The 72,089-nt window shown below is 38.0% G+C and overlaps 3 protein-coding genes across 3 annotated transcripts; 2 read left to right on the top strand and 1 right to left on the bottom strand.

Annotated features, from left to right (window-relative positions):
• The first annotated feature begins 12,676 nt into the window (after positions 1 to 12,676).
• Positions 12,677 to 20,535, top strand: LOC150077167 (uncharacterized). Its single transcript, XM_090385639.1, has 3 exons — positions 12,677 to 12,874; positions 19,595 to 19,793; positions 19,972 to 20,535. Exons 1-3 carry the CDS (start codon positions 12,827 to 12,829, stop codon positions 20,166 to 20,168), a joined length of 444 nt encoding a protein of 147 aa, XP_090241765.1. The 5' UTR covers positions 12,677 to 12,826; the 3' UTR covers positions 20,169 to 20,535.
• An 828-nt stretch (positions 20,536 to 21,363) lies between these two features.
• On the top strand, positions 21,364 to 31,371 carry LOC150077168 (uncharacterized). The gene is made up of 3 exons (XM_090386524.1): positions 21,364 to 21,530; positions 28,190 to 28,391; positions 31,089 to 31,371. The coding sequence occupies exons 1-3, from the start codon at positions 21,438 to 21,440 to the stop codon at positions 31,265 to 31,267; spliced, it is 474 nt and encodes a 157-aa protein (XP_090242650.1). The 5' UTR covers positions 21,364 to 21,437; the 3' UTR covers positions 31,268 to 31,371.
• A 2,354-nt stretch (positions 31,372 to 33,725) lies between these two features.
• On the bottom strand, positions 33,726 to 54,746 carry LOC150077169 (arginine kinase-like). Its single transcript, XM_090386348.1, has 6 exons — positions 54,259 to 54,746; positions 37,684 to 37,943; positions 37,004 to 37,152; positions 36,433 to 36,598; positions 34,842 to 35,025; positions 33,726 to 34,421 (listed from the first exon to the last, which is right to left on the bottom strand). The coding sequence occupies exons 1-6, from the start codon at positions 54,419 to 54,421 to the stop codon at positions 34,279 to 34,281; spliced, it is 1,065 nt and encodes a 354-aa protein (XP_090242474.1). The 5' UTR covers positions 54,422 to 54,746; the 3' UTR covers positions 33,726 to 34,278.
• Positions 54,747 to 72,089: the final 17,343 nt, after the last annotated feature.

Here is a 72,089-nt window from a genome sequence, read left to right on the forward strand (position 1 = left end):
AGGTCATTTCTTAATTAAATAAAATCAAATGACATAAGATATAAAAGAATTAAATAAGCCATTAAATGAAATAAGATTACATACAATGACGTACACAATTATAATGAGATTAAATTACATAAAACGTTAAGGTGACATGAAATGACATAAAACAAATTATTATAAAAATGGCGTAACCTGACATTAAAATTAAATAAACAAAATCACAATTGATACATATACAATTTAAAGTCCTTACAGTTCGTGGGAGAGAACAGCATGAACAGGGACAGTTGATGCACATACCCCTGGCTCCTTCCTCGGCATGTTCAATAATTAATAGGGGCATCAAAGTGGTGATTAAAGGGCTTGGAAGCAGTGAAGAAAAGGCTTTTCATTGTGCAGACTGTGCGAACCATCGTTGACTAATCCTTACTGGAGGCAACCGGGGCGTCTTCTTTCTTCAATGAGAGTGGGCAACCTGGGAATTCCCAGGGCCATTTCAGTCTTATGGGCTTAGAGTGGTACTTTTAGGTTACCCACTTGAGGAGCCAGTATTACGCTGCCCAGATAGGCTTTCTGTTCATGGGTGCTGCTGACGCCCAGATGCATAAAGTAGTGCGGGTGGTATATAGGATGGTTCTGACATAATTTGTTGCTGTGGCCTTGTCTGAGACGTAATGCAAACGCGATTTCGCTCTCCATTTCAGGTGCTCCGCTTGTATGATGAGTTTGTCGATTAAATCTCACTTTTGAGTCAAAAACAACCCACAAATTTAAATGATATGCCACAGGAGGTATGGAAACTCTGTTGATCATTGGCGTGATGGTTGTTTACTTTTTTCTTCAAGGAGTGTAGCATGCACTCAGACTTTTCTGGGTCGATATTAATGCCACATTGTTCGAGGTAGCCTGCTAGTGAGAGGAGTACACTGTTAATTTCCTCCGTGATAATAGCGGGATCTGTGTTTGTGTGGATGGAGGTCAGTATTTTTAAATCGTCAGCATAAGCTCCCCCCTCTGGATTATAAAGGGGGACAATGGTGGCAGTAAAGAGGAGGCTTGAGATGACTTCCCCTTGTGGTACTCCTGTAGAAATTTGCTTAATATAGATTTTGTCAGCATTATGGAGTATGATTGTACGGTTTTGAAGGAATGTTGAGAGGAAGTGCAAAGCATCCCCGCCTATGAAGTACTGGTCTTCGACCAGTTGTAGGAGGGAAGATACTTGAACGTCATCAAATGCTGCTTTGATGTTGAGGTAGGTTATGAGGAGTTCGTCTTATCTCTCAAATGCTGCAAGGATGCTGTGGGTAGCTGCAAGGAGATTGGTAATGGTGGACTGAATCTGTTTGGTAGCGATGAATGAATTTGTCGTGGAGCATCTGGAAGTTTGTGAGTTCTTATATTTGGAAGGAGGATCCTTTTTAGTAGTTTCAGGAGACAGGAAGAATTGGAGATGGGTCTGAAGTGTTTCTCTAGTAATGGTGTTTTTATTTTCGGGTGCGGCCTTACCAGATAGACATTCCATTGATACGGAAAGATGCGTTTGGTGAGTACTGCATTGAGATGCTGCATGACGTATGAACCCAGGCATCTCAGCATGAACTGGGGTATTCCATCAGCACCCACAGCTGTAGAGGATGGGGTTAAATTCAAGGTTGCTAATATTTGGTGTTAACATATGGTGATGGATATCAGTGAGTCCTCTCTACTACGATTGAATATCTGATAGAGGTTATTGTTGGATCCCGCCACGTCTTCAAATCAGGTAATGAAGTCAATCCATCTCTAGGTGTTAAGTTGCTCTGGGAAACTAATGGTTTCTTCTGTATATGGTATCTTTCCAGCTGTTAGCAAACGTTCAAAATAGCTCTTGATGGCCTGGGAGCTTTGGCGATTGAAAATGGCTCGTGCTCTTGAAAAGGCTGTGCTATCATTAATTTCTCAAGATCGCTTCCATTGCTTATGGAGGTTTTAATTGAAAGCTGGATTTCAGATGTGGGGTCCACCACGTTCTATAGTGAGAAGTAATTGTGACTGTCTTTGAGGCAGTGTATTGATAATACATTTAGTTAACAGGTCGGCAGCTAGTAGGATATCAGTGCTCTAATGCATTTGGTAACGTCCAGATATTTTGGGCTGTAGACTGTTCTTTGCATCCCCTGTTGTTTAGAGTTGAAACTCGGGATTGGTGGTTCCAGTTGTATTAGGATTGCGTCATGGTCGGAGTTAAAGCAGCCATTAGGATTTGCAGCGATTAGATGTGATAGGAGCAATCTTTTCATATGGTCCAGACATGGAGGAAGGTTGAGGTCTCTACAGACAATTTTGATGAGGTGTGGAGGTGGTGAAAGATCCAGTTGGTCACCTTTTGCATTGTTTCCGTTTAGGATTGGGTGGTATGTAGATGGCAACGATTTCAATGGAAATGGACCCTCAATTTAAGAGCCTTGTAATCAGATTTGCTGGAGAAGCTGTCTTCAGGGTGATGGTAGTTTGATTGGAGAACAGTGACTCCCCCCCCCCTCCTTTTATTTCTGGATACGAGCACGGCACCATAGCCACTAGGAGTCATAGCTGCAATGTAATCTTAAGTGGGTCAAGTCTTGATGAGGTAAAGAATATCAAATTTTTTGGATAACAAAATTTTGTCAATGGTTTCAAGTTTATTCCTTAGCTGCGGATATTCTGGTAATGTTGTTTGACCACGGGGGGGGGGGGGAATCTCTCTCTCTCTCTTAATTGCCTTGGCTCTAGTCGTTTGGTTCTTTCGAGGCCGGATTGTTGCACTTGATGTGATTTTGGTAGTGATAGGCATCTCAGTTGGACGAATTACATTTTGGGGTTGTTCATGAGGATCTACAGGGAGGTAACTCGGGTAGTAGGAAAGCAGGTGAACGCATACTGAAGCGTCCACTTTTGGGGTGGAATGATCGCTACTGAGGTTATAGGTGAGTCAGCTGCGTTTTCTTCTGGGGGAGCCTGTACATTTCCCAGTTTGTCATTATGGCCTGTTTCTCTCCTATAAAGGGGATGTATAATGGATCCAACTTGTCGTATCGATGGACTTTTGATGTGCAATACTGTTCAGAGTCGCGTTAGAGCTTGTAAGAGGCATAGCTCTAATGATTGGCTGGGAGCTGTTCGACTGCCACATCTAGCTGCCACTCCTCTCGCAAGGGTGTAGTGATGTCCGGTTGTGGTTTTGAGGAAGGAGGAAGAAATCGAGAGCCGTATATGATGCTTTTCGGTTTCTGGTAGCGCTTACTGCTCGGAGCGGGGGCCTGCGTTGGTGGCACAGTGGTATCATCACCGTCCTCCTGCCACCGGATGGAAAAGGCTCAGGTTCGAATCCCGTTGATGACACAAGGAACTTTAATGGGCTTTTTTCACTCCGTGGCTGAGTTAGTCGGTCTCAGGCGTAGATAACAAGGTTTTCTCCCCCAAAAAACTGTGGGTTTTCTGTCCAGCAAAACAGGCAAATCTACCAGAAAACACACGCAATTTACAGACATAATATATATACAGTATACAGGTTTATGTAAGAAATTACGGATGGCCCTAATATAATAATTTGAATTTTTTTGCTTGGAGCGGGGAGCTGATGGATACTCCTGTGAAATAGGAGTGGCTTTCTCTTGGTCTGGAAGGAGAGATGTGGTTCTGATTATTTGCCTTAGAATTCATTCCAGTTGTCGAGTGCGTCGCCACGATCTGGGCTCAGATTATAGGTTGAAACTGAAAGGGTGTTTTTGTGATTAGCGTAGTGAGAGTGTAGTCACAATTCTTAGGCTGGGGCCTGCTGGCTGGGCAGGTGGCATCCTCAGTTTAGGATCCTCGATGGATGAGTTGTGGCCAAACTGCAATTGTGTGACATCTTTCTGAGCTGCATGAATGTGTTGCGTGCTTGTTTTGTTAAGCTTCGATTAACTGGGTTTCAATGCAGTCTTCTTTTCGTGAAACTGACGATCTGTATCGCTGGAAGGGTTCGAAGACGAACCTTGAATGCTTGTCGGGTGTACAGGATTACACTGTGACCTCTCACTAGGTATCCCACTAGAGGAAGAAGTATAAGACACCTGGAGGTGCTGTTGCTTACCTGAGGGGTGGTGGGAGGCGGTTATCATACAGCACAATTCATTCAATTTCTTTTCAATAGTTTGCATGATAGATGCTTTAAAAATGTTGAGTATGGCGTGGAATTCGGCTGGTTAATCTTTTCTGGCGCTGACAGAGATTCTGTACTTCTTCACAATGTACTATGGCACAGATGCGAGGAAATCACCGGTGGCACCTTCCACAAAACACTATGCCACTATTATGCCACTATGGGCTGGTCGCCCAGTGACCTGGATTTTCAGTAGCTGATGATGTCTGTCGTTTCTGGCAGGATATGGGTCCTGGGCTATATCGGTTTGAGACTTGGCACATCTCCAACTGGGAATTGGGTGTGCAGACGTTGAGCCTTCATATCTCGTGATCTTGTCGTAGACACTATTTTTAAGTTAGAGTTATCTGTTTGAAATGGCTGATGTGAGTCACCATTTGCACCGTTTTTATCGTGCGTATGTAGAGAGGGCAGCATATGGGGTTTGCTCGGAGTAGCTGGGTCGCCTGTGAGGAGGTGGTGTAGTTGGTTTTCCACTGAGGATGAATTGTGAGATTTGCTTTCAACATACACAAATAATTAAAGAGTGACGCACATTGCAAAAGTCATCGGAAACGATGTTAGAAGCACGGAAAATAATTAGCACGGCTACACAGTCCAAGGTGACTTCAGGAGGGAAACCGTCCCCAGTTAAGGAGCAAGGTTTGAACGCCGCAACCAGCGAATACGCTCGACTGCACTCTTCTCTGGTGTTCTGTTTATGAATGTGTGTGTCCAGTTCCACAGACAGAGACCAATAGAAAAATTCTCAAAACAAGCGACGAAGCACGAAAAAGTTCAAGGTCCATCTTGAATAACAGGGAATTCCTGGTAACGTACCTTACTTGTTGTTTGGTTTTTAGGAGCATTAGCAACTAAGGTCATATTGATCGGGGAATATGCGGTGGTCATTCCCTGATCGTTCTGCATCCTCCGTATTTGGTGGTGACGGGCTCGAACCCGGGTCTAATCAAGAAGCGTGTGCTACGCACTGCTGCCCCTTCCCACCTGGCTACGGGGGGGCCCAACGTACATTGCAATTTTAACTTAACTATCTAACGATATTGGCGAAAAATCAGGAGCACTGGAAACATGTGTTCACTACCTTCAACGACCAAAATGGGGAAACACAATGAGAAAAAGATAAGGTGATGCATTACCCAACGTAGATGGTTATAGGGGAAATCCTGGAGACCGCCATACAAACACAAATGCCTTGAATTACCCAACATACCAGTCTGCACAGCAGCACGGTGGTATCACCAGCGTCTTTCCAGCATTGAATGGAACAGGCACTCGTGTCATCCCGTTGATGACTCGAGGAACTTTTGTAGGCTTTCTTTCACTTCATGGCTGGGTTAGTTGATCTCAAGAGTAGATAGAAAAAAAATGGGGTTTTCGTCCCGAAAAGCAGGGAAAGCGACTAGAAAAGGCACGCAGTTTTCGGACATAATACACATTGGTTGTTGAAAGTTACCTTCCAGGTGACCCCGAATACATAATATTCGAAATTGATAACTAATGAATACCAAACTGATTTTTAACTATGTGGCAAAACTCGTATTAAGTTTGATTCACTGTTTATTTTTGATATCTGCTGTTCCATTTTATATTTTTGAAGAATTTATTAAATATCTTTATATTCAATAATATCCTTCCGATTTTCACTCATTTCATTTATGTTCCTTTCCAATTTAGTAAACATTACTGATTTTAATAATATATGAAGTATACAATCTGTATAAATTGTACTTTCGTCTAATATATAAATTATATCTTTAATCTGAAGAAAAAATATATAATAGTAAATATTTTGTAAGGTGATTCATTTCTTATGAACATGAGTGTAGTCCTTCCTTTTTTGTTTCTGTAATGGCTGAAGCAAAATTAAATTGAGACGAATATGGTAATTAAAATACGAAATAACGTGTACGTTTTGGGCAAGGGACAAGTGGTGTCATCTCGCGACAACAGAGAAAAACACTTGTAGGCTTAACTACAAATGCTTGCTCGTGCTCCCTGCGAAAATTTCCAACACACCCTTCAGCCCTTTGACAACCATACCATACTATACTCACTGTTAGATCTCGCTCTCCACATCCTCCTCTAGTCCCTCTATCTTTTGACACTGTTGCGCATGGAAGACTATTGTACAAATTGGAGCAGAATGGTATTAAGGGTAAGTTGCTACAATGGATAAAAGGATGGTTGAGTGAGAGAAGACAGAGGGTGGTAATCAATGGGTGATGCTCTTCGTGGACAAATGTTATTAGTGGAGTCCCACAGGGTTCGATCATGGGCCCTCTGTTGTTTTGTATATTTATCAATGATATTGATGAAGGTATATCAGGCTTAGTGTCGAAGTTTGCAGATGACACAAAGGTTGGTAGGGTTGTTAATTACAGTAATGGCAGTGTGCTACTGCAACAGGATCTAGAAAATTTGGGCAGATGGGCTAAGAAGTGGCAACTGAAGTTTAACCTTGACAAATGCAAAGTACTGCATATGGGTAGAAGTAACCCCAGAGAAACGTACCAACTGTGTGGTACTACACTTAAGGTGGTAGAAAATGAAAAAGGTCTGGGAGTAATTGTGCAGTGAGATATGAAGTTCTCTGAGCAATGCAGACAGGCGGCCAGGGCAGGTCCTGGGGTTTTGTCAATGATATATAGGAATTTTGCTATCAGGGAAAAGGAGGTGATTGTCCCTCTGTATAAGGCAATGGTCAGGCCACGCCTTGAGTACTGGGTACAGGTCTGGAGGCCTCATTTTAGGAACGATGTAGATTTACTTGAGCGTGTACAGAGAAGGGCAACAAGATTGGTGAGGGGAATGAAGGGATCCTCTTACCAAGAGAGGCTTAAGTTCTGCAAATTGCAGTGGCTGAAGACTAGGCACCTAGTGAACTGATTGAGGTGTATAAGGCCTTGAATGGATTGAGCACGCTGAATTCTGATAGGATTCTCCCACTTGTCCAGATTACGAACCTAAGGGGCCATAAATTCAAATTGAGGAAAGACAGAAGTAGAATAGACGTGCGGAAATTTTCCTTTAGCTAGCGGGTGGTTAATTGCTGGAACAAACTTCCATCTGTCGTTGTGGAAGTTGATAGGTTGAATAAATTTAAGGAGGAACTGGACAAACATTTAGAGGGAATGGTTTTTAATTTTTTTTTCTTTTTTTGGCTGATGCTGCGTAAGCTCATACGCTTTCTTTCTTGCATTGCATGCCACTACTACTACTACTACTACTACTACTACTACTACTGCTATTACAAGGTTTTCCTGCTGTGGTGACCCTGATTTCATAGAAACGCCACTGCGAACAATTTCATATTTATTTTCATTAATTCCTGAAATGAATACATAAGCAGGTAACTCCAAATGATGGACGGACAGGTTATCTAAAAAAATTAAGACTCACAAAAATAATTAACACAAGAAGGTCAGCCATTGTTACGTGTTAGGTGAATAGCCATGCGAATGGTAATCAGAAATTGATTATTATTAATTAAACATTAATTATTTATTTATTTATTTAAATTAATAATTAACAGCAGACATTTAATAATATAAAAATCAAATGTGACTTGAATCGAGTAATTACTTTATATAATAGTGAGAAGGAAGGTCAAAACTGTTGTGAAGATAAATCCAAAAAAAGTTTAAAAAATAATGGCGTTAGATAATTTGCGAATGGATCCTGACTAAAGGATCAATGCTGCAATGCGAAAAATTGTTGAATAATGGACATTTACGTACAGTTTAGTGCTCGTGCAACGTTATTTCTTCATAATCAAAAAGGTGAAAGTCGCGATATTGATAGTCATAATCATTTATAAAAAAAAGAATAATAATAAAAATTATGCTAGAAATAAAAATAACTTCAGATGAAATATTGCAAATAATACTGATATTAATAACACCGTTTTTATAAAGTATGTAGTTTTAAAAAAAAAAGTAATACAATAAATAAAAAATAAGTATATTATTTTCTTGTTTATTATATTTAATTTTTTATAGTAATATTGGTTACTTATCATCATTAACACCTGTTAGTACTTAACAGAGACGAGAAAAATAAAGGTTCCACAATAAAAAAAAAAATAAAAAATAAAATTCTGTTGTACTTGCTGCCATCTAATGTCATAAATAGTAATAATTGAAATTGAAAAATGCAGTATTATTCACAAATGGAGGTATATTCAAAAAGGGTGGGTTGTTATTGCTGGAGTAGAGTTTTAGGAGCATTAGCAACTAAGGCCATATTGGTCTGTGTATTGTCTGTAAATTGCGTGTTTTCTGTGGTCGATTTTCTGTTTACTGGACGAAAAACCAAAGTTTCCTGGAGAAATAACCATGCTACCCTCACCTGAGACCAAATAACTCAGTCACGTTGTGAAAAGGGCCCATCAAAATTCCTCACGTCATCTACGGAACTCGAACTTAGGTCTTTTCCACCTGGTGTGTGAAGAACAGCAACTCTACCAACTGTGTTACCCACCAGGGAGAAAGGGTGGGATATCCAAGATGAACTATTGAAGATATCGTACGCTAATGGATGACAGAACGTAGCGTGACCATTCATTTTAAGACAGAACATGTGGACGGTGGGCTACCACATTATACAAACTGGGCTACCCTCGTGGGTAGCCCAGTTTGTATAATCAGCGTATGCCCCTGGTGGAAAAGACCTGGGTTCGAATCCAATCAATCATGCAAGGAAGTTTTGAGTCTTTTTCTCAACGTGGCTGAATCAATCTGTCTCAGGCGAGGACAGCACGGTTTTTCTCCCGGAAACGCCGGTTTATCGTGCAGCAAACAGCAAATCGAACATAGAACACATGCACAACAGCACTTAGGTTTGCCGTATGCCCAAAGAACGGTTTTAGACAGATGTACTGCACAAAAAAAAAGATGTTCCTAGTGGTAATATGATGGTATGAGTGTGTGTTAACGCATATTGATGCTTTCATCGATGAGAGTGCGAATGCAGTACCTATTACAAATAAAAATGCCTTATTATGGGGTGTTTAATGTTACTGTGTTTGACTGGAACTTGCGGTTGGTCGCTCACCTAGTAGTAGTATATTTGGATTTTCTGAAAGACTGTTTCGTACATCAGCATGTCAGAAGATGCCACAAGGTAAAGAAATATTCTCGACCTGATAATAAGAATCTTCAAATAATGATATTAAAGCTCACCGGAAAACAGTGTTCACAGTACATTGAATTAAGAACTAGTAGCTCCTGCCAAAGTAACTAAGTAACAAAGCAACGAGAAGGATATTTTTATTTTCCCCAAAGCATTTGCAACCATCTTATACATCATTTAAATTCTTTTGGGTAGGCTTGAATGGTAACTTTAAATAATATACCTGTTAAATGGGAAACGTTTAAGGACGTTATTCTTTTTATAGTCTTTTTATACCAACAAATGGTATTCTTCAAGGTACAGACCGAAACCGAACAACCTATGGTCTTAGCTGCAGAGAACATGCGTGGAATGATTACAAATTATCAATGACCCAGAATCCTACAGTTAATTTGAATTAGTCTGTAATAAAGTTACTCGGTTGAGAGAAGCGAATGGTCAGGCATGTCTAATAATATTACGAGAAGTTCTTAGCTAAAAGTGCAAAGACCAGTAGCAGGATCGTATTGGTGTAAAAAGAAAGGAATCAACCACATTGATCCATTTGATATCTGTGGTAATATTATCCATGATCCTGAACTGGTTTCTGACAAGCTGAATAAATATTTGCATCCACATTTACATGCAAGATTTTAAATTTGCATGGTATTTGTTTTTCAACATGTTGTGTATAGTTTTTCTTTTATCGTCTGTGTACAGGGACGTTGCCTGCATACATGTTATGGAAAATATCATCAAACACAAACGCTTACGGCTTTCTCTCCCGGAAACTCGGGGTTTTTCGTCCAATAAAACAGAAAAGAGACCCCAGAACACGATCAATTTACAGACAGTATACACGGAGCAATATGAGCTTAGTCGCTGATACTCCTAAAACCCTACAACAACAACAGCAAACTCTTACAATATCTTTAAACTTTCCATCTGATTAATGATCGCAATTATGAATTGTTAATCCACATGTGTTACTTATACTTAGGCCACATTGCGCCGTGTATATGAATATTATGTTTGTAACCTGCGTGTTCTGTGGTCCATTTCCCTGTTTGGTGGACAAAAAAAAAAGAAACATGCTACCCTCTTCTGAGACCAACTATTTCAGCTACGTTATGAGAAAGACCCATAAAATTTTCTCACAGCATCGACGGAATTCGAACTCAGTGTTCGATTACACTGGTTGTATTACCCACGCTGACTCAAGCACTTTCGCTTGACATTTCCAAGGATTCGATCGTGTCATAAACGTCTTATAATCAAATGTCTGTCTTATGTTTTGCCTTCTGCTTTGTTTTTGCAATTGGTTAGTCAATTTTCTTACTAACACTACCCATAACTTGTGATGGTAGATGCCTCCCTGAATTTTAACGTCTCAGTTAATTGAAGTTCCCTAAGTTTGTATATTAACAATATTTCCACTAACTTTGCAGACTTCTCTGCATAAACAGTTCAACTTTTTAAATATCCGGGATGGCAGCGTTTTAAGTGATGATCTTCAGGATATTTTCTGGAGAGGAGGAAAAAAAATCCTTCAATCGTTCTAAAACCTAGTTTTATCTTATTTGTCCTTAAACCAAAACAAAAAAAAAGCATATTGTTTCAGTGATAATTAGGAAGATAACCCTGACTTCTAACCCTTGCTTTAGAGAGGGAAAAATTAGTTTTTCTTTCGCTTCTCGGTGAATAAAATTACAACACTTTGTATCCTTGGAAGCTGTAATTGATTAAGTATTTGTACTCCTGCCCTAGGCAGTTATACTCCAGTTCTGCTTCACCTGTCCTTACTCAGTAGGTTCCGGCTTCGTTAATGATTATCTAGCAGAAACTGTACATATATTTCACTTTATTAAGGTGTCTCAGAAGGATTCCTGACTGGCATTTGACCTCGTCCCATTCGCCAGGTCTTTATAAGGTGCACTAGGCTAAAAAAGGATGCGTGGCCAGCTAAATAGTTGTCAGGGTGATGTTGACGATCTAACAAAAGCGACAAGGTCTTTTATAAAGAGAGGAGAACAGAAAATTTTGGAAATTCTGGTTATGGAGAACCCGACATTGTAGTTGTATATCGTTAAAAAGTCTTATTATGACCTCCAGAGAACGACATCCGCCCATGTGTACTGTGTCCATAAAATGCGTGTGTTCTCTGATTGACTTCTCTGTTTAGCTGAATGAAAAACTCGAGTTTTCGGGGGATAGGAGAGGAGAGGGAAACCTTGCTATCCTCGCTCAAGGCTGAGTTAGTTCGAGAAAAAAAGAATTAGACATTTCTGTTCTCTGATGTAGTCCAATACAGAAACAACCAGTGTATAGTTGAGTACAATGAAAATGAGTACATGGAAATCAAATAGCTTTAAATAAAGGCAAAAGTGTGTATCTTTTCACTGAAAATTGTCAAGGCCGATTCTTGATATCACGATATCCACTACATCGTGATATAGAGTTCCTTGTTTGACATTTCCTTTTAAGCAATTTGCAAATAAGTTATGAGAAACGACGTGGTAAAATTGGTACTTTCACCGGAAACGCCAATCATGGTAAGTGACAGCCAAAGTGTGTATGTGTGTGCGCGCATGAGCGATAGATGCATTACCTGTTACCAGTCTGTTATCAGCTGAAAATACTCGTACGATTCTCTATGTTGCCTTCTGTTTATTTCGCAAGAGAACTTGCTACTCTGCCCTTTCTCTCTCTCTCTCTCTCTTTCCAGGAATATTTAATGATAACCTGAATTTGATAAATCCTTCAGATTAGAAAATAAAAGATTGACACACGCGGAAAGTTATCTTCATGGCTTTTATGATTAGTATAAGAAGAAATTTGTGAATTCAAGGATTTGAAACATTATTCCAATTATTTCGACGAATAAAGCCAACTGTTAGTGATCATAGTTTCCTGAAGACAAAGTTAATCGCTCAGATGGCATTGACAGTTGCTAGAAGACAAAAGCACGTTTTTTTTGTGGTTATCGGCAAAGAAATGGAGTAGACAGTTATCAGACCAAAATGGATAGAAACTAAGCAGAAATCCGGTATCTTAAAGGTGTAATTCATGATAGCAAATATCATTTTTTTAAAAATGTCAACATCGTTAACGTTGTTCATTACCCAACGCTGAGAGTTGGCTAAAATGTGGGTAGCTGTTTCTTAACGTGCACTGCACTTCACCGACGAAGAGGCTATTCTTCATTATCAACCACACCTGAAAGGTAAAGAAACTTGTCTACTACGTACTGTTGGGAGCACTACTTGACACAGTGAATGACGTCACTCGCAAACAAAGTGGGTGGACAATGAAACGGCAGTAAGAGAGTGTTCTTTGGAGACAGGGCGCTTCTCGGAAGTCCTTAGCTCAACTAGCACGCGCAGTTAAGTGAGTGGCGAGTAGTGATACAGCCTTGACCATCATCCTTGCCTCTCCAGGAAGTCTATGGGAAGGGCGTAATGGGCTGGATATTTCCTGGTTCAACCTTTACACGCATCTGCGGATAATATAAATTCAGGAAAGTCGTCACCCATTTGGTGTTTAATTTTTGAACAGTTCTTCAAAATGTTTGTTGCTGTTTCACTTGTAGTTCTGGTGGTTGGTTTGGCTCAAGTAAGTAGGAGTTTTATCTGTTATTTATGTATGCGCCATCTGTTTTATAATTCCCATGAACTCTTTCTTTATAATACTTTTAGATATGTTTCAATGTTTTAATTGTACAATAGAAGTCAGTCTTTTCCAGAATGCTTTGATGGAATTATTATTTTATTTATTTATTTTTTTAAATAAAAGCTGAGTGCCGTTCTTTTTTACCACTCAAAGCCTGGAAAAGACGAAATCCTTTGTGTAAATTGGGTATAATAATAGATTCTCCGGTGTTCTCTATTGGTTCGAAAGTTGCTCGATTGATGCCTTCTGAACCGATGAGACATTGGTTCATTGTTCAACGCTGAGAATATATCTGAATTGATGCGATTTGGGTTTTGGTGATGAAAAAGTATCAATAGTACCATCACAGTAATAGGCAATCGATCATAATCACGATGCTTATTCCTGCCGAAGGGTTTTCGATTGGGGCCCTTGCGACTTCGATCTGTTACAAAAACAAAGGAACCTCTCGAAACAGATGCCTTATTTGCAGATGGAATTTCGTTGTTGCCATGATCATGAGAAATGTTATACAGATGGGTGGATTACAGTGGCAGCGTATAACTTCCTGATAATAAGTTGTATTTTTACTGTTATTACTAAATTTTTTCCTCAATGGCTGGATTCCTTTATCTTCCTCTTCTTCAAGAGGAGTGTATCCATTTACAATGGGTTTCCTCAGCCTACAAGTTATTTCTTGTTAGGAATTTTTTCCCGCCATAAAGTGCGGTTCAAGGTGTCTTGGTCGGTTAAGCCTCGGGCTGTCATGCACTCCCGTACTCCATCCATCCATGTCCTCCTAGGTCTTCCTCTTCTCCTTCTTCCAGGAGGTATCCATTCCAGGATAGCCTTTGGATATCTGTTTTCTTGCATCCGTTTTACATGTCCATACCATGTTAGACGCTTTTCTTTGATGGTGTCAATAATAGTCTTTTTCACTTCCATTTTTCCCTTATGTCTTCATTCCGTTTTCTGTCTCTTCTAGAAGTTCCTGCTGAGCGTCTCCAAAAATCCATTTCTGTGGAGAGCAATTTGTTTTCCGCTCGCCTATTCAATGTCCAGGTTTCCGCTCCATACAATAGAAGAATTTGTACAATCGTTTGAAATATAAGTTTCTTTGTTTTATTTAGGATATTTTTGCTCCACAGAACAGAGTTTAACATGCCGATAGCCTTTCTGCCGTTTGTAATTCTCTTATTGAGCTCTGCTTGGGATGATCCATCCATCACTTTGTAAGATTGATCCCAAATATTTGAATTTATCGACTTGTTGGATTTTAAAACCTGCAATATTTAGAACGTGTCCTGGCCCTGAAGACAACATTTCAGTCTTGCTAAAATTGATTTTTAGACCCCATTGTTTATATTCCTCAAACAATTGATGACGTGCATACTTTGCATCTTCTAAGTCTTGTGCTATCACCACCTGATCATCTGCAAAAAGTAAATTGTGAATATAGGTGTTCTTATTAATCGGCAATCCCATTTTATTACATTTTTTTGACCAGGATCTTATATCGACATCTGCCCTTTTGACAAGTGTTGGTGACTTGCAACAACCTTGTAATAAGCCTTTTGAAGTATGGAATTCAGGTGAAAAAGCTGATACCACTTTAATTCTGCATCTATTATTCCTGTAAATTGCCTTAATAATGTTAATCAGTTGTCCACCAATATTTGCCTCTTTCAGTGCTTCCCATAAGCGTTTTCTTGGAACACTGTCATATGCCTTTTCAAGGTCAATGAAAATCATAAAGATTTTTTTTCCCTTTTGATTGGCATTTTTCAAGGATCTGTCGTACTGTTGAGATATGATCTATACATGACCCCCCAGCTGAAAAACCACTTTGTTCTTCTGATACCTCGATTCGGGCTTCTAAATGGTTCCTGATCCATTTTCCAAGGATCTTTAACAGCGGGTTCAGGACGCATATTCCTCTGTAATTTGAACAGCTTTTCCGATCGCCCTTCTTATAAATTGATGTAATATATCCTGTTATCATTTCTTTCGGTATTTCTTCTCCTCTCAGTATACTATTTTTAACAGTTTTTGTATCAGAACACCCACTCCTCTTTCTCCATATTTCAGAAGTTCCATGTAAACTCCTCCAGGTCCAGGTGATTTGCCATTCCTTTCTTCCTTTAGCAGGAGTTCCACTTCCCTAACAGAAACTTTTAAGCCCGAGTCTTCTACACCAAAATCCTCCATCGTCTTGAACTCTTCCCGGTCTTCTTTTAAAAGTCCTTCGTAGTACTCCGTCCAGTCTTTCAAAGGTATTAATTGCAAACCAGCATTGTGTTTATTCTGTTTTCTCAAGTCTTTAAGGACCTTCCACGATTCCGCTGATTGCTTGAAGCCCAATTTGCTATTAATAGTTGCGCATTTCCTTTCCCATTCTTCATTTTTCGCTTCTACTACCAACCGATTGGCTATTTTCTTTTTTTTCAACATAAATGTTCCTATATTCATCATTCCTATCACCCAGCCATTTCCGATATGCAAGTTTCTTTTCTTCTACAGCAGCTCTTACTTTCTCTGTAATCCAGGTCTTTTTTGGTCCTTGGCTCTTCTTTTTGTCTAGGATTTCATGAGCTATTTTTAACAGTATTTTTTAAATATTTGTAGATTTACTCAGTATTATACCTTTTATCTTTATGTTAATTGCAGCATCTGGATTCCTTTATAAATTGTCAATTATAAAAGGTGTTTCAAAAATTTCTATTCGCTCTTCTGTCTTGTGCAATGTGATCTTTCTTTTCAAGGATAATTTTTTTTTCAGTTGGTGACAGTTAGTCAATCTCAGACATGGATAGAAAAGTTCCCTTTCTCCCCGGGAGCTTCAGGATCAAACATTTTTGTTTGATCCTGAAGCTCCATAAAAAACGTCCACCAAAACAGGCAAATCGATCAAAAACCACGCGCAATTTATGGACATAATGCACATGGGCTGATAGAAGTACAGTCTTCGGTAGACCTAATATGACGGCTTTTCTTTATTCAAAGATCAAAGTTCCATCTATATAGTCTCGGAAAGTAAAAATTTTCAAATTTTTCAAAGTATTACTTTCTTCACGAATAAATCAAAACAAACGGTATGTCATCGGACCATTCGACCCTTATCCGATCACAGTTATTCTATGCCCACTCTCTTTGAATCTAGAAGTAATTTTAGTAGCTGTCAGCGATTTTTAAGTGTTGACTTTATTGATCCTTCTTACAACATTCAGAGCATTGACCAAAAATGTTTGATCCTGAAGCTCCATAAAAAACTGTATTGTTCTGCACATTTGAATTCTCGTATTAACTTCGATTGTTTTAATAGCAATTTTTTTCATCCAGATATTTTCCTTTTTTCAGTAGGTTATGTGAATTATTATAGAGGGGGAATAACTAAGAAGAAATCATTGTAACCTTTGTATATATACACTGTCCTACCATTAATACCGGACACCCCTCCATGGATGGGGAAATAGCTCTTATGCAGAAACACGTCACAGAACCTGCTATAAATATGCACACTGGGCTTCGAACAGACAATTGCAAAAGTGGGCATGCAAGTTCAACAGAATTAACAAGCTTACAACGTGGAATGATAGTAGGATGCCACATAAGCAAGCGTTCTGTACGAGACATCGCAATCACTCTGGGGATCCCTAGGTCAACGATTAGTGACGTCATATGGAAGAGGAACAGGACTGAACCTGCCAAAAAATGGACTGATAAACCCCGAAAACTAACAGAACGGGACAAGAGAATTCTGCGAAGAACCGTGCGCACAAATCGTAATTTGCCATTGTCTCAAGTCACGCAAACCCTCTGTGCGAGTATTGGGATTAATGTCAGCACTAGTACAATATGAAGGACAATCCATGATATGGGTTACAATGGTCGTGCAGCTGTTCACAAGCCATTGATCACCTCAACAAATGCTAGACGCCGATTAACATGGTGTAAGGAGCACGAATCCTGGACTGTAGAGCAGTGGAAAATAGTCCTATGGACAGAGGAGTCGAGGTTCGCACTCTACCAGTCTGATGGCCGTTCCTGGGTGTGGCAAATGCCAGGGGAACAGTTCCTTCCTGATTGTATCCTCCCAATAATGAAGTTTGGTGGAGGCAGTGTCATGGTATGGGGCTCCTTTCATGGTTTGGCTTGGGCCCATTAGTCGTTATCGACAAAACCATGAATGCTATGCAGTACCTGAACAGCCTGGACAATTATGCACTTCCAACATTATGGCAATACTTCGGGGAAGACCCATACCTCTATCAGCAAGACAACGTGCCATGTCATACTGCCCTGGTCGTAACAGAGTAGTTTGAGGACATGGGTGTGGAAAAGTAGGATTGGTCAGCCAGAGTACTGATCTGAACCTTATCGAGCATCTTTGGGATGTATTGGATCGTCGTATACGTGCACGTCGAGATCGCCCAAAGAACAAGGCCGAAGTGGTGGCTGCGTTAAAGGCCGAGTGGAGGAACATATCAACTGACATTTATAAAATGCTGAGAGCATGCTGCGAAGATTGAAGACCGTCATAAAAGCAAAAGATTTCAACACAAAACATTAAATGACACAATAAAAGGTTTTTTTTTGTCTAAAGGCATGTGTTCGGATATTAATGGTAGGGCAGTGTATTTGTTTTTGCCTGAAAATTGTATGTATTCTACGGTGGAGTCGCCTATTTGCAAGATAAAAAATCATATCCCCAATTCGACGAGAAGCAGACTAAGGCTTTCCACGCAATTTCTAAAAAGAGCCGTTGCCACTATTAATTGCTGGATTCAACAGCAATTCTAAAAATACGTAATGATTAAATGAAATAAAATCTGGATCTCAAAATAATAATAATAAATAAATTAGTTAAAACTTGAGTTCGACATAAGATTTCTATTCCAGCTTTTTGCTCCAATATTCTTTACTTTTATTTCATGGTTCTTTTGCTCTTTTATCTCTCCTTGCAGTCTTCCGTTTCCTTTTAACTTCCGCATGATAACAACGGAAGCTAAAAAATAATCTACAAGTGTATATCTACTTTTCTCAGCAGTTGAGGTTGATTTAGAATTCGCACGAAGGTAACTATAAGACATAAAGCTACACTAAGTGTAAACTACGGATGTTCCAAATCTGGTTTGTCTGCAGATGGAAGAAAAAACCTTTAAAATAATTACAGAAAACATCCACCGGCTATGATAGCCATTGTACCAGCAAATCGTGTATCCTATAAGGTTATTGTTACCTGTTTGGATGAAAATTTGTAATTTAAGAGAGAAGAAACCAGCAGCCATCTGACAACGACTTAACCTGGTATTTTGTCTTTGAGGCCAACACAGTGGTTACGAATATACCACTGGTTCGATTCCCGTCAATGCCGGGAGGAATTTTTATGGGTCTTTTTCACAACATGGCTGAATTAGTCGGTCTCTGGCGAGGATGGCATGGTTTTTTCTCCCAGAAACTATAGTTTTTGGCCAGCAAACAGAAATTCGACCTGAGAACACGTGCAATTTACAGAAAATATACGGAGCAACATGATCTTAGTTGCCGATGCTCCCAAAACAGCCAACCAACTAAAGAATTAACAGCATTCTCTGCAGACAGGTGTTTTTTGAAGTCAAATTGTTTTGTAGAACATAGATTTTGGTTCTGGAGTAGACTTCTTAATCTGGACGCAGGCAGTCTCTCAAATAACTTGTCGAAATTAGTGAAGAGCGTATCGGTCGATAAGTTCTCGAATCAGTAGCAGATTTATTAGGTTTCTTTAATATCTTTAGGAGAGCCAATTTACATTGATGTAGAAAGATGCTTTCAAGGACACATTTACTGTATAAGTTTAACGAGAAATTATGATAACTTTCATAGAATTTGACGATAGCCTCATTTTCTGTTAAGTCAATACTTGGGCATTTCTTTTTGCTGAGTTTTTTAATTGCAATATCTGGCTCCACCAACGTGAAAAGTTCCATATCATTAGATCCAGAGTATTCACGATTCTCACGCACGGATTTGTTCGTTGTTGAGGTGAAGTATCTAAGTTGAGGAGATCATCCGGGAAAAGTTGATACAGTGGTTGACCAATTCAGGGTTTCGGTATCATTGATTAACAGAGTGTGATAAATTTCATTACAAAATAATGTTAAAACAGCATGTTAAAACTTATAAAGTGATTTTTGCAGGGTCAAGTCAGCTGCTTTGCTTAAATCGAAATAAACAATGTAAAACTGAATTCGAATCAAGTCAATGATGCGAGAAATATTTGTGGGTTTTTTTTTCACAACATGGCTGAGTTAGATGCAGGCTTTCAAAGTTTCTCCTTACCAGGAGGGGGGACAAACCAATGGAGAAATTACAACACTGTCAGATCGTCCACCACGGGGAGTCCGAAGGATCTGAGTTGGGGACGCAGATGGTTGGTTTGGATTGGTTTTTAAAAAGCACTGGGATCCTGTTTGTGAATCTCGCGGGGGTGAGGGCCCAAAAATTGTTCCGCTAATGCATTTAACACAGACCTTTTTCGAATAGCAGAAAACCGACACGAATGGGAAAGCACAGTCAAAATAACCAGCAAGTTGACAAACGTTCTCAATCAAGGTAACTGTTGCACCTTGTTGGGGAATGACTGTTAAGCAGAAACTCAAGAATAAAATTAACTAAAAGTTTTTATTTATTTTTTTCTTTCCGTAGGCTGCGAGCCCACCAGGACCTCCAAACCCTATTAGGTGTCCAGATGGCTGGAAGCAGTGCACCGCGAATTCCGACTGTGACACTAGTTGCTGCAGCGAACTGGATTTATATCCTGCACCCCTCGCAAAATGCTGCATACCTGAGGCACGGGCTGAGGTGATGAAATCACGTGGCAGATGTCTTGGACAAACCCTCACAGGTAAAATAGTCTTCCTGGAAACCCTATTCACACACAGAATGAGTGTTATAAAGTACTGTATGTTATATAAACAAGAGTGGTTGATCTCCTGAGAGCAAGAAATGTTTCATTTCAATATTGTATCTTTTCTTTTTCTACTAGATTACACTATAAGATTACTCTTTATTTATTTTCACAGGTAGCTGTCCATCACCTGCACTTCCCCCTCAATTTGACAAAAATGGCCCTCAAATCGGATGTCCCAGGATTCCGCCCATAATTGAATGTAATTCGGATGTTGACTGTTATGGAGGGAAGAAATGTTGTGACTTCAATAGGCCACCCGGCTGCCATGCAGGAAAAAGATGTTTTGTACCCGAAGGCCAAGAAGACTAAAAGTCCGATTGTGTTTCAGTGGCTGCATTTTATATCTTTAAAAATTTGTTTCATTATGTATAAATTTAAAAATCCAAATTCCTTTACAGATTTTAAAATCGCAATTCTTGTCATTGCTCCATCTAGTGTACAAATATGCAACTACTTCCAACCAATAAAACAGTAACAATGTGCCTTTTTTCCCCCTAATGCATTTAATTCACATTATATACGTTTTAATATTTAAATCAGAATGTAAGAATGCAGCTACTGGAAAACAGTCTACTTATTTTATTTCAGGTGCTAAACAATTGTATGGAAACTCATGAAAAAACTGTACCAAAGAAATCAAATAAATATAATTGAATTATTATGATACCACTATAAATTGATATCTCTCTGGTGTTTGGTTTTAAAACACTATATTTCTTTCGTGTTCTTGTCATGAGAATATTAGTAGAAATAATTTTCTAAATTAATTTCCACAAACAGCAGTTAAAACCTGCTGTTCTTTTGGCCGAGATTTATAGAAATAATCTTTACCAGACCTCGCTAAACCCAAACCTGAACAATTTAATGAATCATATTTCGAAAATAACAGACCATTTATCTGAAAACGATATTGTGAGTACCCGATAACTGTAAAACAAATGTTTTCCAGACATTGCAATCATTAATCTACTCAACTACAAGATAGTTGCTAGAACACTGAGTCAGATAAGAAGAGCTTGATTAATCGACAACTATTGCAGCCCACAGTTAAATAACCAGACCATTACCAGCAAAATTAATTTATTTATTACACATATTGAGTTAAACTGAGTAAACAAATAACTTAAAAATATTTTTATCAACAGATCAAAATGATGTTTTCCACGTGCATTCGAAACTGGGTGAAACCGATGACCGCGTCCTATTACATGACTTCTAGTACCTGTACCTTGACAGCCTATCTGTAAAACCAGTAGGATGATATACTTCTAACAGAACAATTGTCTCGTAGTATTTGGTCTCCACGCGCTAGTAGTCTCGGATCTCTCCAAACTGGTTAAGTCAGGATCGAACACGTACTTCAGTGACATCACACTTTTTTGTGGCCAACGAGGTTTTATTTTTGATTTTTAGCTATCGGAAACCACTCTCTTCAGCAATAACTTTCTTTTCGCCATATACAAAAGCAATATAAACAAAAAGAAAACAAAACCAGAGGGTGGTGTTGTCAACAGAGTAGGAAGTATATAAAAGGATACAATATCCTGCATTTATAGACTTTTTTTCGCGAGTTTATACATGGTTTTCTATAGCATCGTTTGTTCAAGTACTAAAAACTTCGAAATGTTTGTTACTGTCGTAATATTATGCCTGGCTGCAACTTCAATCGTGGTAAGTAAAACCTCTCTCTATTCAAACGGAAATAATATTTTTAAAATAAAGTATTTTAAATTTTTAAAAAATATATTATCTTTGAGGAAGCCAACTTAGATCAAAGTTATTTACTATAGAAATTAAGTCTTTGCCTTGTTTAGGCCCTCGTGGTAGCACAGTTGGTGGAAAAGACCTGAGTTCGAATCCCTTCAATGACGCGAGGAATTTTTATAGGTCTTTTCACAACATGGCTGAATTAGTCGATCGCAAGCGAGGGTAGCATAGTACCCCCTCTCTGAAACTGGGATTTTTTCATCCAGCAAACAGCAACTCGACCACAGATCACGCAATTTTAATCATAATGGCGCAATATGGCCTAAGTTGTTGTTGAGCCTAACTACAACAACGCAACACCAACAACTTGTTTACAAATTATTAAACAAACAATAATAAATAGTAATAAACAATAACGCACCTTATTAAAGACGAAAATAAATTAAATGCGAAACTCAAAATTAATGGTTGGAAAATGTGGTGGCAATATCTAATGGGCAATCATTTAAATTGAGGTCACCAAGGGCAGGGACTAGATGCAAATTTGAGTCTTTGTATCATCTGATGAAGATTTATGGTGATTAATACGCAAATATTTAACAGTAATTATATTATTTGACCATTTAATTAGCAAGTGATCGATCGTTAGCACGTTAAATATTTTTTATATGGCAATGACCGACGGATTTCTAAACAGGAGTTGATTAATACAAGTTCACAAGGAAGTCAAAATGTATATTGGCCCGCGCACGCTTTAGATATAAATAACAAGTGAATAAAACAAATCGGCAATTTTAAATAATTATAAATAAAGTATGAAACACAACTTATGAAGTACTGTATTAATTCAAATTACTTGAATAAAAAAATCCTCTAAGCTAATCTTTATATAAAAAGAGCTTGGAGCGAGTCTACCAGAAATTAATGTTCTTTTCTGTACTCAGTGCCCACTTAATTAGGTAAATCTTTCTAACATTGCGTTGGATCCATTTTTGCCAGTATGACAGCTGCGATTCGTCTCGCTATTAAATTATGCTTAAGGCCAGGAGTTAATTATTTCTCTCAATGTGGCATGTCTGTTAGCTCGGCAAACTTCAGCTCTCTCTGTCTCTCTCTCTATTCCCGACCCCCTACCTCCAGCAACTACTATTTATTGGGTTTTGGCCTTGTATACCCCTGACACTCTTCTGCTTACAACTTTATCAAATCCCAGTTCTCTAATTCTCTCCACTTGAGAACTGACGCTGTTTGTTGATCCTCAGAGAGGAAAGTGAAAGATACCCACAACCGAGACTTTCCTGGTTCTTTTCAAAGAAGTGGCCTAATTACAGATAGTGGTGTTACTGGAAAACACAAAGAAACTGAGTGTATTTAAGCTCAAAAATAATGGATACTGACAGAGAATAACCTTAATTACTGTTAATCCCTCCTGCCCTGACACCTGGAACTATAAATAACAGCAGAGTCGCTTACGTTTATGGTACCAGCAAGTTCATGATGGATTACATTTCTAGTCGCCTGACGTCATACAATGAATGTCAGAAAATATATATACAGCTGAATATACAAGGAATTTTTGCTGGGAATATAGCGAAGTAGCAGTTATAAATCGTCTTTCCTGTTAAGTAGGCTCGTTGGGTATGTCAACTTTTTTGTAGAAAACCTAGAACTGGTGGCCATAAACCACAATGAAGGAAGAAGTAGAAGAAGGAACTAGCCTGAAAAAAAAAAAAAAAGTGCACAATTAGCCGATCCACAACTGAACATCCCACAGGAAATGAAACAATCTTATCGAATCTGAGGGATGTATGGAGAGCCCAATGTCCCATGTCCGTGGAATGTTAGACAGACAAACAGGCAGCTAACATGCTCCCACAGGTTGCCAGAAATCCTTCAGTCCCTGTTCGTGACCAAGAAAGTGGACTTATGTTGCAGTCCAAACGGATGAGACGATATTCAACAACATATTTAGCTCGGCAACCCAGATCAACTTGGCGAAGGGAAACCTATACGAAATGAATGGAACGGTCACACTATAAATCTTCTTCTCATTCCTGGTCATTTAATGTAATTTTTAATGAAAATTCTGGTATATTTTTACAAAACTCTTATCAAGTATTTGGGAAGGCAATCATGCTTCCATGATTTGAAAAAATGTGGAAAAAAGGGAGATAACGGATGGGAATGTGCAAAGCCGTCTCACTGTCTAATGTAATCGGGACAAGTCAGTTTTCTACAATAACACCAGTAATAAAGTAACACAGCATTCTAAATGTATTAGAAATCAATCAATTTAGCCTCCCTGTTCCTCAGGGTGCTACATGAAGTAGGAATACCGCTACTGTCCTCTTAAATCGATCAACTGAGTATTGTGCGGCAAATGGCACCACAGATGTAGGCCAATCAGTAAACGCAACAACACACTATTTGGGCAGACGTTGCAGTTTCCCTTCCATCAATATGTCATCAAGTAATCTGAGCTTCAGAAACCTGCAATCATCTACACACTTCTACGATAGAGAGAGAGAGAGAGAGAGAGAGAGAGAGAGAGAGAGAGAGAGAGAGAGAGAGAGAGAGAGAGAGAGAGAGAGAATTATGTGACTGGAACAGATCTTAAATCAAGATTACAGATAATAAGCGAGCCCTGACATATCATAAGAACAGATTGTTACTATAATTGAGGACTACTTAATCTAGTGGTAAAGTCCTCGCGAGTTGCACAGTGGATATAATCACCATTTTCTTCACACCGCCTAGAAAAGGCCTGAGTTCGAATCCTGTCAATGACGAGAAGAATTCTTCACCTTTTTACAAGCTGGCAGAATTATTCGGTCTCAGGCGAGGACAGCATGTTTTTTTTGTTTTTTTTTCATCCAAAAAACAGGCAAATGGACCACGGAACAGACTCTGTTGTTGTATTGTTGTTGTAGAAGCGCTTTCAGGAGCATTAGTGACTAAGGCCATATTGCTCCGTGCATATTGTCTGTAAATTGCGTGTGTTCTGAGGTCGAATTTCTGTTTGATGAACGAAAAACTCTAGTTTCCGGGAGGAAATGAGTTTTCCATTCTACCCTCGAAGGAGACCGACTAACTCTGCCACGTTTTGAGAAAGGCCCATAAAAATTCCTTCCATCATCGATTGGACTACAGCTCAGGTCTTTTCCACCCGGTGTGGAGAGGATGGCGATCCTACCAACTTTTCTACCCACGAGGGCAGAACAGACGCAATTTGCAGACATAATATATATGACTCATTATGACCTAAGTCACTGATGCGCCCAAAATCCTGCAACAACAATCTCCATCAAAAAGACCGACATAGCGTACACTTTATTCAAAATTGAATATAATAAACACTAGTGTGCAATTTTAAAGTCCTCCAGCTGACTCACCAGAACACTGAGCAGGCGGCCGTACTATTACAGCCCTTCTGCATTCTTAGTCCAGGAAAGTCATGATAGCTTCAAGCTGACTTAATTGTTGCACTGTTGAAGCGTCAAGAAACGAGCCCACAAGGACCAATCACTCTCTTGCTGGGAATGAGTGCATTCAAAGGGCGATCAGTGAACATATGTGACATTCCCGCTTCGCATCACAAAGAGCAAAATCTCAATAATCGCACGAATTCTTCCAGCAAGACAGAGTCTCAGAAAAATTTCACCGCTTGAAGATACCTTGAAGATATTTTGCCAATATGTGCGGAGTATACGTAATAAACTGGAACCATTTGAACAGTTTCTTCTCTCTTGGAGGAATAACATGAATTGTCTGATAGAAACGCGGATGGGACAAGAAAGAAGGCCTTCGCTACTTCGAATACTGCTGGCTGCACCACGGTGCCAATCTACGATCGACCGGAAGGGTAGGGAGTGTGACGTATTTCTATAACACTCTAACGTATTTATAACACTCTTGAATTGAAGGCGAGAAGTCATTAATAGCAATTTTGGCTTGCTTCGAAGGCTTACCTACGAATTCAACAGTACCTTCATTGACACAGCATCAATTTATATTCCACCATGACCAGACGGTACTGTTGATAAAATTACCAACTGGATTATTTACAGCTTCTACCCATGGGCGGACCACTTGATCTGTAAAAATGTTAATCTCCCCACTCACCTAGCAAATCTCGAAACAAGTATGTTACTCAGTTTGCCTGCAATTGGTATATAGCAAATTATCAAAAAAGACAAATCGACCATAGAACACACGCAATTAACAGACATAAGACACACAGCACGGCAGATGAATTTTAGAACCTTTTAGTTCTTGTACTAGCCTGAAATCCATGTATCGCTGATGTCACACAAGAAACTGTATTCGATTTCGATGATATGCTCATAGTGATCCTTCTCCCGCACTTCAGTCAAACGTACACACAAAGTTATTATGGGATCTAAACAATCGGTGGCAAACAAATGCCTCACGGAAACAAGATTCATTCCGTGATCAGTATTAGAAGTTTTGTCATACTCTAGAGTGAGGGCAAACTTAAATCGCCTTAAATCATTAGAACGCGATTCTTGCAACATGAATTCTCCTCCATTCTCAGTATAGCAATGAATTCTAACACCAGACATCCTGCGGAATGGATGAATTTCGAAGTAAGGTCTGTAGGAAAAGACCTTGATCAGTATGCGCAGCTTAGTGTGCCTGATGACAGGATACACAGGGACGTTCTCACTAATATAACAATCACAAAACATCAGTCCATGGTTACGTGTCTCAGCCTGTTCGTTACCAATCTGCTACTCATGATATTTAATATCATACTTCGAAGAAAATTTCTCCCTTCTGTTTGGAATGTCAATGTACGGCCGCTGCGAAAGACTACTTTCGCAGCGGCCGTACATTACAACAGAGCATTTAAAGCCAATCTCACTATTCTTATGCATTCTCAAAAAGTTAGAGAAAACAATACTCCCGACCCTGACTAGCCATATTTTACCTTATAACCCTCAAGTGTATTACTTAATGCCAGCCAGATCAACGCTCATCAACCTTCAAATAACAGTTAGCCATATCATCACAAGACTCGAAGAGAAGAGTTTGAAGCAAGTATTGAAGTCCTTCAATCCTTCTATAACATTGAAGGCGAGCTCCTCGAGTTCTTAACGGTGCTTCTAACCAACAGAACCATAAACAATCATATGCTCACTGTAGGCATCCAAACCCATTAAAGATGCATCAAAGCACGGGTGCCACAAGGAAATGTTTCATCAGAATTACAGTGATCATTGTACCTTTAGCGAATAACTGGACAGACATAATATCGGACGCGGACGATTTAAAAATGTTAGCAACAGCGATAAGAGCACTTAATATGAGATCTTCTGGTGTACCTAATAAAGTGGGACTTGTGGTGTATATTTCTACATTAACAGGTTACTGCAATTTCTTTGCTGATAAACATATTATCCTGGAAAAGTCTGAAAGAGACCTCGATGATTGTAGGCATCTCTGTGTGTTGTTATTGTAGAACTTTAGGAGCATCAACGACCAAGGCCATATTGCTCAGTGTATATTGTCTGTAAATTGCGTATGTTCTGCGGTCCATTTTCTGTTTGGTGGACGAAAAACCCGAGTTTCCAGGAGAAGAAACCATGTTACCCTTGCCTGAGACGGACTAACTCAGCTGCGTTGTGAAAAAAAAGGCCCATAAAAATTCCTCACGTAAAACTCTGTGTGATTATGAAATATGCAAATATTTTGGCCTATAAAGGTGAGCTGAGTTAACCTGGAATTCATTGAAAACGATTATTTCACTTTTACAAAACCGTATTCCGTTTCATTTAGAATTCCATTTCTTTCTAATTCACCCTGTACTGCGCTCTTGATTATTACTGCCATGATTTTCCTTACCACGGAAGTCAGAGTTACTGCTCCGTAGTTTCCATCTTCGCTCTTAGAGACCCCTTTATATATTAGCGATACACTGGCACTTTCTACTATACTTGCTGGTAGCATAGTGGTTTAATGATTGTCTTCACATACCGCGTGGAAAAGTTCTGGATTCGAATCCCATGGATGATATGAGAAATTTTTATGAGCTTTTTTTAAACGTGGCAGATTTAGTCGGTTTGAGACAAGGGTCCCATTGTTTTACTCCTCGAAACTCAAGTTTTCATCCAGCAATTAGCAAACCAGCTGACGAACGTACTTATAGCCTTAGTTGCTTTTCCACTTAAAACGCACCTCTTAACTTCTCCAATCCAAAGAAATATCTCCTGAGCCTAATAATGACTTCATAATTAAGCTTAAAGATTCAATGCATTCTCTTGCCGCTTCCCTCAAAATTACTAGGTATATAACATAAACTACAGAAGCCTTTTTGGCCTTTAGCCTCAAAATTTTTTCTAATAAATAATTCTGGCCTAATAAGATTTGGCAGTGGCCAAATACCACTGCCAGGTCTGTTACTGAAAGGTCCTCTTGGACCTCTTTAAAATAGAAGAGAACCTACACGAATGGGAAAACATATTCAAAGTAACCAGCAACTTGAAAATTATTCTCCATCAACGAAACTAGTGTACCTTTGTGGGGAACGATTATTCAGCAACTTCATAATCATTTTCCTTTCCAGACTGTAACATAAAATTAATTAGTATTTTTTCTTTTAGCAGGCCGAGAGCCCACCAGGACCTCCAAATCCTGTAAAGTGTCCAGAAGACTGGAAGCAGTGCACCGCGAATTCCGATTGCAGCTCTCGTTGCTGTAGCGAACTCGATTTATATCCTGCACCCATCGCTAAATGCTGCATACCTAAGATACTGACTAAGAAGATGACATCACGAGGCAGATGTCTTGGACAAACCCTCACAGGTAAAGTAGTCGCCCTCGAAAACCAATGTACACATACACAGAATCAAAATCCAAAGTACTGTATGCGCATATCTGGGAAGCAGGAGTGCTCAATGTCCTGGTGGCGAGCAATATAAATAATAAATGCACGGAAAAATCACTTTTACAATCCAAAAACTAAATCTTGATCTTGTGGCTATTTCTGATAAATTCTAATTCCAGTGATAATATAGGACAGACGAACCGTGGGGGTAGAAACTGAGAAGGGTTCGTAGGACCCAAGTGGAAAGAAATATAAATCAACGGGGCAGCAGTAGGAGTTGACCGTAGATTTATAGCAGGTGTGATTGTCTGCAATGTGGTGGAATAGGAAGGAACTGGTAGTTATTATCCATTCTTGTAAATTATTGTGTTTCATTCTGGTCAGTATTTTGTTTTTTGGTGAGTTTTTCTTCCTTCGAGAATAAAACTAATTGTTATGTTTTTTTAACTTCTTTTGTCTTTATATTCAGGTAATTTGGATATTATTTCTTTTTTTTTAAGTGTTTAATTCGTATTCCTTGAGAGTCCAGTGTGTCGTGATTTTCCTTCTTATACGAGGGAAACTTTCCCTCGTATTCTTCTTTTCTTCTTCTTCTTGTACTATTGGATAAGCCTATGTTTTTCATATAACGTTTATTTGAAATTGTACCTTTATTCTAAGTATACTTTACATCTATTACAATTTTCGTACGTATTATGACTTAGAACCATAAAGATTTTCGAAATAAGAGTGTTCCCTGAATAGTAGCGTTTTATGACTATGGCCACTGCTTTCAATAGAACATTTCTCCAAGGAATTCAGTTGCTCTAGTTCTTTGTGAATGTGATGTTATATAATGTTTTGATGCTGGTGAAGCATTTGAAATAATTCAGCTTTTTTTTAGAATAACAACACTGACTGCTTCTTTGCATACTCTGTGGACCATGGGCTTCATAAGATTCTAATGAAGTCAAGTCAGCAATTCTAAGAGCGTTGACCTTTCACAAGGAGGCCCAGACAGTTGGCATAACACCATCCTCCCCATACCGGATGGCAAAATCCTGGATTCGAATCCCATCGGTGAAGCGAAGAATTTCAATCGGTATTTTTCACAATATGGCTGAGTTAGTCGGTCTCAGGTTAAGGTAGCATGAGTTTTCTCCGGGAAACTTGGGTTTTTCATTTTTTATTACTACATTTTGCATCTTGTTAAGATGTACTGATAAGTCTCTTAAAAGTGAGTTTATCTTTCGATGACTTTTATATATAAAAACATGTATTAGACATTTATTTTAAAAATAATAATAATCTGTTTAGAAAAATTTCAGTGTTTTTTGATGAGAATTATGTGTTGTGTCATGATTTCGCATTTGAAATACAAAGAATATATCATGTTAGATATGTAGATGGGGCTTTGAACCGATTTCTTTACCTTTATGTGCCTTATATCCATTCTTTTAAGGCATTTCACTTCACGCAATTAATCTGAAATATCCTAAATTTTAGTTGAGTTTACAGTTTCTGTTGATGGTCAGGTGTAGATTTGTCCAATGCGAGTTTTTGATAATTGATGATGATTTTGAAATCCTGGTTTGTATATATATTAATAACAAACGCCTGAAAGCACAAAGTTTGAAAATGGATTATTTATTCTAATGTCAAAAGACATTGATGTTCTATTTAGTTTGAGATTTAGAATAAATTTGTACATCATATCTTTTAGGTTCCACATGTTTGTTTTGAATAAGCGAACTTTAGTAACAATTACAGCTTTTTTTCTTATGATATGCCCTGATTTCGAAAATATTTATCTTTGTTACATAACTGGACTAATATTCACGATCACCAAGTTATGTAATTTTCGTTCTGGTTTCTTTGATCAAACTTTTCCCTCCACTTTGATAGGTATAATACAGGTAGCACGAAAATGGACTGATACATCATGTAATTCTGATTCCTGATTCTTGTGTATCAGCCAGTAGTTTCTTCCAATAGTTTAATGCCCCATTGCACCTGGGTTTGAATCGTGTCGGCTTGGTTTGATAAACCTAGTGAGGATTTCTTTTTCTCAAGGGTCGCTAAATTTCAATCTATAGAACAAGTGCGGCCATTATTATCAATAAGTACTACTATCTGATCTACAGGAGCTACAAGAAGCTGTCCAATTTCCATGGGTCAGAATACTACCAGGACATTACTGAGAGATAGTGGGGCTCATATCAAGAATAGCTGTTGTGTCGCAGTGAAAGAAGAATCATTCTAGGCGATATTAGTATTAGTATTTAGCCTATGAGGTAGAAAGTAAGTGATGTAAGGAAGCTCGGCTTTTGTTGCAAAAAAAAAATTTTCTACGCAACCAACAAGTTTGTATATCCACCCTTATCAAAATCATCTTACCATCATCTGTTACTGTTAGTTTTCTCCAACAGTCTGTATATTTCCTGGTTTTCGTTTCCCATTTAGAAGTGAGAGCTCAACCGATGTTCATTTTCCCTCCTCCCCCTCCCAGAGATACTGATGCACAATCTCTAAAACCCACATCTTTTCTTGGTTAGGCAAGTGTACCTAATAAGGTGATCACTGAGTGTATGTCTTTGTAGTGAGTGATATAAAATAGGAATAAAGTTACCAATTTGATCTTGTAAAGAGCATCAGTTATTCGTTTCTTTTTTATAATGTTCTCTTTTCTCTCGTAGGAAAATGTCCACCTCTACCGAAATTAGAGCTTTGTCACAATTTTCCTCCTATCACTGAATGTGATTCCGATGCAGATTGTTTTGGAGGTAAGAAATGCTGCAGTTTGCTTTTACAAAGGATGCCTCATTGTTTGGCGGGGAAAATATGCCAGAAACCAGAAGGTGAAGAGGACCTCTAAATCCTGCCTATGTTTAGAATTTTTGAATGCATCTCGCTGAATACTAATTCATGTTGTCCGAATGTATAATTAAATATAATAAATTATAATTTCCTCATTCTAAAGTTTAACTGTGTTTAATAAATTTTTCAAATACATCATTTCCTAATTGCTATTTATAAACGAATAGCAGTGTTCTGGCAGCTTTTCCCCGGTATTCATTTAATGGCAGCTGCCATTTAATGACAGCTGAATACCGGGGAAAAGCTACCAGTCAAAATTTGAAAGTAACAAAACAAAAAACATCAAAGTTTGAGGAAAGTGTTAGGTATACACTATAGACGGAGTTTATACGTGGCGTCTACATGCCACTGACGAAAGCATGAAATATACAAATGACATCCCAGCATTCTTAGTGCCATGTCTGTAAAGGTAAACCCTAACTACATGTAATTATAAGATCTTTTCTCGACGACATGGTACCGATATGGCACCATATTGTCAAGGAAAGACTTTAGCCATTTCGAAAGGTGCATGATCGTTGGAAAGCGTTTCACGAGGGACAGTTTCCAAAGTCATGTCTGCATGGGAATCTAGTCATATGCGAAATGCAACAGTGGGAGAAACCGCATACTCCAGAATCGGGACGTTTGAGCATTACAGCAATGTGCAAAGCAAAACCGGTGAGCAACAGCTGATCAATTATGCCCGGATTTCAACGCAGGATGCTAAGGAAAATTTTGTAAAGCACATTACGTCGAGAACTCCAAAGGGCTGGATATCATGGTCAAGTTTCACTTACAAGCCACTCATCACACTTGACTGACAATGCACGTCATGATGTCCAGTGGTGCAAAGAGCACAAGCCGTGAACTCGAACTCTGGAGGAATGTGATATGGTCCAACGACACCTACATTTAGTTTGCTGCAAATGAATAAGAGTCCGTGTGGTGCCAACCGATGGACGCTTACAACTCTGAACTGGGGAATTGTCATCTTGAAAAACAGCTCTCTTCATGAAAGAAATCCTTGCCCATTGGATGAAGATGATCACTGAGGATTGTTAAATAGCGATTGGCATCAACCTTGCCTTCTAACGGAAGGAGCACACCCAAACCATGCCAGAAGAACGCACCCAAAACCATTACATTTCTGAAAAACCATTACGCACCCAAAACCAAAGACGTAAGGAATATCCACTGAGGCTGACATGCCTTGTCAAAATGAAAACTGTTCCAGTCATGCCAAAATAAAACATATATACGTAAATATATTTTTTCTTCTCCTTCCCCTTTAGAACATTGCTTTTCCACAATATTCAAATTAGGTGAAGAGCTGCCTAATTGGATAATTTCAAGTTTATGATTGTATGACAGCGATAAAATTTATTATCATTATTCATTGCGAATAAACACAACAGAAGCACGAGAGAGAAAAAACTGGAGCCAGTCTTGCTCTGGCACATTCATTCGGTCCAAATACCTGGCGCAACATGCTGAAAGAAACCTTCGTGTGTTGCACAAGCAACACAAGTCTGTGGATTCATCTCATGGTGCCCACTATCCAGGCACGTAGCAGTGATTGGTTAATATGGAGTATGTTTTTCTGGTAAGGACCTTGGCGCATGTACTTACGTTTCACTGATAAGGTCTGCTGGTAGCTCTTAGATGACCATGTGCACCGTGTCATGTTAAATTTTTACCCTGACAGGAAAGGGATCTTCCAAGATGATAATGCGTTGTGCTATTCAGCCCACACTGTGAACAAGTGGTTCAAGGAACACACTGACGATATCGCTCATCTTATTTGGCTTCCAAACTGGCCTGACCTAAATCCAATCGAACACCTTTGGGATTTTTTGGAACGAGAAGTGAGGCGTATGGACAAGTAACCTTCACCTATTCTGATGCTGTGGAAAGTTTTGTAGGCACTAGATAGACATCTAGTGGAGTCAGTGCCTAGGCGAATAGCGGCTGTTGTCCGTTCGGAAGGTGGCCCAACACGGTATTAGGTAGATGGTCACAATTAGGTGATCATTGAGTGTATATCCATTAACTCCATAAGTATATTACATGATCTGTGCAAGGTGTTAATTCGAACCCAGAATTTTTCCACACGATGTCGAATAACAGTGGTCTTATCGACTATAATAGCCAATCGACTCCCATAATAAAATTTTAAATTAAATTATTATTTTTTATTTTAATACATTAAAACCTGGAATTTTTCTTACTAAAATCAGAAACCGAAGATTAAAAATCCCAGTTTATCTCTTTTTTTAAATTTATTTCTTACTCTTTAAAAGTTCAAATATGTATATGTTAATTTAACCCTTCGCACTGTATGACTGTGTGTTAAGGAAAATTGTCTTGTCATGTTACCAACAGAATTAAACTGTACTAGTTTTTTTAATTGACAATAAATGAAAACTTTAATCTATTTATAACTATTATAGGATGTGAAAAAATACACCAACAGATTCAATAATCCACTTTCTTTTACTATTGCGACGACTAGATCCTAAAGTGTCTGTACAATAAGAACATTAGCTGCTAATACGTGGACGACTTATGCCACAATACCATTCTGTGGCTGATTTATGTTGACATTCATGTTGAGAAGGTGCAATACAAAGTCAGTCGCCCAGCAACAGCTTGACTAGACTTAAACTAACTTTACATAGCTGTATATCCTTTGACCTATTCCACTCTACTGTAAAAATATAATATTTAATTTATGTTTCTAATTAAAGTAATAACCTTTTTTCCTTTAAACTAAAAATCTAAACACTACGTTGGCGCCATCTAGGAATCATAACCAAAAGCGTGCAATTATTGCATAAAAACATAAAAAAAAAAAATTATTAACATTAGATCTGCATAGGAAGTGTTGTATGCTTTCTGACATAAAGTCCTATCCAGTAAGACTAAATTAATGGATTGAAGAGTGATATTTGACGAAATGCAATCATCTAAGGTTCAAAGAAATCCGTATATGAAGTGCATGCGTACATCTCTTCAAGGTTGCCATTTTCAAGCAGAGCGCTCTAATTTGATTAATTCCAAAACTCCATCCTGCATCTCTTTGACCGCCTGGTACTCTGTAAGTCCCAACCGCCTTTTATTTGAAATATCATACACCCCTCCTTCACTCTCTGTATGCTCTCCACGTGTTCCTATGGAGAAAAAAAAAAAAAAAAAAACACAAAGAAAACGTCTTAAAAACATTTCTCAACAATCTACAAATTATTAATTTAGAAATAATAGTTCTTAATTGCGACACTAGATGGCTGCAGCATTAATTTAAAAAGGACAATATGATTGCTTTATACATTTGGACTTACGTTAATATATAAATAAATAAATATTATTCCACTATAACTGTTTTTAAATATAAGAGCACTATGACGAATTAATTTTTTATCATAATACGACATTCAAGGAATTAAAAAGAATAATAAATAAATAAAATCTCGACTACTAAGAGTGTACAGTACTTTATTATAAATATTAATGTAGACCGAGCTTTTGTTTTATTCCGATAGATGGCAGCACAAATCTACAACTGCTATAGTATGAATTAAATTTGTACTTACCTCTTACTTGTAGGTTATACTTGGAAGCAACGCTCTCTAAAACCTTCCTATCTTTGGCCAGTTTTGGAAGTTGGATATGTACGCTAGCCCTGATGGTTGTCCCCAGGTTGGTGGGACAGAAAGTCAGGAAACCAAACCGATCATCGTGAGAAAAGGGTAGTTTGGACTCAATTATATTAACAGCCTACAAAAAAGACACAAAGAATGCTTAACTATTTATAATTATAAATGTTATTCGTTATATAAGGTAAGTTTAATACCAGTAACAGGTTTACAATAGTTATAAATCCAAGTAAAAGAACTATTTATGGCTTTCAAGCTTTAGAAAATGTTTTTTATTAACAGTCACGTTCACAGACAGCCAAGAAGGATTTATTACAGATTAAAGGCATAATATTATTAATAACGCTTGCCAAATTATTATTAATATCGCTTGCCAAGTTGTATCCCTTATATGGAAGCTTTGAATACTAATCTATTTACATTTATACATTGTTTCTCACTGAAATAAATAAAATCGGAGTCCCTCAGGGTTCAGTATTGGGGCCTTTATTGTTTTCTGTATTTATAAATGATATTGATGATGGTATATCAGGCTTAATGTCCAAGTTTGCAGACGATACGAAGGTTGGCAGGGTTGTCAAGGACACTACTGACACTATGCTGCTGCAACAGGATTTGGAAAGGTTGAGCAGATGGGCTTCGAGGTGGCAAATGAAGTTTAACATTGACAAATGTAAAGTACTACATATGGGAAACAGCAACCCCAGAGCAACGTATCAAATCTGTGGTACTACACTGACAGTGGTAGAGAATGAAAGGGACCTGGGGGTGGTGGTGCAGGCAGATATGAAGTTCTCTGAGCAGTGCAGACGAGCTGCAAGAGTAGCTCATGGTGTATTGTCAATGATATATAGGAATTTTTCTAGCAGGGATAAGGAGGTGATTATTCCCTTGTATAAGGCAATGGTCAGGCCACACCTAGAGTACTGTATACAGGCCTGGAGGCCTCATTTCAGGAAGGATGTAGAGCTGCTGGAACGAGTACAGAGAAGGGCAACTAGATTGGTGAATGGGACAAAGGGGTTCTCTTACGAAGAAAGGCTTAAGTTTTGCAAATTACAGTGTCTGGAAACTAGGTACCAGCGGGGTGATCTGATAGAGGTGTACAAAGCCTTGAATGGTTTGAGCATGCTCAATGCTGATGGGATTCTTCCTCTAGCTCAGAAAAATCACCTGAGAGGGCATAAATTCAAATTGAGGAAAGACAGATGTAGGATAGATGTGCGGAAATTTGCCTTTAGCCAGCGGGTGGTTGGTGGGTGGAACAGACTTCCATCCCTTGTCGTGGAAGTTGATAGCCTAAATAAGTTTAAGGCTCAGCTGGACAGGTATTTCGAACGAACAGAGGGGTGAAGTGGAAGTGGTTATTTTTATTTATTTATGTTACTTTTTTTTTTTTTTTTTTTTTTTTTTTTTGGCTGATGCTGCATAAGCTTGCTTTCTTGCATCAAATGCCTCTACTAATGCTAATGCTAAAAATGCTAATGCTAAATCGTAGGAATCATTGATACTATGTCATATGACTTACATCGACAAGCCTTTTATAAATCTGTTTAAGGTCCCCTCCTTTTTGCATAGATATAATCCTCAGATGGTCTTCTTCGTTTACCCATACGAGAAAAGTTTTATCATCGTTGTGGTAAATACCACGTCCTGCTGGCCAAAAGCGGCAGGCGTTAGCATCCTGAAGGAATCTATTCGAAAAGGTGAAAAAGTTAATTTATTCTGATAAAATATCACACAATATATTTTTTAAATTTCACTCATTGTTTTGATATATTACGGTATACGAAATATTCTCGTTTAACCACATTATTGCTGACGAGGATATATTAAATTTCTAGTTAAATAAACTACAAATCTCAGCATAAATTAATATTATTATATTTCTAGAATGAAGATTTTATAAAATCTTTTCAATGTTATGCTTATTTTCATATATTTTATTAATTTACTCTATTGTAAAATTATTAATTAATTAACTAGCCACTGAATTTTATTACCTAATTAACTACATTAAATTAAAAAGCGTATTAATCGAATTAATTAAGTTTATTAAATTATAACTATGACGTTGATTACATTAAAAACACGTTTACCTATCCCCTTCCTTAAAGAGAAAATGGTCATCGATGAGTTTCTGTTGAGTAGCTTTATCCATCCCTGTGAGAGGGTAATAAGTTCCCTTTAGCTCTCCGTGCATGCTGCTTAGGGTGCCACTCACTTTTCTTTCCATCTCTTTGTATTGCTGTCAAAAAAAAGGGGAAAAAAAAGAAACATCATTGACTGTATGTAAAAAATGTAATCCTCATTAATTAGCTTCTTTTAATTTTTATTATAGCTGTACAGTGAGCTTTAACTACAACATTGATTCGTGCTTATAGAAGTTCCATCTGCTAGTTGTAGCAAACAAGAGAACAGTAGGCCATCATCAGTAAAAAACGTACTCTACAAGTCTTGCTTCATTCAATAGCACGAGAAAGAAATATCGGTTTCCCTCTGTAATCTGGTTTTCTAGTGTACGTAGGACTTTCTATTTGATTATACTTGGAAAATATATTAATAATTAATCAACTTTTATCAATCAATTTTAATATCGTAGATAATTGCGTATTTAGTAAATGCAGAATATCAATTAAAATCTATAATTCTTTATGATTTAAATTTTACGAATTAATTCGAATACAGTACTATCCGAAGTGAACACTAGTTGAACTGAACTCTGTTCGCCTTAGTTGTATAATTTACGTGTTGGAAAGATAAGTTGCTAGTTTCTTACCTGTTCCGTTAGACAGGGGTTGAAAGGATATCCCTGAAGGCTTCGTCCACATCTTACTCTGGTGGAAATTATATATTCACCCTTCGGGTCAAGGTCTACTAGGGTGTTTATGTCTCCAAAATCCTTAGGAGGGTGTTTGTCAGTACTCTTAAATCCACCATGGTAGTCGTCTATGATAGGATTAAAGAGATCAGCAAATACGGTGTAAGATTCTGCATCTGGTGCATACACTCCAACACCACTGTCCAAATTTTCGACACCTTTGAGGAAAAGACGAGAAAGTATTGTATGAAATCATTAGATTATCAAAAAATAGGGTATTATTGCAATAGAATGTGAAAACAAAACTTGTGTACTGTTTTTCTTTATTAATGCTGTTTTTCAGCAGCTCAATATATAGATGGTAATTTGACAATCCCTCCTATTAAGGAGGGATTGTTAGTACACTGAGTCTGAAAGATAAGCAGATATTCTTTTTTTAAGTTTGATAAAATTTTATAGGTTTCTTCATTAAGCAGTCCTCTGGAAAGGTACATTCATGAAGAATAATTTTCTCATGGGGTGCGCTGGAATTTGTTAACAGACAAAATATTTCAGGGGCGTTCAGAACTGGAAGAAAAACAGAGAAGGGCGGGGAATTCGGCGCCATTACCATGGCAACGAGAGTGTCCTACCATCTTTGTGAATGTAGGATATCGATTATCTGAAGTTATGAAGCCGATTGCTCATTTCGCAGTCCGAAAGTCAATTTTCGGACATGTTGGAGATCCTAAAATAGAAACACTTAAGTGCCAAAGGAAGAAGGAAGAAAACAGAATGATGGAAAAACATCGTAAAAATATGTAAAAGTCCTTTTTATTAAGTCGCTACTTCAAGACAAATACAGAGATAATTTTAAATACTGTAGTAGTAATTTTGCATGGGAATTTACACTCGCCGACCAAAGCATCAACTATATCTTGAACGAGGAGTAACACTAAGAAAGCAAGCTACTAGAGGTTTATAGGAAAGTTTTCCAACGATGTTAACCATATGAGTCGCGAAGTGTTCCATCTGTAAATTCAGTGTATTCTATAACAGTTTCTATTATGGAATAATTTAAATTTTTCATCCAACCAAAAGTCATGTTTCTCATGCCACAAGAGCTCTCACCACATGATTGAACTAAAATGTGTACATCAGATCCAAAATAAATCCACAAGAGGGCAGTTAGATTAATTAATGACTCATCTCTAACAGAGTCTCTCCACCCTCTGTCTCATAGACGTTCTGTTTCTGCTGCATGCCTTTTCTGTAGATACTTCCATGGGCGCTGTTCTTCTATAATTCCAAAGCAGTCCGAACACATGTCACAACCATTCAACATCCTTTTACAGTCCAACTCGAAACTTACAGAACCAACTTTTTTTCTTTTTCATTTATTTCTTCAACTTCCACTTTTTGAACAACTTCCTTCATACGTATTTCCTGAAAATTACAATTTACAGAAGTTCAAGTTTAATATCAAAAGTATTCTTTCATCTTCCCACCCTCAAAACCATGCATGGTACTAAGTATTATAGGTTTTAATACCTCTCGTGTTTGGGTTTTCATTAAAAAAAAAAATACCAACAAGTGAACAGACCAATACCAGGCCTTCTTACCATCTTGGGTTCGTTAGGCCAGAATTGTTGGTCCAACTAACCCTGCAGAACTTGACTGAAAGATTAATAAGTTACCCCCAAAAGGCAAACATTGGCCCAAACGGCTTTCCGTTAATTATGGGGGAAGCTATGCATTGTGTATACATAATCTACCCGCTCTTGTATATATTTCTAGGGATTTCTGGTGCAGGAGCACCAGAAATCCCTAGAAACCACAACTATCCTGAAGATCTTGAATAGATATTATCTGAAGCGAGTTCTCAAGACTAAGAACTCCAAGGAGCAAAAAACTTTTGCACTGTTTTCAGTAGGATGCACAACATTAAAAGTGTTTGAAAAATTAATCCAGACGACTATAGGAGACAAATGTCTTCGAAACCTGACAACACATATTCAGAGTTACAATTTGTCCCTAGGATCCTTCGTGTCATTAAATACCCATTCCAGCATCACACACCTTCATACGCTCATTAATAGGAGATCTACCACGACTAGTCTCGTTGATACTTTATTCAAGATCCAGCGTGCAGTATATGCAGAAATCCAACACAATGTCATATTTCTAGACATAAAGTCCGTCTTCAACAGTTTCAATCTCAACTCTAATTTTAATCCTTGAGGAGCACTTCAAGATAACAAAATAACTTCCTTAAATGTACTCAAGTCTATTTTACTACAGAAACACCTTTCATGGTTCTACTATGAAAGGGTTGGCTCTGACAGGACGTAGAGAAACGCCATGGTGCCTGAACCGTACAAAGTAATTACATTTCAATTTGGAAGTAACCAATAAGTCTTATAGGATTACTAATATCAGATTAAAATCACCTAAAATAAATGTATGTATAAAGTGAGATGTATTTTTAAGCAGAAGTACATCATTAAGTGAATATTAATCAACATTTCTATGTACCTAATTATGAACATGTATTAATTTCAGTCACGGATGGAATGATGCAGTTGTATTTGTAAGTGCCCTTTTGGCCAAACTGGTTGTCCAGGGGCAAATATAAATTAAAATAAATAAATAATAATGAATGAAGTGGAGCAGCAAAATGAATACGTTCATCATGCGAGCATACTACGAAGTAACCAAGCTAGAGACCTATATGACAATGTCCAGGATGAAAACACACGTCAAGTGGTTAGAACAGTTTCCGATTGATTAGGTCACCGAACAGCGAATAGCAGACTAGAGAAGAACCATAGTCATGAAGGACATAACAGCGCCTGCAATCTTAGAAAAAATTAAGCCTAATATGAGCGACAATCCATAAAGAACAAAGTATATGGACACAACAGAACCACTATTAGAGGAGGAACAGCAGGTACAAGAATTACAACCAGGAGCAGCCAAAGTGAAAATAGACTGGGTCGCGATATCAAGAACAGAGGAAGAGCAGAGGGCTCTAGAAGAATTCGAGGGAACATACTTCACAAAGACCCACAATATACCCAAGTAGAGACCCCACGGAATCTAGTGGCAAGTAACAAGACTACTTCAGTCGGCGAATATTCTCGGATTACCTCAACAACGTAGTAACATTAGATGCCATCTGCACAGCCATTTACTGTGCCACTGTAGCGGCCAAAAGGATGAATAGAAGAGAAACCAGAGGGAAAAAAACGCAAAGAAGCAAAAACCAAAGAAGAGGCTGAAACAGCACAGAAGAGATAAGAGTGAAGATAGGCCAACTGACCCAGTACTAACGGCAACAGAACTAAAAAGCTGATCAGAAAACTTAAGACCATCCTCAAGAAAGACATCCCCAAACCAAACGATTATATTAGGGTCACCCGGTAATTTCTTACATACAGTATACCCATGAGTATTATGTCTCTAAATTGCGTGTGTTCTTTGGTCTATTTCTCTGTTTTTCTGGACGAAAAAACCTCACTTTCTGGAGGGGGGAAACCTTGCTATCTACGCCTAAGACCGATTAACTCGGCTACAGAGTGAAAAATGCCCATTACAGTTTCCTCGCGTCATCGACGGGATTCGAACTTGGATTTTTCCACCCGATCCGGGGAGGACGGTGACGATATCACTGTGCTACCCACGCAGACACCAGGAACTACAAGAAATACGTCGACAAAGAGCCTGAGTGACAGACGGCACGTGTCGACGATGCCATCTGGCCCCAGGAACAAACCAGCTCCAGCACATCACCGCAGGATGCAGGGTTATCACTCAGAAGGAGTACACTCATAGATATAGCCAGGTTGCCAAGATAATACATCAGATGCTACAGCAAAAATACCAGTTAATCAAAGAAAGTGTACTCTATTACAAGTACGAACTCCATTCACATACTATACTAGAAGCGTGCCATTATAAGGGACAAGACGATCTCGCGCAATAGACCAAACATAACCCTCATCAACAAGAAGGAAAGGGCTACCTACCTGATCGACACAGCGGTGGTAAACACAAGCAACCTCTAGAAAAACTACGAAGAAAAGATCAAGTACGCAGACAAACTCCGAAAAATCGCAAATCCTGAATACCTGTAGATAGTCAGAGAGTTCCTCGACCAATAACAGTTATATCCGTATATAACAATCACCTCGTTCCCTTGGTACCAGTGCCCCTCAAGGACATGGGTATCAAGGATGGGAAAAAAACCCATCAGTAATAAGAATGTTCTTGACAAGGCAGTTCCATTTTGATTCGCCATATTGAAACAAAGATAAAACTGGCTCAATTATTCTTCTTGGGAAACTTCTTGGCAAATTTGCGAACTTACTCAACTCTGAACCAACATTGAAGAATTTTGAAATATCTATTTTCTCTTATATTATTTTTCATTGATGCATCTTTCCGTAGTTTTTGTTGCATTCCGGTTAAAAGAAATAGAATAAATGATGCCATTTGTAACAACCTCATTTTCTTGCCCTTTACTGAGAAGCTACGGAGAGAATGTTTTTTTCTTATTCGTATTCAGAACCTTTGGTGCTCAAGTCTGATAGTTGAGCCATTTTCAAATAAATGTGAAAAGTTGGTGCACAAAACTAACCAAAATGCCCATTACAAGGAAGTTTCTGATGGAAACAAAATATATTTTCTTAATTGCGGCTTTCATAATAAAACTTTCTTCAGGCCATTTGAAAACTCGTAAGTCTACTTCATAGATATGTCCAGAGGGAAATTTGTATTTCAGCTGCATTCTTTTCTCTTGTGGATAGAGCTTATTAACAGCGTGACTTTTGATTCTCCTGAACCCTGCTGCTTGCCACTCCGGTCGTTCCTTGAAATACAATAAGAATAAAGTATCACCCATTAAACTTACGTTTAATGAGTGCTGTTTTCAGAAAAATATATATTATTTTAGGACATAGTTTACAGCACCTTATGCAGTTCTAAGTCATGAAAAATTACCCTCTCAAATTGAGATGCCACTGTAATTTTAGAGAAGAATGCCTTGGATAAGAAGGTCTGCATTCTTTATTTTCAAAAGCTGCTAATTGAATTAGAAAACGCAGCTTTCTTGGTTACACAGCAGGTAGAGTTACTCCACTCTAATTCGCGCTATATTTAGAAATTCGCCACACTAATTTCTTACAGCATCTCGCATTTTATTGTCAGAACGAAGAATAAATCTTTAAGGGTGGGTAACAGAGGCTTGTCACGTAATCTTCGCATTAGTTCAGCTCAGTGGATGGAGGATATTTTCATTTCCCGGTAAAAGATAATTTACTTCTTTGGATGAACATCCGCTGAAAGTGGCAGATTCGAGTGATTTAATTTAATACAGAAACGTGCAAAAATATTTGTTACTCCAAATGTTTCGTCAGTGCTGTCCATAAGAGCCAATCGTATTCCTTGGATATTTATTTTAGAGTGGAGTGTAGTCACGAAATACTTTTAAGAATGTTCAATTTGATCACTGCATACATAATTCTAAATAGCAATTCACTTATTCTATCTGACTTTCTTTCTTTGCAATATCGATTTTTTTGTTTCTTTCTTTTCAATGTCGATTCTTTCTTTCTTTCTTTCATGGGAGAAAAAACCATGCTACCCTCGCCTCAGACGGACGTTGTGAAAAAGACCCATAAAAATTCCTCGTATTATGGACGGGATTTGAGCTCGGGTCTTTTCCACCAGGTGTGGGCATACCGGTAATTATACCAACTGTGCTACCTACGAGGGCTCAAAAGAGCATATGCCTAGAATAACATATGTAGGAAAGTTGCCAATTCCCACCCGGAAATCAATCTCAGGAAGAAACCGCCAGAAGTCCCCAGGCACCACCAAGAAATATCGCTGAGTTTGCATGAGTCCTTGCGAAAGAATGAGAATTTAATACCTTCCAGTATTTGTCCACCCTTTGTGCCTTATTAAGACACAAAACGAATGTCTCACTAACGTTTTTTAACATCCAGTAAAAGGCTTTTAATTAACTTTCGTTTTTGTATTTGTTCTTTACCATTAGAGCACCAGTGTACGTTTGGGGTAGAGCTCAGCATTCAACACAAACATGGAGTTAACATCGCCTTCGCTAATTTTTTTAGATTTTTTAAATTGTTGGTCAAGTCGATATCAATGACAAGTCCGTTTGAGACTAGTCATTGAAAGAAGCGAGTTGTCACTGATCGAGTCAGGTGGTCAAAGTTAAAAAACTCGACTTTTAAAGTCTAGACTGGTTGGCATTTGAACAGCATAAATGTGTGACTTCAATAGAAACAACCAATCGGTCGATGGAATAAAACAAAATTTGCAAATGAATAAATGAAACGATCTGAAAAAAAATCAAATGAAATGGGAATGAATGAACAAAACAAACATATTTGAGGAAACCGAGAGAAGACTACCGAGTCTTAAATTCTCTGTATTCCACCTACAGCTGAAAACAGAAAAAATCCTATCCTCACGCAAACAGTGGTGTTTTGAGTGTAAAGTTTCCGAAAGCGATTAGAAGGACATCTTCCATCTCCTGCGATGAGATGGTAGACTTTTAAAAAAGAAAGAGTCACCTTGAAGACTTTGGCTGAAACTTTCATAAAAGTAATAACTTTTTTTGGTTCCTGAAAGTATCTTCTCCACATGTACACGCGATGCTTCTTCTGACAAGAAGCATAAGCAGCGTAATAGCCAGCAAGAAAACTAAAAAGTGCTCCTGTTTGACTGAATACACTGTGTGCCTTGTGAAACTCATATCTTCCGGTCTACTGCTATTGCTAGAAAGTTTGCTTCATTCAGAAAGAAAAAAAATATCGTTTTTCCTCCTGGATTTCATGCTTTACCGTTGTACACCAGTGTACACCTGGGACTATTTTTCTGACGAGAAACAAGTCACAAGGAACAATAATAAGAAATATATTCATCCATATTTGTATTTTGTAAATAAAATATGTTGTGAATTTTTAGGAGGAAGAAAACGGCTGCTTGGGTTCCCACAATTTAGGGTGGGATCCCAGGCGGCCCTACCCTAAACTTCGAAGCCCCAAGTGACTGCTTATCCATAGATCCACCACTGGCACCATTGACACCTTGGTCATCGTTGATTAGATGTGTGTTAAGCGCCAAAGCAACTAAGGCCAGTATATTGTGTCTGTAAGTGCGTGTGTTCTTCACTGGATTTGCTGTTCACTGGAGAAAAAACCTGACACAGATTCCGATTGGAAAAAACCATGCAACCTCGCCTGTGACTGAATAGCTCGCCACGTTTGACTTTTCTACCTGATATGGTGCTTTTATTATTGTGCTATCTGCTATATAAAATATCCCTAATAGTTCACCATTAGCTTCGAAAATCTAAGTCAATGAAGACTACACTTAAAACATTTTGAACTCGTATAGGAGTTCGAAAGAGAAGAGATTTTTAGTGTCAGAAGATCAAAACGGAAAGTGGACATAAGGACACATATTCAAAGAATTTTACTCAAATAATTTTGATAAAAAGTTTGATCTTAATGACTTTAATGCTTCTTTGTGTGAATTCATATTTATAAATATTAGCGAAGACTCGAAATCCACGAAGCATTTATTGTTGTACCTATAATCATCCTACTCGAACTAGCCACTTTTCTTCTGTGGTCAGCTATTAATATTTTACAAGCTCCAAAGGTAACTTAATTAAATTTTCATTGCCACACCTCGCGGTGAGTTTTACATTGTGAGCGTGCAGGAGTCTTAAACCACTTGTAAGGATGTTCGGTACAAAAGGAGGAGGGAAAGTAACAACAGTTTGAAAAAAAGGCAGATGTTTTGCAATGACTTGCATGCTAATGGCAGAGGCATTGAGCGTGCATGCACGCACTCACGTACGCACACACATACGTCTCGACTGAATAAATAAACTGCCATTTTTAAACCATATACTGCTTGGTAACACAATGTCAAGGTCGGAATCAAACGCCCCAAGCAGAGCATCAGTTATCAGCAATCCATGAGGTCGTTATCGGGATTCTGAGTACACTTGACAGAGGGAGTCGACGATTATTTCAGGAAGGTTGCGAAACGAGAACTGAAATTACGGGGTGGGGCTTTTAAGTTTTACTTTTATAGTCTTCTTATCAATCGATAATGTAACTGAGGAGTCGGCAGAAAGGTAAAATAAAACCTAAACATCATTTAATAGAAATGAAGATTCTTTCGTTATGATTTGGTAATATTCAGAATATGGGCCCAGGAAATTAAGGCCATAGGCCATCAATATATCGTATTTGTAACTGCTTATATTCTATGATGGATTTTCCTGTTGTACGGATGAAAAATCCTAGCTCAAGGAGGATAAAGATTCTTCTGCCGAGAGGAGAATCGAACTCAGACCTATAGCAATTGCAATTTGGTAAAGCCATGAGAATCGTATTCTTGGAAGAGCCAGATAGCATGTGAAATAAACTTGCTGTGATTAGTAGGGTACAGGATTACAGTAATCGAGAATAAAAACAAGCATAATAAAGGATATAAAACACATTATTATGATACTGACTTTAATATTAATGATTGAGAGCCGCGTGATCATTATCAATTTTTTTTGAAAAATATGGCAAGCAAATGAGCAAAAATATACATGAAATCTTCTCACGTAATTACAATTTATAACCTAAATATTCCTTAATGATATCATTTATGGTTACATATTCTTCTCGAGAGTTGAATCATAATACGTAAGATGTTGCAGAAGTGGCAATTATTCTGGATGTTTCTTCAGATATATTTTTCTTTTATAAAAACCCCAAACACGAGAGGTGTTAGAACCTATAGTACTTAGTACCGTGCATGGGTTGGAGGTTGAGAAGACGAAAGAATTGACATTGGACTTGAACTTCTGTAGACTGTAATTTTTAGGAAATACGTATGAAGGAAGTGTGGGGGTTAAGGTTTTGCTTCCATCTTTTGGTAGACCTCCACCCTAGTGAAGTCTCAAACCCCACACCAACAAACGCAAATCTGACTGCAATTCACAGAAAATTCTAGATTGCAGGGTATGTAAAGCGGGTGTTAGCAGAACATTAAAGACACCTTTTTTCAATAAATTTACAAACTTTGAATGAACATTATATACAGCATTTACATAAAAAAACAAACTACGTATATACATGCATACTAATATTGATGTATTAATAATATTTACTACAAATTCCTCATTCTACCTTAATTACTCTCTAGTTACCATCTTGGTCATCCCTCTTTACTCAAGAGGTTTCTGATGATATATTAAGGAATCCTTATGTGCTGTGACGTAACAACTAGATCGTAAGTATAGCTTAGCTTAATAAAAAAGGTGAGTGCTGATAATTAAGCTAAGCTATACCTACGATCATGAGGTTTCTCTATTAATAAAATTTCTTTCTCTTTACACCTTATCTGGTATGTTATCTTGTGTTGGCATCTGGCCTAACTTAATGATATAAACTTTAACATATCCTTACAGTACTACCCCTATAAATATAATTTCTTTACTCATTACTTTCTTTTTATTACCCTTGTACTACCCTTATATTATTTCATCATTAACATTCATAACAATTTATTTCAAACTTAGTTAAACTTGCCTAATACAACAGAAATGTTCCTTTTTTAAAAGGACTATCACTCAATTCCTTACAAAGCTAGGTTATGAATATTCCTTCCTATTTGCTAAAACAACTCACCTCAGCTGTCTCCCTAGCGCACAAACCAACCCACCTCTAGAAATTTCTTATTTTTTTTTTCACACGGCAGTATGGCCCTTTCATGTTTGTCGGTAACCTCCAAAACACTCATTTTCGTGTTCACACCTCTGCTAAATATATCGAGCTTACCCAAATTTATCAGTCACCCTGACGCCGTTTCTTTTTGATACGACACTGGACGTCCACTAATTTCCTGTTTACTTCCTAACGGTGGTTTAGATCAAAAGAGACGCTTCGTAATCCCATTTTACGATCATATTGTTCTTGCCCTCAGCAACCCTTTCACTCCTATTCTCAAATGGCACCCTCTACCTAGTCCTGCTGTCCCTATTTGCTCTCTTATAGTACTCAAAATTTCTTGCCTCCATTTTAATTCCCACGCCTAAAACTGTCCATTACTAAATCCAGTGTTCTTCAAACTTTAACCTTATTTACATTAAAACTAAATGTTCAATCTTAATACTTACTATATTTAACTTAATACACGGGCATTAATGCTAATTCTCACTTTCATTCGCCCTTCCTGAATTTATTTTATCAAAACAAATCTTTCTATTTTAATTTGTAAGACCTACATCTTACAAAAGGTTGTTCCAGAAAACGACAGTTGAATTAATAAACGAGGAAGATGAAAAGTTGGTTTTGTGAGTTTGAAGTTGGACAGTAAATGGACGTTGGCTCGTGACGGCATGTGTTCGGATTGTTTTGAAAGAGAGAAAGAGCGGGAATTATAGAAGCCAATTCAGGAGAACAGTGCCCATGGGAGTATCGGTAGAAAAAGCATGCAGCAGAAACAGTACGTCTATGAGACAGCGAGTGGAGAGACTCTGTTAGAGAGGAGTCATTAATTAACCTAACTGTCCTCTTCTGAATGGAATTTAGAACCCTGAGAAAGGTTTTGGGAGCACCGTTCCAGATGTGGGAACAATATTCCATGGTAGGGCTTTTTTCTGATTTGTACAGAGTGAGCAGCTGTTTGGAAGAAAAGTAACGCCGAGAGCGAAAGAGAAAACCAAGTTTTTTAGATGCAGAGGAAGCAATATTTGTAATGTGCTTGTGCCAAGAGAGATTAGAAGTCAGGGTAATCCCCAAAACAGATATATCAACTTGCCTAAAAATCGGAGTGTCACCAAAGATAAGCATAGGAGCAGAATAATCCTTTTTGCGAGATATAAGACAAGACTGAGTTTTAGAAGGGTTGAAATCAACTAAGTTGTCTTTCCCCCACTGGAGAATTACCTGAAGATCGGCATTTAAGGAATTGGTAGCAGATTTTCGAGAAGTTGAAGCTGATTGAGCAGGACAAGGTTTTTCAAAATGGAAAGTGGAATGCAATGTGCTGTCATCGGCAAAACTATGGATAGGATTTCCAGCCAATGGAAGAAGGTCATAAATATACAAGAGGAAAAGGGTGGAAGAAAGAACTGAACCTTGGGGGACACCAGCATTAGTGGAAAAGTTAGAAGACAGAGAGCCATCTACCACTACCCACAGTGAGCGATCAGAGAGAATACTGGATAACCAATTACTGAAAACAGTTGGCAAACCATAAGATGGAAGCTTATTTAGAAGACCTTTATGCCAAACACGAACCTCAAAAGCCTTTAAGATGTCAAGTGCACCACCGAACTTGCGTTTCACCGAACCTTTCCATTGAATTTGTACATAGATAGGCAACATAAGCCAGAATATCACAAATGAATCGACACTGACGGAATCCATACTGGCGATCGTTGATCAAATGGAAGGTTTCTAGGTAGTTTAAGAGTTAGCAGTTAATTGATTTCTCCATTACTTTAGAAAGAGTAGAAGTAATTGCAATTGGACGATAATTGTATGGGAGGGATTTTTCACCCTTTTTAGAAACTGGCTGGACATGGGCAAATTTCCAAGCAAAACGAAAAACACCATTTGGAATAAAAAAGTGAAAAAAGGCGGCAAAGTTCAGGAGCACAAGTTTTGAGAACAAGTGGAGAAATACCATCAGGACCTGGAGCGTTCTTAGCATCAAGATTCGTCAAATCCTTTTGACACCCTTTTGACGGAAGACTACATGAAGCATTGAATGGAACGTGTTGGGAATAGTGGGAGGTGTTTTTCCAAGATCATTAATACATTAGTTGGAAGGAAAATGGGATGCTTTCAGGTTAGCTTTATCCTTGGGTGAAGTGACAATAGAACCATTTGGTTCTGAGAGAGAGAGAGATGGGAGCATAAATGGTTGCGACCAATAGCTTTGGCAAGAGACTAGAATGCTCGGCTACCATTAGGGTAGGAAGCAAGTTTGCAACTCTTAGCATGTTCAAAGTCTACTTTGGACTGATTAATAACTGCTTTCAATTGTTGCGGGCTTTGGTGTTGGCGGAAAATGAAATTGAAGAATATTCAATTTCATATTCAATAACATTCTTCTCTTGAACAGCCTTAGCACATTTATTGGAAAACCAAGGTTTAGATAAAGGACGAGATTTTAAAGTTGAGTGTGGAATAAAGGATTCCATTCCTACAAGAATAATTTCACTGACACGATCTGAGCAAACGTTGCCATCAGAAGTTTTAAAACAGTAATCTGATCAAGGAAAAGAAGAAAAGAAATCTCGCAGGTCCAACACGAGGTTGAGAATAGCTATGAAATAAAGGCTCCATAAGAGAAGAGGCAATCACCAAGTTGTGATCTGAGGTGCTTAAAGGATCACTCACTTCGACCGTGTACTTAGAAGGGTCATTTATGAGAAAAAGACCAAGCGTGTTGGCTGTATGGTTAGGATTGTCCGGTATTCTTGTAGGTAAATGAACAATCTGTGCAAGGTCATTAGTAACTGCAAAATCCTCAGCATCTTGACCACCTGAGTCGGTGTAACTAGAGAATGGAAGCCAGCTGGAGTTGTGAACATTAAAATCACCAAGGAAAATTACCTCACTGTTAGGAAAGTTGAAATGGAGAAAGTCAAGTTGCAAAGAGCTCCAAGTGATCAGTGTAGTTGGGAGAACGGTAGAGATAACAGATGAATTTGACACAATGAGGTAGAGAGATTTTAAGCCAGAGAAGATTGAAAAGAGGAGATTCCAAATTACCAAGTCTCTGACAGGAAATATCGGAACAGACATATGCACAAATACCACCTTTGAGGCGAAAGGAATCATCAACCCATAACTGAGATTCTGTGAGAAAAAGTACATGGGGTTTGGCAGACTGTAAGTAGAAATGGACATCGTTGAGATTAGAACAGAGACCACGTATATTTGTGAAATGAACTAGGAAGTGTTTGTGAGATTTAGATCTTTTCGCAGATAAGTTTGCTCTCTTAGTTTGACAATTCATGGTGTATTCAATATTAATAAAAAGTAAGGGGGGGCATGCTGTATGAAGTAATGAAAGTTTTGGATATGGCCTACAAATGGAAGGATATACCCAGTAAGAATATACCCAGATCCTTGACATAATAACGTGGCTTCGACAATGCCCCCCGCATACACACTACTCGGACTCCCTCCAGTCACTATCTGGCAGAGCAGAATTAGCAAGATTATACCCTAGCTGATTCGGAGGCCTCCTAGAGAGTTACCAATAGGTTCGGTCCGGTGTACTAACTAGCGGCCGGCCTGCGAAAACTGTTTTAGAGCTATGCCCTTGACATTTAGGCATGAAAAAATAAAAATTTTAAAGACAATTGGAAAAGAAGAATAAGAAAAGAAAGCTTGAAAAAAGGATTTTCAGCTTGACCGAAATACGAAATGATTCTGATAGAACATTGAGCTAAATACAAAACTAAATTAAAAACTGTTCAAAAATAGAAGGCAATAAAAGTAAACGAAGTCATGGAAAGAATGAGGCAGAAAATTCGATCCGAGTTAAAAAGAATAAAACAATTTTAAAAAAGGGAATTTAGGAAGATGCGACTTGAATAATTTCTAATGAAAGTATGAAACTGAACTGTTTGGTTCAGATGTACCACATGTGGCCATAACTATGTCAGATATATCGAGATGAAATTACCTAGCCGTCACCAAATTGCATTTTTCCCCCTAATGAGAGAAGGGCATATAAAATTATTATAACAGTTAACAACTGGAGTAATATATTACCACTTCAAGGGACAATAAAGAGTCAAAGAATTTTAGCCCAGTTGTATCGTGTCCAATATTCACGCCATAATCAACAAGGATGTAAATATAGATAAATTAACATGAGTTGTTGGAGATTAGACAAAAAGAATTGTCACATTAGGGCACCGCGAGAACCAGATCATCTACCCATGTGCAATATGTCCATAAACTGCGCGTGATCTCCAGTCGATGTGCCTATTTTTGCTGGACGAAAAAGCTGAGTTTCCTTGGGGGATGGGAGACCTTTGCTGTCTACTCCTGAACCCGATTAACTCAGCCACAGAGGGACAAAAGCCCATGAAAGTTCCTCAACGTTGGCGGAATTCGAACCTTGGCCTTTTCCACCCGTATGAAGGGAACAGTGATTATAACCACTGTGCTATACGCACAGACTTCGGGATCGGAGAGAAGGTTGAAGTGGAACTAAAGTTTCAAAGGCAGTTGTATGCTATGTCTATATTAAGTAGTCTAAAATAAAATACCTGCCTTGATGTAGAGTAAGCGCTACTCTTTTATCTAAAATTTTGTGATGGTAAGAATAACTTTTGTATTAAAAATGTGAGAAAATATCACTTAATAAGAGAATAGAGCTAGCCTGAAATAAAACTGTGGTAAAAGCGGAGAAAATAAAGAGCCAAAAGTGCATTTCAAATCCTGGATTTGGAAGAAGAATAATGTTGAAAAATGAAGAGAGAATGGTGAAGACTAATATTTAGAATAGAAGTAGGGAGAAAAACAAAACTGAAGCAACTGATTCCTTAATCTCCTAAATCTTAAGGTTTAATGCATTGGTACGTTAGCTAGATAGAAAAGTCAGAAATATATTAACAATCTATGGAAAAAAATCAGAGAACAAAACACTGAGAAATATAAGTACTTTTCAGTAAAAAAAAAATTAAATTTCGGTGTGAGTATCCTGGGTGAGAGAAACATTACAAGGCTCAAAATTTGAATCAGAAGTATTCGAAACAGACTCAGAACCGCCAAAGGATTTTAACATATCTCCAATATGGTTGAAAGACGGTCTAAAGATAATAACTACAGCAATTAAATTTTCAATAACTCCAAGAAGAGCACAATGGAGGGCCCTGTACAATATTCCATCGTACACTTCTGAAATCTTTAAGAGTATAGGCAAAATAAAATGTTGATGTCGACAATAATCATACTTCAAACTGTCAAGTATCAATGTTCAATCTGTAAAGGGAAACAGTATGATGCAAAGGTCCATAAATATACATGAGCAGAATGTCACTCGTTCTGTGTGCACCGAGTGACAACCAGGTTCCAAAACCATGTATAGCAAAACGATTATCAGAATTTCAGGCTCTTATAACCGTGAAAGACAGAACTCCTATGCTCACATAGCCCTGAAAATTGATCGAATTTAATTTGTGTGAGAAAATCCTTGGCGAAAGCCGATTTGTCATTTTGACAAAGGGTATGAAGAGAGAGAGTCACATTTACATATCCTCCTCCTCAATCACTGAGGATATTAAATAAAATATCGTACGGTATTTGCAGAACAGAAGGATAAAAAAAGATGTCCTCATGGTCTACGTTTCCTCTACCATGAAAGCTGATTGTATCATGAAAAACTGTTTCTAAATCTTTTGTTTTTCAAACAAATAAATAAACTTCTTAATATTGTGGGAAATATAAAATTACGAAGGCTCGAAGTATTCAAAGTACCTTTATATCATTGAACTGAAAATAGCTGATGTTCAGAAAAGTTAATTGCATATTTTTGAAGGCCATTTGAGACATACATTTCTTTCTCGTCGATAATTAGTTCTCGATTTTTGTTTTCAAAAAGCCTTGAATCGAAATCAACTAATTATTTCCAGGAGTACTTTTCGCTGGATGTCCAATAAATCTCTCAATTTTTCAATAACTCCAAGAAGAGCACAATGCCTTCACCACGCATGGATTAGACTCTGCCTTAAAATGATACGCGTGCTCTTCAGTCAGTCACTTTTCCATTTAAATAGGAAATATTTTGAAGACGTATTCATCCATTTGTAAATAAAGAAAATTTTACATGTAATTAATTTGATTACTTCTCTTTATATCATTTAAAGAGGAAATAAAACATTTAAAAAATTGTTTCAAACGTATATTTCCTTTTAAAGAGAACTGTTTAAAAACTAACAGGAATTTCATGAAAATTTAAAAGATCTATAAAGACTTTATAGCATTTTGAAAGGTCCAATCTAGGTGTAAAGTTGAAATAGTTCATTTAAATTTCCAAAAACAATGCGAAGAAACATTGCAAAATTAGTTCAGTGAGTTCACGAATTGGTGAACTTCATAATATTGAGAATGCACACTACTGAAATTTTTGTGACCAAATATTTAACAATAAATTCCTCTTAAAGAATAATTCGCGTGGTATTCTAATGTTTCTTCTTCGTTTAATAATTCCTTTTATTAATTTTCTTTTCAATTCGCTTTATGTAGAAAATACAACAAATTATAAAACACGAGAACAGTTATAGAAACAGTCGTATAAAACAGGAGTCTCTTACGTCAAATTACTGTGACTGGTTTTGCTATGATTCAATCTAGCAGGTAGACACCGACATTTAAAGACAATTGAAGAAGATAAAATAGCGTTCCATTAACAAATATTTCACTAAAGTCGTACAGAACGTGTTACAAATGTATTTTCATGGAACGCGGCAGAATAACCCCCACCTACCTGATTGAATGACGTCCAAAAGAGTGGCGAACTTAGTCTTTTTATTTTTAAGCCTATCGAAGATATCTCTGGTGAGGTATTTCTTAAGGAGTGATTTGCTGTCCTCGGCCTGGAGTCGTGCGAAGCCGGCTTCCAACTTCTCCAGTGTTCCCTGATCCACCATTTTATCGTCGGGGGTCAAACCGTTCTTAAAACCAAGGCTGAGCGAAAAGGGGAAGGCAGAGTCCGTTCGAATGACCTTATTATTGAACGCTTTGCATGCCGGGTAATGTTACTCCTCTTCCTCTATTTTGTCAGTTTACTGATCTCATCTCACACTTATCACTTGACGTAGAGAAAGTACGAGATAAAGAAAAGCAAAGTCTAATCTCTTACACCGGTCAAAGAAGTCTTGGTTCTCCAGAAAAGAAAGTCCCACTAAAACCACCGCTTCCTGTACTTCGCTGCAGAGAGCGCTACCAAAATTCATGATCGCACGAGAATACGCGGAGGCGGATGGTGGATATCGATCAAGAGAAGCCCAAGAGAGCATAAAAGCGCGGAAGAAGGCGTAGATGTCATCCGCCTGCCGACTTGGAATGCAAGCTAATGAATAAATGGTTTCCTTGGGTTTTTTGCCCATTGCAAAGAATATTTGGCCAATTTTACGCCATTTATTGATATTATATTAGAAACCGATGGTAGTACGAGTAATTTAGTACGGAGTAGAAGCAGAAGCCTCTAAAGTGCGCCCATGATGGCTGCGTTGTGATCGTACAGGTCCACTAGAAACATAAATCCGTTTACCTTTAAGTACTACACTATTAAAATCTTTCAACTATTGATTTTCATAAATGTGAAGTGATTTGAGATACGTGTATTTATTTGCATAGTTCAAAAATTTCGCGTCCTTTTGGTTTTTGGAAATCTAGTTGATATTGGTTGAAATTGCAATATTGTCTTAACAGCTGCAGATGATATTTATGAAACAAAACAAAAACTGATATAAAAATTATGAGCAAAATAAAATTGGTATAAAATTACTTAAATAGTATATATATCTAAGTTCCGGGAACCAATCTGAGGGGGAAAAAACCAAAGGATACAATTCTTCTGACTGTGTACATGTATGACAGCGGATGGTCCAAAGGTGACTGAGAAACGTACACATGTTTCTTGGTTGCATTCACTGAGTAGCAACTGATAATATAGACGTTATCTAAACCTTTGAACTCTGACACCAATTCAAAGCCCGTATTAAACCACGAAGACATAACATGCTACGTTCAAAAGCACAGACAAGAAATGTTTATATGATCATAGAGTCACCCGCTCTCGTTAATGGTATTCATTCATGGTAATGACGCATATACACAAGCACTTTGTATCTTTACATTCTGATACAGTCTTGTCTCTGTTTCCCTCTCTCTTATTCTACCACTACTTGAATACCGAGATCTTGGACTATGAACTTTTCTGGATTGCCGAATTTCATGGCGACATGAGAAAAGGATGCTGATAAGAGAATGATGAGAGCCCCTATATACTAATGGAATGGGTGAGAAAGTGTGAATGTCATATTATGGGCGACTTCAATTCGTCCCTAAGTGATTGGAGCAAGTGGGAGAGAAACTCGCCATAGGGAATGAAATTTTTAAATCGACTAGATGATTGTTACTTGTATCAGCATTTAAGGAAACGTACTAGGGAAAAGTAGGTCTCCGTAGCCGAGTGGTCAAGTGTAGGAGTGCAGTAGACCTGGGTTCTAGCCCCTGACTGCTAAATACGGTCGATCTGCCAACCCGCACTGGACCAGCGTGGCAGATCATGGTCCATTTCCCTCAACACGAACCGTCGATGAGGCTTGCAGTTGGATGATGAGGAGACAGGTAGCAGTTGTTAAAGGCAAAGGAAAGGAGGTTATGACCATTTAAGGCGCTATATGATGTCTATCAAAACACACATTAGAATTATGGTTTAACTTCAAAGCTATGGTCACAGAAGCCTTGAAAGCGTAAATACCATTAAGAATATATAGCACAAGGAGATTCCGAGATGGATGAATTAATGAAATAGCCAGTTTAATAGAGCATAAAATGATAGCATGGGAAAGTTACAGAGAGTTGAAAAGTGCTGAAGCTTACAACTACAAATTGATCTGTAGCGATACCACAGAAAAGGTAGATTATGAAAAATCACTGGCTAAGAGAGCAAAGAACGAGGAACGAGACCACGTATATTTGTTAAATGGAATTTGTATATGGAAATATGAACACAGGACGAAGTATATGGAAATTTTATGGATAAATTTGTTTGATTTTAAGATTTAACGTTGCAATTTTGAGATATAAGTTGAAGATAATTTATTGATTAAAAAAGTTCAATCTCAATTACATTTCGAAAGCAATCTTAATATACTTAAGCAAACACAACTAGTTTTAGTTGTTATATTGGAGGGTATGCTTCATTTGCTACCTAGCAAACCGACAGCCAATGTTCTCTTTTGATGTCCTCATCATTCTTTTACGATAGGCTGGTATCCAGTTTATCCTTGTTTAGATGTTGCATGTGACCAAGAAACTAGCAGAGGTTTTTCACCGTTAATAAAATTTGTTATTGTGTCTAGTAAGTGCTTTCAATAGTAGTTATTTCTTAATACTTGTGTGTTGGTAATTCAATCTCACAGTATTACTTAAAGCTCTCCTGTACTGGTCTTTCTGACTCGGTTGATTCTTCCTTAAGTGGATGTCCTGATGTCTTCCTCCTATTTACAAATTATGAACATTTTATGGAAATCACAGGATGAACGATTCTCTGATTTCCACAACTCTTGCCCATCAAGAACTTATATTTGATGGGCAAGAACCGTTGCTTGTTGCCCATCAAAATAAGTTCTTTTCTGGACGACAGTTACATAATATTTTGCCTATCTTGACTTGTGTCATGTGAATCCCAGATTTAATCGTATTTTCATTTGATTTCCATCAAGTCATCATTCAACATCGATCATTATAGCCCCAGATGCATGTGAGCTATAAAAACCCACAAATTAACCAACCATCTATCCAATCATTCACAATTCAAGTCCAGATTCACAGAACTGACTTTTTCTTTCCCTTATTTATCCCTTTTACTTCTTGTTCTTTGGAATTCAAATAATTTTTATGAAAATCCGTATTATTCAGTAAAAATCCTACTTATTTTATAAGGATAGTCTTAATTTTCCTAGCATTCAACTCTATCATAATGATTTTAATAGTTCCGTGGTTTGTTATTAATATCTTTATACGATAAAAAAAACAACATTTTTTTCATTTCTTTTATGAAAGTAAGCTATTTTATTTCGCCAGAGTATTTAATAATATTATTGTATGATTATGCACCTTTATTTTTAATCATTTTCCTATTGTAAACGTAAGATTTCTCTCTGATGCAATAAGAAATACTTATCACTCGCTGAAATAAATGTATAAAAAGAGGGTACGATCGCACTGAGAAAATGGAGTTCTCTTACCGAAAAGGATTTTGTTGATTTCCTCTGGAGATTTCTTCACATTCACAACTGTTTGCCATTTCCAGATCTTCAAAGAAAATGTTTCTCCAACGGATAGAATTTAAGTACTCAATTATTGAAGGAGAGGTGTACCATAAGACCGAAGATAATTTCAAGAACAGGAAAAAAAATAATAAAATACGATGTTGCCTTTAAAGGGCATGTCTTTTTTAAGGGTGTAACAAAGAACTGCATTTAGAGTATTTTGTCATTATACAGTAACCACGTAGAGATAAAATAAAAAGAATCTTTATGCCATCTTTCACTTGAATACCTTTCATCCCGTATTTCAGTACTTATACTATCGGCCCTACTGTGGCAAAATTAAGAGAAAGGCGCTTCACATTTGTTTCCTTGCTGCTGTTGTAGTTCTGCAACTTGGCCATACTGTAATTTTACTGTTTGTTGACGAAAAACCGAGTTTTCGGGATTAAAAACCATGAGGGTCCTTCAACTCAGTCACGTTGTGAAAAAGACCCATAAAAGTTCCTCCCATCATTGACGAATTTCGAACGCAGGTCTTTTCCACCCAGTGTGGGGAGAACGGTGATTATACCAGCTATGCCACTCAAGATGCAATCACCATCCTCCTATATCGGGTGGAAAAGGGCTGAGTTCGAATCCCGTTAATGGCGCCATAAATTTTTGTTTTTATAAATATCAAAAATAAGGAAGAATGTTTTTTTTTTCTTTTTTAAAGTTCACAATATTGTTTCGGCAGTGCCACGCTTATCACGAGTTCTTCATGCATAAATCAGTTTTTATTTCGATAACAGGGCAGACCTTTGATACACATATGGTCCGATTCTACTGCATCTTTGGGTGGAGGCTGATTAAAGATTCGCACCATTATCTTCTTACGAGTACGCTGCATTTATTCAATGCAGATGTTTTACGTCTAGTGAACTCAACTACTCTGCACAGTTTTTCATACCATTGTAAAACAATAATCTAAAAATAATCTTCATTCACTTTCTTTCCACGCCATGCGCCTTCTTTCCGTTGTAGTCTGCAGAGAAATTCGTAGAAACCCAAACGTTCTAGGAAATACCACCTTTTTCATTTGTTTCCGTACCTATGTCTCAAGAAATTAATTCCTCTTTCATCTTTCGTACTTTAGTTAATTTTCCATTCATTATTTCTTTCGTATCGCTTCCCTTGATTTCAACAGTCTGTCATTTTGTCTAAATGAAAGCAATTTCGCGTCTTTCATTCGATATTAATAAAACAACAGGAGGTTAAGAGTATTAATAAAGAGAGAAAGAGTTTCTGGTATATACATTGAGTGGCCACTTTATTAGGTGAACCTGTTCCTTTTCATGAAATGGAGGGTCCTTCAATATCATCATCATGGATTCGTACCATGCGATATAAAATAAGTGTAGACATACTAGAGATGCTATATGTGTGTGCAGTTCAGTGCGAGAATAGGCAAGATGGAAGATTTAAGTAGCGTTCAACGTGTCACGGTAGTCTACACCGGACGCTCCAGTATGAGTATCTCGGAAACTACATCTCTGTTAGGTTTTTCACGTTTCGACTGTGTCTCGAATGAATCCAGATTAGTCCAAAAACCAAATAACATCCGCCCAACGGCGAACCTGTGATACAATCCTCCACTGGATAGTGGAGGATTATAAAAACGTAACGTGGTCTGACGAATCCGGGTCCTTGCTGTTTCACGCTGATAGCAAGAATAGAAAGACTTACCTAGGTGCCAGGTGTCAACAACACAATATATAAAAAAAATTAAAATTTCCAGATTTGAAATTCACAGAATTGAAATCTTTTCTTGGTAAGGCTACCCTTTCTGTGTCCTGTCTTATCTTGTTAGTCTTCTCTAAAAAAGACTCAGCTTTTTGCTCTTTTCTGCATCCGTCCCTCATTTAAGAAGGATAGATCCACTTCCTTCTTAAAATGAAGCCTCCAGATCTGTATGCAGTATTCAAGATTCATTGCCTTATAATGGGACAATCGCTTCCTTATCCCTGCTGGAAAAATTCCTGTATATATTATTGACAGAACCTCACTAGCAGTCCTATCAGCCTGTCTGCAGTGCTCACGGAGCAGCCCTCGATCTTTTTCGTTCCCCGCCACCTTGAGTGTGGTACCAACTAATTAGTATTCTTTCTGGAATTACTTCTACCCATGCGTATTTATCAATGTTAAACCTCAATTGCCACTTCTCCTGGTACCATCTATTGTTGTAGTAGCATATCCTAATTCCTCTCATTATCTACACCCCTCTATGCTTTATACAACCTAAAAACATTAAATCTGACACATCTTCATCAAAATCGTTAATAAATATTTAAAACAATAAAAGGCTCATAATTGAACCCTGAAGGACTCCACTAATAACATTAGTCGAAATATGTATCCGCTTTCGGAATTTTCTTATTTCTTGTATATAATTTTTAAATTTGAATATAAAAAATTGCGGTTCAATACAATGTTCATTTTTAATGAGTTTGTAAAAACAATCGCATTCTTCAAGTTGTCATTAATTTATTATTTATTAATAAAAACAAAAAGAAGAAAATGTTTCTTAAGACATCTAGATTAGCTGAATTTAAAAACAAAATTAAAATAATAGCAACATTTACTGTACCAAAAGTATGATTAAAATTGGCAGAAATCTTTGATCATCATTTAAGAATCATTTTTCAATCTATTCATTGACATTTAGTTTCCTGATTAAGTCTGAGCATTAGTCGGGTGCTCTCTCTAACATTAGACAGAAAAGTTTCACCATCACTCTTTCTTTCAGAGCTCTAACAGGTTACTCCAGTCTCCAAATCCGGAAACCGACGTTAGAATTTCCTTGAAGCTTAACAGACCACCGAAAGATAAACAGTCAGTACAAATATTGGAGAATTTCTGGAGAAAAGGGATCTGTGTTTGCACCATTTAACGTAAAGCAAACGTGTCTCTGATAAATAGATTTTTCGCAGAAAGAGGCAAGATAAGAAAGATAGATTTTTCGGGAGAATTGCGAATTCAAAATCTCAAAGGTTAATTCTAGGATTTCTAATAGCTCTAAATAGTGTTTTCGGTTTGATTATCTTTGTTTTTAAATTACATTAGATAAATAAAAGTACATCGTAAAAAATTAATAATAAAATTGTAAAATAACAGTTTTCTTTTTCGGTTTTGCCCAAGCTCTTATGAATTCGATACATTACACGTAGAACCATATATGGTTTTGTTATTGAGTAAATTCTGTTTCCTAAGCCAACAGCTAGCGGATGTGGACACTCAGTGATCACTGACACGACCACCCCACCCCACCCCACCCTCTCCTCGCAGATTGAGGATGGCTGGAAACGGGTGTGCTGGTTACAACACACCGACGGACGCCTTCGTTTGTGGCACAAACAACACGAATCCATGGATTAATCGTGCATGTTGCCCACTATTCAAGCAGGTGGCGGTGGGTGTTTAATAACGGGCATGTTCTGCTAGCAAGCACTAGGACACGCCCCTGGTGCGTATGGACCAACGTTTCACTGATTAAGTCTACCGGCAGCTCTTAGGAGACAGTGTGCACCTTACCATGTTGCTTTTTTTCGCGCAGTCAGAAACGGGATATTTCAAGAGGATAATGCTTCGTGTCATCGGTCCCACAATGTGCACTAGTGACACAATGAAGATACCACCCACTTTGATTGGCCTCCGAATTCGCCTGACCTCAATCCAACTGAACACCTGTGGGATGTTTTGGAACGGGAGGGTGAGGCGTATGGACACGCAATCGTTATCTACTCCACAGTATGGAAAGACCTGCAGGCACCATGGCTGCAGATCCCTACGAACGTCTTCAGATATCTAGTGGAGTGAATGCCTAGGCGAATAACGGCTGTTATCCATGCGAACGGTGGCCCAACACAGTATCAGGTATGTGGCCATAATCCACTGATCACTCAGTGTAGAGTGGTCCTCCTGTCTTCCTATTAATCAGTAGTTATGAATTAAAAGCTTTCTTATCACTAGATTTGCTATTGACCTCTAATTTGGAAAGGTTCAGGCTCTAGTTCCAAAATGACACGGAGGCGGGAGAAATCAAGCAATTTGTAGCATCAACTCCATCTTTCTTATATTTTCCAGTTTCTCTCGTGAAGGCAATCATCATGATGCCGATTACTTCTGATGGATGTTACATATATTGTTTCATGTACCATCCACTGTAGATTAAGTTGTTCCTAAACAACTTGTTCCACAACGAAATGAAGTTGTCCACTGAGAAAAAAGTATAATTTTGCATAGTTTTCTGTAGAGTTTGTTGCTTCGGTCATTATAATTAATAATGATGTCTATAAAACTATGCATGTACATTTAATAGAATGCTTGATAAAGCGTTATTTCGTTCCTTTTGTATGGAGTTTCAAATCTACGTTTTGCTGTATTGCAGAACCTCAACTCACCATTTTTTCTCTGTTACAGGCAAAAAGCGAAAGTAGCCCACGAATGCTTCTGATTAATTTACCATAAAATAATCTCTTCAGTTGCAAATCTGTTACTCGGGTATGTTCCATCCAGAAGTATTATTTATTTTGAATATAGAAAGCAGTTTGGAGAATTGCTAAAATAAAGGGGAATAACGGGAGTGTGCTGTAAAAAGTAAAAACAAAACCAAACTTACTATCTTGCAGGAAATAAAATAGGTCAATGGAAAACGATCGATGAGCATCAAGGGTGTACGACGCCTTTTCGCATATGACGCATGCGTCATATGCGAAAAGGCGGTCAAAAAAAGCGCATTCTGCAGTGATTATTTGGAGACATTGGTCGGACCACATCATTCGTGACAAATCTTCAGTGAGTGAAATATTAAGATTAGAGTTGCTTCACAATTAGAAAAATAATCAGTGTGTAAACCACAAAATTATAATTAATTTAAAAGATACAAGAGATGTTTTTTATCTGTGTCATACAATAGACATAATCATGGGAGTATAATGCCCAAGTTCATTTTCAACTTTGTGAAAAGGACAGAGTTCGAATACTGTTGCTGATCCGAAAATATATTGAGGGTTTTGTCTAGTGGTGGTGGGGAGGGAGGAAGAATTCAGATTTCAGGGTTTCAAGAGAAAGTTTATGGCTTTTCATCCCGAAAGTAGACAAACGAGTCTTAGAATTTACAGGCACGATATAATGTCTCATAGTCTTGGCAGCTCTTCTGAATAACCCTTAAATTTATTATTATTTTTTCGAATATTACCTTTCCAAGACGATATATGACAGTAAATAGATTCTCACACAATTATCACAGAAATTAGATAACCTCGAGTGGTATGATTTGATATCGTATCCCATGTGTTTGTAAGAAAAAATAGCAAATATATTGCTGTTCAATAATTATTAATACAGTTTAGGACAAATTATAAACAGTAAATTGCGAGAACTTCTAGGAAAATAAATAATTCATAACAGAATCGTTCAAATATTAATATCACAGAGTAAGAAACCTTGCGCTGCAATTTTCCAACACTCGCCTTCAGATTGAAACGCATAGAAGAAAACAAATCCTAATATAATCATAAGAAAGCAGGAGACCAAATGAGTTTTATATTATATAATAGAATATATGCAACTTTGTGAACTTCGTTGCATAATAATTATGTGGCACGAACGAATTATGTCCTAAGCAACATAGAACTGAACCGTGCTTTTAAATGCTAAGTGGTGTGCAAAGTTATCCAATTAAAATGAAAACCAATTTGCAATACAACAACATTTTATTAAAAACGAATACAGAATTTAATTAAAGCGTTATAGAATGTTCTGTAATTATCCATCTTGCTCGCTTAGACATGCATTTTCTTTTTTTCTTAGCGTGTTTGTGCAAATCTACGATAAATATGTCCATCACTGGAGCAATTGTCGGTTCTAAAGGCAGTTAGAACTTTGTTACTGATTGTATGGGAACTGAAAAAGTGATATGGATGCAAGGTAACGTACCAAAATAAGCATTCGTTCTTCTAAGGAAAACTCATTTCCACACCGCATTAATAAATGTGTGAAGTCCTGCACCCCTTCCCAAATACCACTATTAATTAATATTAGTATTATCATTAGTAATGCCAAATAAAGACAATAAGACACACAATTAATAAATAACACAAAATAATCATAATAACAACAACAAAATGAAACAAAATATCCATAATTTTCCATTCCCTTAAGATAACCATTCAATTCAGCTTTGAATTTAATCAACCTCGCTGCTTCTGGCACCTTGAGAGGCAACTTATTCCAGTTATCAACAACCCGCTTTCATAGGTAAACTTCATGAAATCCAATCTCCTTCATTCCTTGAGATTTTATATTTGTGCTCCCGGGTTCTTGTCTCATCTACGGGGAAGAACAGACTTCCCATATTCATTCCACTCTCCCCTTCAGTCAGATCTCTTTCTCAGATGTCTAGTTATCAAACTTTGCAGTCCACGCCATCTAATCCATTCTTCATACGTTCATTGGTTTGCACGTCAACTTTCGTCAACCTTCTTTGAACTCCTCAAGAATTTCTATGCTTTTTAGGGCGTCTCCCAACCTGAATACGCTGTCCCAAATGCGGCCTAACGTCAGCTTTCTTACCCTCCTGTTTGTACTGATGAAAAATATCTTGTGACATGAATGAATGATTTTATCTTTTTCATCTCGAATCGCTTTTAGCTCCAATCCCCCTAGCTTATACGCAGTGAAGTTGTAATCCACAAGATTTCTATTTCCCAAATGCATAACCTTATATTCATAAGTATTAATCTTTAGTTGCCATTTCCCGGACCATACATGGAAACGATCGAAGCCTTTTTGACGGTGCATGAAATAGCTGGAATTGTCAACCACCCTTCCCGACTTTAAATCTTCAGCAATCTTTGATAGCTTCTCTTGGATACCCTCCTCATCATTTATGAAAATTAGAAATAGGAGTGGACCCAAATAGTTTATCCTGAAAGTTCACCATTTAAGACCATCCTCTGTAAGGATTGTCCTATAAGTTAGCAATTCATCTTAGCAGGTAGCAGCTCCAACTTCTTCCAGTTTATACAGCAGCCTTCCATTTGAGAGAGTATCAAAAGTTTTACTAAAAACCGGATACACTACCGCCTAAAAGTTCATAATCACAGCGTACGACAACAAATTTCTTTAATTTTGTCACTGCCTTACACAGACATGACATTTTGGCGATTAATTTTATGATAGTGTGTTGACTAACATTATTCCAAGCGATCTGCAAGGTGTTCCCCATAAATTTTGTGAAGATTGACAGACTTTACGGACTTGGAGGTCTAGATGATCCCATAAAATCTCTATTGTCTTTAGGTCAGGCGATTGTGGTGGCCACACCATAATTTGCAATATCCCCTCCTGTTGTTTAATTCTTTGAAAGTCGTTGTACAACTTAGAGCTGGGCTTCGGGTCATTGTATTGTTGTAATATAAAATTTCTTCCACAAAATCGAAGTCCATAGTATTTTTTCTTCAGTTGATCATCCCACATAAACTCTACGTTTGGATCCAAAAATTTCAAATTTGGATTCATCCCGGATGTTCACAGTACATTTTTCACTTCTCCAACGTTGATGGCTCAAAGCTTAATCCAACCGTTCCTCGGATTTTCCGGTTTTCATAACGGTTTTCGAATCCATACGAGAACATGAAGTCCTGCTGGTGGTTTATCCTTCGAACTGCCACTCTCCTTGAATCGTCGAATGGTAGTTTGTACTCCGTTAAATGAAACATCTAGTTTTTTTGCCGAATACTTTTCATGGAATAGCTTTCTTTATACAGAGGTATAATAGCATTTCTTTTTTCAACACTCAGTTCCTTATTTCTTGCCAAAACAAACAAAACTGATTGGTGTTGGATTTTATAAGTTACAGCTCATACTCCTTTGTTTATATTATTGCAAAACACTTTACAATCATCTACAATATTCTATAATATTGAAACAATACACTGAGTGGGCAGAAATCATGGGATATCTACCTAGTAACGGATAGGCTCACCTTTCGGCCGGATAAGGGCAGTCATAAGACAAGGCATTCAGTCCACTAGTTCACGAAAGCGTTCCAAAGGTATTTCCGTCCATGCTTGCTGCACCGCTGTCCATAATTCCGTCGCATTTCTGGGTGGAGGATCCAAAGTTCGAACGGACCTTTCCACAGCATCTCAAAGATGCTCCGTGGAGTTCAAGTCCCGTGAACGGGGAGGTCATTCCATGGTGGTAAAATCCGCAGAATGCTATTTGAACTATGTCCTAGTCACCACTGCTCTTTGGGGAGGTGCATTGTCCTGCTGGAAGAGTCTATTACCCTGTGAGTGCACGATGACAAAGGATGCAGATTGTCTGGAAGGATGGATACATAACCTGGACCGTTCAGAGATTCGTCTAGAAGTACCAGAGGTTCCAACGTGTGCCAGTTGAACACGCCCCAGACCATTACCGACAGTCCACCTGCCTGAACAATTCCTTGTTGACATTACGGGTACGTAGCTTGGTGAGGTTTCCACCAAATACGCATCCTCCAGTCCGCTCGAAATAACTGGAAACGGAACTCATCGGACCAGGAGACCCGTCTCCAGTCATCCAAGGTCCAGAGCCGATGTTCTTTCGCCCAGTTGAAGCATAGTGTCCTGTGTCGTGGTGTTAGCAATGGGACTCTGGGGGGAGGGGGGTCGGCGGCTTCCATAACCTATTGCGACTAATGATCGCCTGATGGTCTTGGTGGAGACGTTTCTGGCAGCTCCCTCGTTAAAGTCGGCGGTGATTTGTGTCACTGTCGCTCTCCAGTTGGCTGAAACAATGCGAGACAGACGTCGACGGTTACGTTCATCCACCAACTTGCTCCGACCACAGCACTGTCCACGATGAGATGTTATTCCGGAAATGGCGTATTTCCGATACACTCTTGATAGTGTCGAACGGGGATAGTGCAATTTCTGTATCACCTCCGTGATAGAGTGACCCATGCGTCGGGCACCCACTATCATCCCTCTTTCAAAGTTGGTTAACTCACGACGTTTATCCATACTGACATCGAATTAACGTCTACGTGAATGTAGTGAACCTATATACAGTGTGCTGCCACTTTATTAGGTACACCCCTGCTGTGCACACAAATGGTTTGTCCCACAACGTTGCAAGTCACATGACCACAGTTGTGGATATGCAGCAGAACAATCTTTCTAGCAACAGTTAAGCGTACAAACCGTAGCAAGAATGGGGAAAAGGAGTGATCTAACGGACTTCGAACGTGGCATGGTTGTAGGTGCAAGACGTGCTGGACAAAGCATCTCTGAAACGGCAGTTCTCCTGAACTTTTCACATCACAGTTTCGAGGGTGTATCGAGAATGGTGCAATGAACAGAAAACATCATCTCAACGGCACTCCTGTGGAAGAAAATCGCTTGTTGATGAGAGAGGTCAGAGGAGGATGGCTAGAATTGTGCAAGCAAACAGACGTGTCACAAGGTCATGCATCACGTCAGAATACAACCTTGGTGCGCAGAACAAAATATCGCAACGGACTAGTCGCACTTTGTCGCAAATCAGCTACAACAACCGACGGCCACATCGTGTACCTTTTTATCAATGAAAAACAAGAGAGCACGCCTCCTGTGGGCACAGCACTGGACTATCGAGGATTGGAAAACAGCTGCAGGGTCTGACGAATCGAAGTTCCTGGTGCATCATGTTGATGGAAGGCTCAGAATTTGGCGAAAACAACGTGAATCCATGGACCTGTCATGTCTGACGACTACTGTGCAAGGTTGTGGGGGCAGTGTTATGGTCTGGGGGAATGTTTTCTTGGTACACGTTGGTCCATTGATACCCACAGATTCACGTCTGAATGCCACATCGTTGCTGACCAAGTGCATCCGTTCATGTTGACAGTTTATCCTCAGTCAGGTTGTTACTTCCAGCCGAATAATGCGCCTGTGCACAAAGCCCGAATCACTATGGAATGGTTCCAGGAACATGACAATGACTTTTCTTTGCTGCAGTCCCTGGATCTCAATCCTATTGAACATCTTTGGGATGAGCTGAAAAGGGCTGTTCTCTGAAGGACTACACCTCCGTCGAATCTCAAGGAACTGCGTGACACTCATGTCTGCATGGTACTCCATTCCTGCACAACGCTTTCAGCATCTTGTTCAATCCGTGCCTAGACGAATTCAGGCTGTTTTTAAGGCTAAAAGAGGCTCAACACGCTGCTAGGTAGGTGTACCTAATAAAGTGGCAGCACAGTGTATCTGATAAGCGGTGGGTTCGTCCACTAGCGAGAGCGCTGAGAGCGTCGCGTTGCCCAGGGACCCCATGAATTCTGTCCTTTCAGAGTGTGCTTTCTAGAACATTCTAAAATCAGAATCTTCTATAATGTTGTACCACAAACCAGAGTTCTACACCTTTCTTGAATATTCTAGAAGTTTCTTAAATGTTAAAAAAAATTTTTTATACATAATGGAAAATATATTTTAATAAAACTTGGTCCTAATTTAATGGAAACATTTAAAAATTAAAAAAATATAAACGTGATTCCGAACGTTTAGGCGGAATTGTATGTATAATGCCAAAATTGGAACCTGCATCCAACTATTTAATGACTACATCATGATAATTTATTAGAAAGGTCAGGCATTACCCCAACCCCCCTCATCAACAAACTCATGCCTGGATCTATACACGGTACCGTTCTTGTTGAATTGCATCTTTAACCATACGCTCCATGATCTCTAGCACAGAAGTCCAACTCACTGGCCTTTAGTTATCCAATTTTTATTAAGTGCCACCTTTGGGGTTTGAGGCATTAGCTTATCCTGTCCAAGGGAATCTTCCCGGAGTCTAATAACGCTCTGATTGATATTCCGAATAATTTGATACACTTGCATGCAGCTTTTTTAATTATAACTGAATATATATGTACTATCCTTCACTGGAAACTTGCCATTCTTTAACCACAGTAGCTTTTCTACATCGTTTTCTACCTGGACTCCTTAACATTTCCAGAGATTCAAGTTTACTTTCGATTGTTAAATTACGTTAACAAGAATATGAACTCGTTTGTCATTTCTACTGGGCTTTCTAAGGAGCTTCCATTTCAACCAATGAAGAAACCTATTTGATTTACTCTTTTCCTTTTTTGTTTTCACTTAGCTCTCTTTGCTGGTACTTACTCGTAATCCCTTCTCGCCTCCTTAACCCATCAATGGTTTTGTTACATCTTCTCTTATAATGCTCAAACAAATCGGAATCCCTTGATTGTCTGTAAGTGTCCCATGAATGTTTCTTTTGTTCAATTAATTTCTTAATCTCGCTTGGCATCTTACGTTTACGGAATTTGACTACTATTATGAATATATTTGTATCTTACATATTTGTATCTTACAGTGTATGCATCTGCAATGACTACCTCATTCTACTATATTCCTCTGTCTTGAAATTGAAGCTCTTTGCCTTTACCAACATACATTTCTTTAAATACAACCCATTTTAAAGTATTGTGGTTTCTGTTTGATATTAGTTAACCCTGTCAAGTTTTGGTACATTTAGGCTCCTTAGTGATAATCGGATCTATGATCTGCCTGCTACCACCTGTTTGAAGATATTTTGTTTCATACCCTATGAAATTATATGCTCCGTTTTCATTACTTTTATAGACATTGACCAATGGGCTGATTGAGAAATGGGTTACTGAAGTAAAGATAAGCTTCCTGAAGTTTCATTATGAAACTTGACTTCATAAACTAATTTCCGACTATGGTCCTGGGAAAGATACGTGGACAAAAGTACGCATATTTTCCAGACCCATAACGCTGACTGAAAATATGGCAATAATAGTTACAATGAAGTTGTAAACTGCTCTCGATTCACAAAGACTTTAGTTTGAAGTTTGTAAAATAAGTTTGGTACAAATACTCCACTAATTCTTTTCAGAATTAGTGGAGTTTGTTTCCAGGTCTCAGCGTCCTATGATTCTGGCCTGCAAACCGAGAAAATTAAAGTACAGCACCTCGGCCAGAGTCCTGTCACTATCACTAAAATGCTATACTTGAATATGTCCAACAGAGCTGAAATGTTTGGCGCACCATGACCATAGTTGCCAATGCGCCTAATAAATCCCCAAGCAAACAAACAGCTGAAATGTTTGCAGAGTATCCTTGTGATGGGGATGACAGCAATAGAGGGACGGATTTGTTGAGAATCACGTGAGGACCGGAATCATGACGAGTGCATTAAGATAATTTACAATTATGGACTTTAAATGGATTACAAAAATAGATATTACAGGTTAATTAGAAAAACGATAAAATGTAAATTACTTCTTAACTATATTTTTAATTTAGTTAAAAACATTTTACCATTATTTCTTTTAGATAGATCGCTTCTTTTCTTTAGATATCAACAGCTCTTTCGCAACATCCTGAAAGCTTTAGGGTTGCACATCCTGTTAATTTGGAAGGAGATTTGAAAACAAGGGTTAAGACATGAACGTAAATGTACGTGTGCGAAAATGAGAAGAGATTGATGCTTGGAGAAGAGTCATGGCTTATAATGCCAGCAAATCGGTGTATTCATTTTTTAAGAATAAAGATTTTTCCAATTTAAAATAGTAAATCATTCTCAGTCTTTCTTTACAATCCTCATATCTGATATGTGTTGAAGTTAAGTATCCACGTGAATCTTAGAGTAAGGAGACGAACAATAGATGGTTCATGGTAACTTGGTAAGCTTTACTCAACGTACCCATTCCTTACTGAGTAAACTTAGCGGATGACCTTTAGTCGCCTACTGTTTTTCTTCTTACTATAGGAGCTGCTACACCATATGCGCAAAAATCTAGAGATGTCCCACGAAGCGTTATGTAAAATCTTTGGTCAAATTTTCAGAAGAATCCCCAGCAAACAAACACTTCGCTTCTTGAATTTGAACAATTTGCTACGACTGCCAATAGTAAGGAGAAAATCAATAGTCAGTTCAAGGTCACTTTGGACCTACTTAGTAAGCTACTACGATTTTCAGAATCAAAGGAAAGCGAAAACATTAAAAAAATAATGTTTTTCTAATACTTTGACCTAGATATTTTAATTTATATTTGTTTTCACTCTTTTGTCCATGGCAATGGCTTGTCTGAAAGCACTACAGCCAACTGAAGAAATGTAACGGCGCCTGTTTTCTTTCCAGCTGTCTCTCAATTGCATCCGATTATCTTTATAGAATAAAATTAAGCATATCTTGAACAGCCATCGCTTAAAGTTCTGTTCTACAAGCAGAACTTTAAGCGATGAAGCACAAAATTAATCTGTCGACATATTATGTTAATCATTTTTTTACATTTAACCTCATTATATTTTCTCATCTGTTGGATTCTTGGTGATAACAACTAGACTGTTCCAATAAGAGGATTTAAGTGAGAAAATATATTTCGCTTTAAAGAACAATATAACACATTATCAAACAGTTCAAGGCACATGTTTGGAGTTGAATTCTAGAAGTTTTCTTTGTGGAATAAATAATTTTATTTATCCTTGTTAACTGATTGGAAATTGTGAAATGCCCATTTGGAAAAATGAGTTGGCTGGTTGGAGTAACTTTGGCCAATAAAAGTCAATTTTGAGTCTCCACTTGACTACATGGAGCAATAAGAAGGAATCGCTCTCGCTGACAAGATGACGCTTCTAAATTTATGTCCTATCATTAACAGAGAGACAAACCAAGGGAAAAAACAAACTTCCCTATTCATCATGGTATGGGGTATATTCTGTTGATACGGACGGGGTCCGCTCATACCATTAGAAGGTGGTGTACGTCCAATGAACATCTTTCTCGTATCGGAGCAGTGCTTCATTTTGATCCCGATTGCGATGGATTTTTTTATTCTTTCAAGATGACGGCGCAACTATTCACCGTGCCAAAACTCTATCTGGATGTGTAGAGGAACATTCTCAAGATTTCACACATATACCATGGCCTCCTTATTCACCAGATTTGAATACACCTGAGAATGTCTGAGACACGTTGCAACGGGTAATTCGACTTCACAGTCATATATCCGAACAAATATCCTCATGGCAAAAGGGTCAAATCTGGAGATAGAATCCCTCAGACACCTAATGGAATCCATGCCATCACTTATACGGGCAATAATTTGGGCAAAGGTGCTAGTAGAAAGTAGCACCTTTCGGGTGCTGGAGAGCAGCGGTGTTTATGCTAATCCCAGAATTTTGTCTGATCAGCGTTACGTACTTTGCCTAGCCGAGGTCACTGGGTACATGTACTTCGTGATTTTTTCATA

The sequence above is a fragment of the Mastigoproctus giganteus genome, chromosome 12 (assembly GCF_048544385.1).
Source record: "Mastigoproctus giganteus isolate SK-2022 chromosome 12, ASM4854438v1, whole genome shotgun sequence".
Taxonomy (NCBI): domain Eukaryota; kingdom Metazoa; phylum Arthropoda; class Arachnida; order Uropygi; family Thelyphonidae; genus Mastigoproctus; species Mastigoproctus giganteus.

Coding starts and splice junctions, on each gene's coding strand:
- LOC150077167 (XM_090385639.1), top strand. CDS start 12,827: ATGTTTGTTGCTGTTTCACTTGTAGTTCTGGTGGTTGGTTTGGCTCAA. Junction 12,875..19,594: donor TGGTGGTTGGTTTGGCTCAA/GTAAGTAGGAGT, acceptor TTCTTTCCGTAG/GCTGCGAGCCCACCAGGACC. Junction 19,794..19,971: donor TCTTGGACAAACCCTCACAG/GTAAAATAGTCT, acceptor TTATTTTCACAG/GTAGCTGTCCATCACCTGCA.
- LOC150077168 (XM_090386524.1), top strand. CDS start 21,438: ATGGTTTTCTATAGCATCGTTTGTTCAAGTACTAAAAACTTCGAAATG. Junction 21,531..28,189: donor TGGCTGCAACTTCAATCGTG/GTAAGTAAAACC, acceptor TTTTTCTTTTAG/CAGGCCGAGAGCCCACCAGG. Junction 28,392..31,088: donor TCTTGGACAAACCCTCACAG/GTAAAGTAGTCG, acceptor TTTCTCTCGTAG/GAAAATGTCCACCTCTACCG.
- LOC150077169 (XM_090386348.1), bottom strand. CDS start 54,421: ATGGTGGATCAGGGAACACTGGAGAAGTTGGAAGCCGGCTTCGCACGA. Junction 37,944..54,258: donor TTTGGACGTCATTCAATCAG/GTAGGTGGGGGT, acceptor TTTTCCTCAAAG/GTGTCGAAAATTTGGACAGT. Junction 35,026..36,432: donor TTTATAAAAGGCTTGTCGAT/GTAAGTCATATG, acceptor TCTTTTTTGTAG/GCTGTTAATATAATTGAGTC.